Source organism: Lonchura striata, chromosome Z (genome assembly GCF_046129695.1).
Source record: "Lonchura striata isolate bLonStr1 chromosome Z, bLonStr1.mat, whole genome shotgun sequence".
NCBI classification, from domain to species: Eukaryota; Metazoa; Chordata; class Aves; order Passeriformes; family Estrildidae; genus Lonchura; species Lonchura striata.
Window position 1 is genome coordinate 4,654,337 of NC_134642.1, and position 51,689 is coordinate 4,706,025.

The 51,689-nt window shown below is 39.2% G+C and overlaps 1 protein-coding gene across 2 annotated transcripts; it reads right to left on the minus strand.

Moving 5' to 3' along the window:
- Positions 1-465: 465 nt before the first annotated feature.
- Positions 466-40,068, minus strand: KCMF1 (potassium channel modulatory factor 1). 2 transcript variants are annotated; one of them, XM_021534803.3, is made up of 7 exons: positions 39,936-40,068; positions 20,407-20,574; positions 14,465-14,604; positions 8,191-8,292; positions 4,933-5,107; positions 2,537-2,819; positions 466-1,642 (listed from the first exon to the last, which is right to left on the minus strand). In XM_021534803.3, exons 1-7 carry the CDS (start codon positions 39,949-39,951, stop codon positions 1,381-1,383), a joined length of 1,146 nt encoding a protein of 381 aa, XP_021390478.2. In that variant the 5' UTR covers positions 39,952-40,068; the 3' UTR covers positions 466-1,380. The 2 variants fall into 2 exon arrangements, with proteins under 2 accessions (XP_021390478.2, XP_021390479.2); XM_021534804.3 differs by lacking the exon at positions 39,936-40,068 and adding an exon at positions 39,110-39,438.
- Between the last annotated feature and the right edge of the window lie 11,621 nt (positions 40,069-51,689).

Here is a 51,689-nt window from a genome sequence, read left to right on the forward strand (position 1 = left end):
ACAACAAAAAACCCCAAACGAACAAAAATACCCACCCCTCTCCTCAAAAAAAAAAAAAAAAAAAAAAAAAAAAAAAAAAAAAAAAAAGAAAAGAAAAAAAAAAAAAAAAACCAAACATAACCCTTCTGTCCTTGCTTTGGGGCTATTATAAATTTCTATGCACAAGAACACCATACCCTTCTTTTTCCAAACCAGTAGGATTAACAGTATAGGCATGTAGGTGGCATGATTCAACTAAAAGGCTTTTTTCCAACTTTTTTTATACCAGCAAAAATAACTAAAGGAAACAATAAATAAAAAGTGCTAAAGTTAGCATTAAGAATTTCTTGTAATATACTGACAGTCTGGGAATCCAAATCCTCAAGCTCTCCTGATACTGTCAGGTCTCTGCAAACTATGAAGCAAATACATAAATAACTCCAAATATGATTGAGGTTGTGAAAAGCTTTTAAACTAAGAACAGGATCCAGGTTAACTTTTTTTTTTAAAAGAAACACAGAGAATATATGAATTGTCTACACCTGAATAAAACATATTTAACAATTAAAAAATTTTAACAACCACAACAAAGAAAAACTTTAAACAAAAGTGAACATTATTTGATTTTAGGGCACACAAAAGCCCCTTGCAGTAGCTTCCAGCAGTGGCCTTACTGTTGTGTCTCCTACAGATGCATAAATGAAGTTTAACTCCACATTGAGGTGACGGCTGAGAGGGCAACATAAGGGTCACATTCAGCAAAATGCCACACCCCGGTCACAATAATGTATCCCACTGCAGAGTTTCCATCCTGTGCAGGAACAGCACATCAAGATGTCATTCTGTCACATATTATTGAAAAGCTAGGTTGTGGCCACAAACTGCTACTCAGCACTAACCTTTTTCATAACGTAACCTTTGAATAATGGGAAAGCTTTGTGTTTTATAGTTTTACTCCTTGTATTTAAGGTTTTAAATGACAAGGTCACTAAAACTCATGCACGCTGCAAAAAAGGTCATGCAGTAGTTAAGGTAAACCATCCAAGCAGTTTTTATTCATTAATATTCATAAATACACACAGCAGCTTCATTAGAGATTTTTCATTTTTTTTTCCTCTTCAGTTTGAATGTGGAGTATTAGGAGAGCCTTTTGCATGTCAAGGTACAGGACACAGAGCCTTTGGCTCTGCACTGCAACCTACATTTACCTGCTAGAAGTAAAAATTAGTTAAGTGGAAATGATTATCATATATATCTTTTCTCTCTTTCTTTTGAATGTACACAATGTAACAAGAGTGACAGACCTGAAATTACAATCACCAAAACAAACCCAAGATAGTTGTTGTCCACTTTCATTGGCAAATACAGCACAGAGGACATTGTCTGCAAAGTGGGATGTCATCAAAGAGGAGGTGGAGGAGGCTCATTTCCTTTATTACTCTCTTTTAAATTTAGGTTTTCTAAAGCAACATCTAGAGGCATAATATCTACACAGCCCATAGCACCAAAATCTGCAATCTCCCCCCGCTCATCCTCATCTGAGGAGGAACTTTCTTCCTGCATCAAGGTGGACAGTAGGAGCTCCTGAACAAACAGGCTGCAGTCTGCCCGTTCGCTCTCCATTGACTGACGCTCTGCTTCTGACATCTTGGGATCGTTCAACCTGTGCAGCAGCAAGGGAAGAGAAAGAGAGATGCTGAAAGCTCAGTTCACTGGTGGCACCAGGGACAGGTGAGCACATGTGCTCAGAAGCTGCTCCTTCAGGACAGTCCTGCCTGCCCTTCAACACGACCAGCACCTCAGTGCAACACGCATGCCTTTAACAACCCACCCTCCTCTGCTGCTGCAAGTCAGAGGAACATCAAAACCTGTTTGTGAGGCTTCCTGCTGTTCAAGGAGTCTTTTAGGGAGGGCTGGTGCCATTTCCTGGACGTGCAATTATATGACTCCGTTGTGAAAGTTCACACTGGCCACAAAACACATCACTGCATGTGTAAAGTGACTACTCATGGATAATTGAACATAATTCCACTTCTCCTAAGGTGCACTGCGTGCCCTGATAAGAGGCAAGGAAACTGCTCACTCCAGCTCTGAAAATCACAGTCTGTGACATTTGTGGGTGCTTTAATTAAGGTTTTCAAGTGAACTTCTGATTGAGAGATGTCACATGGCATTATATTTTATATAAAAATCCACTTGATTCAAATTCAGACATGTTAATTTTAATTAATATTAAAATTACCACACTGTTTCACAATACCAGACAAACAGAAGTAAGCTTGCAGGGGGTGTGGCATGGGAGATACAGAAAATATTTTTATTTCAAGTCAGTGGTCAGTGTTCTACAAGAATGACACAGGAAGTGAATTCTCTTTTAAATAATCCTGGGGTCTAAGTATAATTTCTAAACTAGGTAAATATTCTGTTAATTAATGCCATCCTAGGCATGTGCCTGACTCCAAACATACAAGCTTCATCAAGCTCTGTACCTCTACTAGAACTAAGGTGAACAGAAATCGTAAGAGTTAAATACAAGTAAATACACAGAAGAAATTACCTTGTCAGAAGGAACTGGGAATTCTGGATAGTCTGCTGACTGTTTTCTGTGTTAGATGTGTTGGTTGTTGTTGTAGATTGTGTCATAGTGGTGTTGACGTTGATCGTGTTGGTGCGTCTGGTTGCATTGCGTGCAGTCTCCAGTTGCTGTCTTGCTGCCTGTGCATGTTGTCGTTCCAACTGCAGTTGCATCTGCAGCTGCTGTAACTGAGAAGCAGAAGGGCCAGAGGAGTTGAGCTGTCCTCCTGCAGAACGCCTCACACCTGATAGCTGGGACAAAAGCTCTGCCAGAGAAGAGAAAGCTTCTATGACATAAGATCTTAAATGAGCCTTACATTACACAGCAGAATAAATACACCCTGAACTCCACTGCATCCATTTCATTCTTTTCAAATAACACCAAAACCCAACAACACTCAGAGAAGACTGTGAACATTAAATGCCCATAAAGATTAAGACTAATTTACGCAGATTTAGGCCAAATAACCAGACAAGGTTTAAATGACAGTAGACAGTAGAGCCAATGACAGTAGAGCCAATCTTTTGCAAGGGAGAGCCTGGCAAAAGACAGCCTGCAGCCACTCTCTGAATCTTCAAGCCAAAATAGACACTGACTAAGAAACTTCTATATTTTGGCTTTGGATGGTGACTTTTTTGTCCTTCAAAAAAGTGTTCCCTCAAAATACAAGCTTCATCTTCCCAATTATCTCAGAGGGAAACTGTGCTACAGCAAATTCAATAAAAGAAATTTTGTTAAGAAAACATATTCAATCACTGCTTCACATCAAAAGCATTCTGTATGAATTCTTATTTCTGCCAAAAGTATGCAGAAAGCCTAGCAATGAAAAACCCTCTCTGTTATTAAGTCTTCCAAATCAGAAGGATGGAATGCTCCTTGCAAATTTTATTCACAAAGTTTTTTTTTAAATAAATATTAGCAGCGAGTTATTGTACAGTGCATTTCTGTAGAATCTCTTCTATGCCCTGTGCAGAAGGTAATTCTTATCTCAGACACCTGCTGCAGTTGATGCAATGGTAGAGGAAACAGGACAATTCTCCTCCTCTCCCTCTACTCTAGATTATAAACTTACTCTATAGGTCATGATAGTTTTTCTTCCATTGCATTAACAAAATGCAATCATACTAAAGCAAGCTGTTTTCAAAGGAACAAAGCAAAATACTAACTAGAGAGGTGGAGTAATTTTCAGCAACACTGATAGAAGCACCAAAATAAAGTAAATTTTAATTACTAGAGAATACCACAGGGAGGAAAAAATTATTAAGAAAAGTAACTGATGTTATAAATTTAAACAGAAAAATCACTGTGGTCTTTTCTATTTATTACTCCAGTAAAAAGACAGACATGTTAAACTCGGAGGCAAGATTAAGATGTATTTATTCTCATTGTAATCTAAAGCTTGGAATATACAGAAGCAGTATTTTGGAAAGAGGTGTGAATTCAAAACAGTCCTGGAACAAGATGGACCCACAACTCAGTGTGCTCTAAATGCAGGAACACATCTTCCACCAAAAGAGAACAGATGCAGAAGAATGACATTTTATCCCACACTTAATGCTGCTAAGTGGGAAGGTCCTGCAAGGCTGAAAACAAACTTCAGCAGTCATGTCACATTTTAAATGAGCTGAAGCACCTGCCCTGGTGAAAGAAAGAGGACGTCTTGCACTGGAAGCTTCAAGAACATTCTCCCTCTTTGAACAAACTCACCTGTGACCTCAGTTAACTTGTTTTTTTCTCCTCATCTCTCTTCTTCACGGCTGATTTATGAATTACACCAGGGCACAGAGGCCAGCAGAGCACCAGGGCCAGCAGAAGGCAGGCAAAGGGAACCATGATTAAGGAAGGAGTGGATCTGCAGCTCTCCTTCCAGGGCCAATGCCTCATTACACCCGGTGGCTGGCTACCTCCCCCTGAAAAAGTCACAGCCTAATAGCAGCAAGCTCCAGTTTGAGCACTGTGTCTCCTTTGCATCTGAAGTAAAGGTGGATTAGTGGCAGACATTCTGAGGTTTCCCTGTCATATTGGTATGGTCAAAGACCATGGCATTAAAATGTTTAGACTTCCCCACAGACAAAACTGCATTTGTTTTCAGAATTGTCTTCACTCTCTATTTTTTCTTCATCGTAAAAAAAAAAAGCTATTTTCACATCAAAGGTAAAAATAGAACAAACAAGTTATTTCTGGGAATCCTGAAGACACAGCCTAATTATTTTCTGATGCTGACAGTAAGAACACCCTTTCTCTCTTCACCAGCTCTATGGGATGCTCTGCCTGTACGTGCAGCTTCACAGCAACACAGAGCAGCTGCTGTCACCTTGCATTCTCCTTCCCCTGTGGAAGGAGGACAGTGGAGTAAAACTTGTGGTTACAGCTCTTACCAGCTATAGGATCCATGGCTTCTCTATTGCTTGGAGAATACGAACTCTGAGAAGATGAAAGCCCACCAGGGGAACTGGTAGTAAAGTGCATGTTTGATCTACGAGCACGGGGGCCTCCCAAACCCCGGCCTGGGTGGAACATCCTACGTACATGCCGAACGCCACTGGATTCGTCGTAGGCAAGAAGTTAAGAAAACAGAACTGTCTGCCACTGAGTGTTAAACGACCATCAAAAGACATCTGATGGGTCAAGTACTCGGGTATAGTGCTCTTGATTCATAATGATTCAACTTCTGAAGCAAAGTTAAGGTAGGCTGTAGCTCTGCTACAAGTCAGACTTACTGATCTGGTAATATTTTTTTAATCAAACTTCTCTATGAAAACCCACACAAATCCATGTGTTGCCAAGCTCACTACTGAGACAGGCATTTCAGTTCTTCCTTCCCAATTCTTACATTAAGCATCAAAACTAATAAAAATGTTTACTGCAATTCCTATCAGAATAAATACCAAATTCCTTTTGACTTCTGTACTTCATGCTTTTATGCAAGAAATTTCATTGCTTCAGTCCATAGGAAACTGTAGGTTTCTGGAGTATTCAGCACATCCATCACATCCCTTTATTTCGCCTTTCTTCTTACAGCCAAAGAAATATCACTAATCCCAGTATTACAACAATACTTTTCATTTTTTCTTTTTCACCCACTTCCCCCTATCAGATGCTTGTGTCACTTTGAAAAAAGGTTATCATATAAATTTTGAAGTAATTAACAAACTTAAATAAAGATTATTTTTGTCATAAATTTGTTAATATTCATTCCTCCAATACAGTCCAGATAAGGCTTCTTCCTAAAAATCACTCGTATGACTCACTGCTAAAAAATGAAATAGCATAGGCTTTAATATTTTGTTTTAGTGTTATTATAATTCAGCTTAGATCTCCATCTCCTATGTTTTTTTATTTTTATAATAGTATGGTTACCACTCATATGGTATCAATTTCTGTGTGAGGGTAACATCCAATGTAGTTTTTTAAAATCACAGTTATGGGGCAGAATCTCATGATATCATGGAGGTCAAGACCTTAAGGCTGAAAGGAATGACTTGACTTCCCATGGCAAGAGAGAACTTCTGGCCATTACAAGAAGATTTTACAGAACGTTTTCTTATTTCAAGACTATTAGTTATGCTACAGTGTAAAACTTAACATCTAATGTGTAAAAGAAAAACCTCCCCAGTACAGAACACACTTTGCTTAGTACAGAGCATCTTGTACCTCTGAGTGTGCCAATTTTTGGGTGCTGCTGGACATGAGTTGCTAAATTAGATGGACTATAGACCCTATGTAGTTTGGCAAACTTTTTGTAACTAAATATGTTAAAACAGGACATTAGCTGGGGATTGTCCAAGCAGACACAGGATACTGGGGTAACTTTTCCAATGGCAGCTTTTAAAGTGTTTTGAGATAAATGTCATTCTTAAATACCAGCTAAGCATGCACTTGGGAGTCCTACCAGCCATGCTGGTATGTAAACGTTACCTTGTGAAAAACATTTAAACTGAAGAGTCATGTGAGAACTATAGGTATGATTAATGCTGAAAAGATTTAATGAATTTTCAGGTATTTTTCTGCTAAAGAAAGAAACTGGGTTTTTGTCCATAGACTGCAGGAGTAAATTACACATCTTGCAACAGCTGCACAAGGTTTGTAGTAAGAAACACATGTGGTGTTTTGGGACAACTTTAGGAAAAAAATCCAAAAACCAAAATTAACCAAACATGTCTAATTAATAGCTGGTGGGTAAGGCCACCTCTCAGAACTGCAGCAAATCCAACAGTAAAAGCTTACTTCAAACTGCAAAATAAATTTTTACTCTAGAAGAAGTGCAAGCCAAGAATCTTCTCTACCTCCATTTTGTACATGAAGGCAATTGCAGGACATGAAGAATTGTTCTGTACAGCTTCAACTTCATATTCAGCAATACAATGGTATATCAGAGAGTGATGGTTATTTCCTACGCTGCCAGACCCTGAGTGAAAAAGGGCATATTCTCTTCCTTTTTTCCTGGCCTTTGGACAGCCTGAAATGTAGCTTGATGGCTCATGTAATTTGTGTAATTTTAGTTCTGGTCATTGTACCAACTCTGAGATTTTCATAGCACCTGCTTAATTAGGCTTTTTCTAACAAGAATTACATAACTACATAGCAAAGTGCCAGAGTTACTGATCCAGTTACTGCATAGTAAATAACCTGCACAATTAGTCTGTCCTGATTTAAACCATGTTAATACTAACAAACTTAAATGCAATCAAATACAACCGTAACTGAAGTGAAGCCATCGCCTCAAATACTGTTTCCCTTCTATTACTGTAATTAAATCTGTTTGATAGGACTTGGATTTCTTTTCCCCAGCTGCTTGAGCTTATATTATCCTTTGTTCATTTTTAAAAATCTCTGAACAAAAAAGCCACTATCAATGTTATAATGTAGGTTTTTTTTCTCCTTGTTTAAATGAGGCATCAATGAATAATTTGGGGATTACTTACTGAAGGATGCTACATAAGTTTGCATGTCATTAAATAAAAGCCCAAAGCAAAAGATATATTATCAGTTAATCTGAGGGAGAATAAAAAAATTTTAAAGGAGACAAATATTCCTATAACACTGATGAAAAAATCCCAACAGTCCAGCTCTTCAGTCATCAAGCACAGATAAATGTCTGTAACTGGCTGCTACGGTAACTGAAGGACAACATCCTATTTCCCAGAAAATCTGAAGGTTTTCTGAGTTGTATTACAAAATGTAAGTAGCACTACAAAATTACATTATTAAAAGATTGTGTTAAAAGTAGTTAAACAACTTTACAGTCTTTTGTTACAAGCAGCTACGCTTGAATCATCTTTGTGTCATAAATATATACAGCACTGAATCTTGATATATAAAACAGCACCAAGAGTAATCATGAGGCAGGATAAAACACAGTACAAGTAGAAAAACCTATGTCAAAATCCTTTAAATGTTTCTGCTGTTAGAGCAAAAAAACCACTCTCAAGTATACCTACAAGTCTGTGCACAGTCTGAGAGTTGCACTTTTTTAAACTAGCAGACAATCCTTTTTATTTTTGTCATACATATCTTTAAGAACCTAAGTTCCAGGAAATCCAGAATACGACCCTTTCACTATAAAAATCAAACCAAGTCACCATGATTACTAGGTGAAACAGTCTAGCCTCTTTGCCTCACATTGGAAAGGATATTAAATCTCTAGGAGCTCTGTGTTCCAGTGTAAGATGAGCTGCAAAGTCATCTGTTATATGATTCGGATCCCCTCCAGGCAATGCTGCACATATTGGACAAATCTGAAATGACAAAGCAAGGAAAAACCCAACTTTATAAATATGACAAGAATCAGAACTTTTATCAAGTCAATCATTAGACATTGACTCTTACGCTTTAAAAATAACATTTTTGTATTCACAAACACCTGGATATCAGTGTATTCAATAAACTCATAAAAATTAGAGAAGTGAAGACATTAATTTAGTCATATTTTACTTTACGATTTTCAGAATACTATGAACTTCAGAAAACCAGAACTAGGATTCTCAAAATCAATTTGCAATGTTTTGAAAGTTAGTATTTTTGCATGCCAATTCTGCCACAGACAGTAGAGTTGAATCTCTAGAGTACAGGATTGCTATTTGCCTGCTTGGCACTCATCCCAGCAGAGGAACCAGCATAAAGCTACCCATATTTGCTAAGTATCAAGCTGAGACTATCCCACTCAGGCAGTGTAAGTTTGGCAGAGAAGGGGTGGTCTCCATACCCCTCTCCACAACAGTATTTTGAGAGCAGGTACAGAGGTCTCTCTTTGATTTTGGGGTTTCCCCCCACCGCCCCCACTTTACAGTTTTTGGTTGGCAGGTTTTGTTTGTTTTGTGTTTTAAACTGAAGTACAGTTAAGTAAGCAGGCAAACATTACCACTACTATTGTCATAATTATGACTTGTTCATTGAATGACTCCACAAACAGCATCTTCCATTTTTCTTTCATTTTTCATGTGTATACTTAAGCTGTTGAATATAGGTCTCGAAAGACCACGAGCATTAAGAACACCTGTATAGAAGAGCACACATCTGTTGTACTCTCATGGTAGTGAGAACAAGGTCTTGAAATAAGTTTACTGTAAAATCTCAGCTGCTTTAGACAGGAACAGCTGCATCTAATTCCACTTTAATTTTAGTGGCCAGTTCTGAAAAGAAAACCAGGCATGTTAAAAGCTTTTTGGTACAATTCCTCCCCTTTTATTTTCAATGTCATTGAAAATGTCATTTTTCACCACTACAGATGCCAAGCAAATGCACTACTGGGCATATCTTATCACAACATAATTTAATAAATACTCAGCTATGCCAACATATCAAAGCTACCCTGTAGAGATATAGAAATGGATGTGCATTGGACATATGGTTTTGAATTCCCTAAATTTCATTACAGCTGCTTAAACTTCTCATATCAAGAGAATGCAAGACCTTCCAAGAAATCTTTTACTTGAGCTACTCTAAGAATGCAGAAACACAACCTAAGAACAACCCACTCCTGAAAGCAGGAAATCACCAGAAAGTTATTTTGTTAACATGATGATGATATGAACTGCACGTTTGTGAATATACTCAAACCTCAGAAAAACATCAGTTAAGAAAATGTCATAACGAATATTGAGTAAGGAATCGAAGTATCCCAATTCTAAGTCTAAATATCAATTAAACTTTCAAGAACTCTTGACTAGGGAAAGTTACTCAAGTACTGTTATGTACAAACAACAATTTAGTTAAGCATAAGCTCTGACAGAGCCACAAGAAAGACTAATGGATCACTGATTAAGCATGATACAGCTAAAAGTCATTGTTAATTATAACATGCATGAAGAAATGGTGCAGACGAAAGGCAAATATTGTCAGAATTTTCTCTTGAATTTAAGAGCATTTGTATTAAGAAATCATGCTACCCTGAATGAAGACTTTAAAGGCCTAAGTCAATCCCACTGACAGAACATCTGCCAGTTTCCAGAACTGTGCTTGTATTACTGCTACTTCTCCATTTACATACAAACTAACCACTTTAAGTGACAGCACTTCTGTAACCTCCACAAGAGTCATTGGGATCCTAGAGGATGAACAGGGACATTTTGTCAGATTGTCCCTTCAATTACTGCAAGAAAAAGCTCTGCCCAGTTTCACCACTGAGGTATCAACAAGAGTGCTTCCAATTCATCTACGAGGAGCCTAATTACTGCATTCCCAAAGGTGAGAAAGCTGCTGCAGTCCAATGCAATAGCAGACAATTAGCATTTCTGTTATGAAACAAGACTGAAGAGATGGCATTTTATGAAGTCTACTAAATCTGTTTTTATTTACAATGCTAGCAGAATTCTAGTTGAGCACTGCATTTCATCGGACCAGTCCAACTAACCTGAAACTTAAACACCAACAAAAACAATCATACTGATTCCCAAATTCCTCTGCCTTACAACTCAAACCATTGTTCCCTAGACATTATATGGGTGAAGAAATACTGGTTCTTTAGAAGAGGAAGAGGGCTCTTTGAACAGGAAGGGAGGCTTGCCCTTTAAGTGAGAGAGCAGCTGGGGTGCATTAAAAGCACTGTCTAGATGGAATATGACCTGATAGAGATCTTACAGGCTGGAATTAAGAAGAGAGCAGGCAAAGAGGATGTTACAGGGCATGTCTACTACAGACCACCTGACCATGAGGAACAAACAGATCAGGCCCTTCAGAAACATAGAGCAGCTGCCTCACACTTGCAGGACCTGATCTTCATGGAGGTCTTCAACCACTCCAGTATCTGCTGGAAGGACAACACAGCGTGACTGCAATCCAAGAGACTCCTGGAGTGCTCTCCAGGTAACTTCCTCCTCCAGGTGACAAAGGAGCATATGAGGAGAGGTGCGATACAGGACTTCAGAATTATCAACAAGGAGGGGCTCAGTCGGGATGTGAGGGTCAAAGAAAGCCTTGGCTCCAGTGACCATGACATAGTGCAGTTTTGAGATCCAGAGGGCAAGGAAGAAGATCAAAGACAAGCTCATGCCCCTGAACCTCCAAGGACAACATAAGCAAAGCTAAAGCCCAAATGGAACTGAATCAGACAAGTAATGTCTAAGGTAATAAGGTGATCTTCTAGAAGTGCATAGGAAATAAAAAGGTAACTAGGGAAAATGTGGGCACATCGCTCAAAAGATGTGACACCTAGTTATACAGGACACAGAAAAGGTTGAAGTACTGAATACCTCCTTTGCTATGGTCTTTAGCAACTCCAGGCCCCAGAGAGCAGGGGTTCTGGAGTAGTCAAGACACTGCCCTGCTGGAAGAGGATTACTCTGCAGAATACTTTCATGAAATGGAATACTTAAGCCACCAGGCTGTGATGGGTGTGATGCACCAAGAGGTGCTGACAGATGCCACTGTGAGCCTCTTCTCAATCTCTGAACTATCATGGTGACTACGTGAGGTGCCTGAGGACTGGAGTAAAGCAAATTTCACTTCTATCTTAAAGACAGGCAAGTAAGAGGAGGACCTAGGGAACTACAGGCTGAACTACAGTCATCATGCTCTGATCCCTGGGAAAGCAAGGAAACTATTGTTAACTATTTTTAGGAACTATTAAAGACAAGAAAATCATCAAAAACAGTCAGCACTGCCTTCATAAAGGGGAAGACACACTTCACCAACTTCATAAACTTCAATGCTGAAGCATCTGGCCTGGTAGATGACTGAAGAGTAGAGGAAATTGCCTACCGGGACTTGAGATAAGGCCACTCACACTGTCTCTCACAGGATGCTCAAAGGTAATTTATTGATGCTCAGGCTGGATAAGCAGAGAGTGAGGTGGAGTGAAAACTGTCTCAGTGGATGGGCTCAGAGAGTGCTGATCAGCTGGAATTCTGATTACATAAAACTAGGAGGAGTGGCTGATACACTAGGGAGCTGTGCTGCCATTTGGAGTGACATAAAAAAATGAAGAAACGGGACAACAGGAACCTCATAAAAGGGAAGCACAACATGCACCTAGGCAGGAACAGCCCCAGGAATTAGCACACACTGGAGGCCAATCATATGGAACACAGCTTTGCAGCAAAGGACCTGGCATCCTGGTGGATCACAGGCCAGCAGTGTGCTCATGTAGCAAAGAAAGCCAGTGGTGTTTTGGGCTACACCCAACAGCTGGCAGCAAGTCAAGGATTGTGATCCTTCACGCAGCACCAGTGCCCAGTTTTCAGCCCACACATGCACACACTGAAAAAAGCTCAGTAAAAGGCTACAGAGAGGAAAGGAAGAAAGGCTGAGAAAGATGAACTGCTCTGCCCAGAGAAGGGTGGAGTAATGGGGGATGGATCTTAGGAATGTCCATGAATCCCTGAAGGGAACCTGAAAAGATGATGGAGCCATGCAGTGACTGGATGAGGCACAGTGGGCATAAATTCAAACACAGGAGCTTCCTCATAAACATCAGGAACCACTGAAACTTTTCACTGTGAGGATCAATGACCACTGGCACAAGTTACCCAGACAACTGTGGAGTCACTATTAAAGAACTGTGTGGACATGGTCCTGAGCAATCAGCTGGTACATGATCCTGCTCAAGATGACCTCCAGAGGTCCCTTTCAACCTCATTCAGACTCTGATTCCTGCCTGCAGTTACCTAACACTGTTCTACTTATCAATGCCTATACCTGAGAAAAATCAGCAGAAAGTAAACTTATCTGCATCGCTCTGAATATAAAAATAGCAAAATTTAATGGATGTAAAATTATTTTGTTTATTCTTTGAAAAACTGGGGGCAAAAAGCCTTTAAAATATAAATTATTCTGACCCTGTAAAGCTCCTTTACATCCCTAAAAATACATGTCTAAAACACATCTTTGGAAGGTGATACTCAAATGACTACAAGGTCAGTATCTAAACATAAGTAACTGTCTGAAAGCCTATAACCACAAGCATTTAGAATACATAATATTTTCCTCTTTACTAGTCTTGTAGGCCTTCACAATCCCAATAAGGGTACAGTGCCCAATTAATTTTATGTGCATGCACACTAAACATTTATCACAAATGCCAGACTCAGAACTTAGCACAAACAGTAACAACCACATTCAAGGATTAAAATATTGTCCTTTATCATTGTTTGGAACAATGATACAGCAGTATTGCAGACTAATGGATAAAAAAGTTTTGTGGGGTTTTTTTACACATATAACTCTTTCAGGATTTATCAGAGTAGCAGCTGTCAAGAATCACAAATTTAGGCTTTATGTGTGGGGTTCTAGAAGTCACAAGTGCAAACAAGGGCATGTCAAGTTAAAAAACCTGGGATCTGTGAACACACAGTGTTAGGAACATACCACTGACATCAAGTGGTGCAAATCAGAATTGCAATACCAAGCCACCAAACAAAATAAAGAATACAGAACTTTCAACGGTTGATGCTATGCTTGAAAGTTGCAAAGTTTAAAGAAAAACTCAGAAAAATTGCAGTGTGTCACTGAGTTAAATAATATAACACAGTGCAACTGATTGTGAAATAACCACTTAGTGTGTTTTTAAGAAAGATCATAACATCTTTGAGTCCCCAAAAAGGTGAACAAACACCCTTCCACATCACCTCTTCACCCAAGTTCCTTATTATGTTTGAAGAATCATTCATTTTATTCCACAGAATTCTTTGAAAATTAAGAAAACTAGAAGATTAGAATAGAGAACTTATTTATAACTAATTTTACACGTGACGAATAATCCACTTCAAGCGTCACTTTTTTCCTAGGGATCTAGGGTAAAACAGTTACCCACAGAACAGCCCCCTCCATGTCATTCTGCTACATTGCTAATTCAGTTTCTCCTATTCCCAAGGTCAATCAAGATAGTGAGAGTTAACATCTCCAATTAAAGTATTTCTGTTGAAACTTGTTTAAGAAGTGCATTTTAATCCACATTTAGTGTTCTAATGGTTAAGGATGGGGGGGAAACCCCCTGCTTTGACAAGAGGAGTTTTAAAACAATTATAGAATTCCACTGCATAAAATAAGAAGCCCATTAAAAAAGCTATTAGAAAACAAATCTATCTGTATGTCTTCCTCTCTCTTACAGTTACAGAAGACTGCCATAGCTGCAAGCTTGCAGAACTATTACACGCTAATCATGAAAAGGGAGACACAGCTAGACAGAATAACTGTGAAAACTTTCTAAATTTTGTCTTACAGTACAACAATCTCCTAATGGCAGCCTTTGTATCAGGACAAAAAAAAATCTAAAAGAAGGAAGCAATCTCATTATATTATGATACCCATAAATCATAGAAGAATTCTGATGTCATTCACAAATGTATGTACTTTCTCTTTGGACAAAGCATTTAAATGAATACATGCTTCAAGAAAGAACAGGAAGACTTTTTTTCAAAAATGAGACCATTTAAAATGTATTTCCACCATCAAACAAGTTCTGAGGCTTCTTACCACTTCTGTTGATGTTTCTGCATGCTCAGAAGTAACATGTTCTTGAAGAGATGTTTCCGTATAACCCATTTTCCCACAATAAGGACAAGTGAAAGACTGTGGCTGCTCTACAGAGAAAGCTTCACCACCATAGTACAAATCTGAAACAGGAAGAAATTAGAGGTTATTTTAAAGTAGTATCATCATTAAATTTGTTCACATCAACTACAGTTGATGTACACGTGCTTCAGTGTAAGCCCTGCTAAATTACTGTTTTTTCACTGAAAATGGCTATATTCAGGAGGGGTTCAGTTACTGATGAAAAAAACAGATACTACATTTAATTTTCATTAGCACACATAACATAGTTTTCTAATATCTACTAGGAAAATAGACTTCCATCATGATGCTGCTGATACTGTCAAATTTTCACTTTTCCACAACTGTTCTTACCCCACATACAGGGTCAAATATGGTATCACACATAAAGGGTCAACTATGGTATGATGTTTTTTTATGACGAAATTTCAGAAGCTGAACTCTTGACAAAACCTAAAATTTAGATCAAAATTTAGAAGTTCTCAGTGACACCAAATGTCAGTATTTATGCCATAGCTGAACCACTGCTTTGCAGTAAATAGTTCCAGAAATGTCTCAAATACATAACATACATGTTTGATAGTGGAAACGCAATCTGGGTATCTCTTACACACTAGCTTCAACTTTTAGGTGTATTGAATGTGAGCACTTGAGCACCACTGATGAAAATAGGCATTTTTAAGTTACTAACACAGAAGTTCCCCAAACTTCAGATGAAATTTTATTAAACCATGCAAAAAGAGAATATTATTCTCCCTCATTCTCTGCAGATACATTTTGCAAGAAACATGAATAAGGTTCTCATTCACATCAATATTTAAAAAAACCAACCAAAAAAAAAAAACCCTCTTAAATATCAGATTGCTTAAAAACCTCTGCCTATGAAACTCACTGAGAACAAATGAATGTATATTCAAGTAAGGCAACAGTACCAACTCCAACTTCACAGCTGAGCAAAGGGCCCAGGGCTCTCTAGGGCCCAACTCAAGAGAGAGTTGTAAACAGATGAGCATGCACACAGAGGTATCCTTTCCTTGGATACACTGTTAGCTCCAGCCAGATATCAGGAATTTTTGCAGTACACACAGCTCTGTCACAGAGGGGGAAGGTTTGATAAGACTGTCAAATCCTGTGTTGTTCCTTGTTTTCAAATGATACAAAAAAAACCATTTATTCACTAAAAAAATAAAAATCTGGGCTATTTGCAGTCTCCTGATTACACCTCAGGCATATTCCCCCACTCACATCTCCTTCCACATCCTTCTCGTAATATACATCAAACACACATGAGACTATGCCTTCCTCTGAAAAAAGAAATATTATAAAGTGCATAGAAGTTAAAGCTGGCAAATCTAGTTATTTTTCCTTTTTAAGTATATACCTCTCTTCTTTTTTCCTCTTCAACTTTAATCTCTTTTACAACCAAAAACTCTTTTCTAATGTAAAATACAGATCACCAGATAAATTCTCCTTTAAATTAAAATCTAAGTTAAAGAAAAAAAGGTTGGCAAGCAAGTGGTTTCATGAAACTTTGTGTCTAATTTTAGCACTGAAGGTACTGAATGAGTATTTCTCCATGTCCTCTTTTGTTTTTATAAGCATATAAAAAATCCTAAGATTATCAACAGTAATGTCCTCAACTGCCAAGGGGCCCTTTGCTAATGACGCTAACTAAGAATTAGAGCCAATATGGGAAGAAAAAACCACAATGCCTCCATGGCTGCAGAAATGAAGCAACTTACTATTGTGTTACCATTTTTCATTTACAAATCAGTTTAGAATGCAGTGTGACCATGATCAAAGAATTGTTTCTTCTGACCACAAAGAAATCTTTCAGATTCTGAAATTTTGGTTAATTTTGAAGACAAAAGCAGGAGTCCATACCTCTTCAAACTCTTCTAGACCTCTAAAGCACTCTGTTCAAGAAGTCTAGGAACACAATATGATTTCAGCAGAGAATGCTACAAACTATTTGTATTACTTTTTGTCAGTTATAGCCACTTCAAAATGATGTGGTAATGGGCAAGTCACACGCTTAGACCCTAAAGCATACTAACACTTAAAAGTACTTTTTAAGGAAAAAAGTAAAATTTTAGGAAATTTGCTGTGAACTTCTCCATTGTCCTGACAAATTGATCTGCAAAGATCGTAGAAATACAGTGGCTGCCTGGTAAGCACATGCCTGTTCTTTACATAGGCCTATTACAATTGTATCTTTTACCCCTCTGAAATAAACTAACTGGATTTGTGCTTTAAAGGCTACTTCTCATTACATATTAGACTTCATACTTTATTTTAAGCTCTGTCCCTCTTACAGCAGCGTATCAGTCAGTATATAATTTTTTCCAGTATCTCTTGTGGGGGCTGAGGAACAGCAGCACTGCCATTGTTCTGGATCCCATCGTGCTACAAAATGAATATATAGAGGTTATATACTGAATCCTGAAAGATAATTATGGCAACCAGATGGTCCAAGAGTGAACAAACATGCACAGCCAGAAAACACTAGAGTTTTTTACTTGTTTTCAGTGTTCTCATACTGTCTCCAATGCTAGTCTGAATCTCCGGGGGAAAAAAACTCAAAATGTGTCAAACTGACAACAAAAACTCATTCAGGGTACCTGAAGAAGTCCATCTTCTTGCAGTATATTCTGTAACATTATTACAGTACCTAGGAACTCTTAAGAACTGATCACAACTTTCACAGAGGTAAACAGTATATAACTTTTTCCATGCTGAAAGGATCATCCATGCTGTCAGCTGTCCACCACAATTTGTTTGCAGCTTCAGGAAGAGAATTTAAGTGAACTCCTCAGATACCTGCATCTAGACAGTGCTGGCCAGAGTGGTGGTGGGATTTAATGATACAGGGTCCTTATCATCATAGCAGATGGATTTTGGGCAAATGACTCACTGATCTCCATGTACACTTTTAAAATCAGAAAAATGACAAGTGACTTCCTCTGGAGTGCTTGCATCACTTTTGCAACAGAAGGATTCCCCACTCTGCTTCCTTTTCTTTGATAAAATACTCATTTTTCACTAACTGTCCACTTTCCTCCATATCCTAAGCCGAAACTCTAAGTTTATTGCTATTAAAATATTTTCATATTGAAACAAATCTGTCTACAGATAACAGCATTGAAGCTTGTCAATAGCCAAGTAAACTGTAATTCACACACCCAGTTACACTAACAGTCCACCAGTTTGTGTTTCTATTAACATCTTCCTTACTTCAGAACATTTCTTATTCATACTGTCATTATTATAAGCACTATCCTTTCATTTGATTCCCACATCTCCAGGAAACTCCTGAAGACTTTTATTAGTTCTGTGCTTGTCCTGGTTTCAGCTGGGATAGATACAATTCTTCTTTACAGTGTGAAGTATGGGGTTATCTTTTGGATTTGTGTTGAACACAGGGTTGATAATACAAATATGTTTTTGTTACTGCTGAGCAGGCTTATAGAAAGCCAACGCTTTTTCTGCTTTTTACACTGCTACAATAACAGTGAAGTTGGGATGCATGGGAGACTGGGAGGAGACAAAGCCAGGACAGGTCACCCCAATTGACCAAAGGGACTTTCTGGACTATATGACACCAATGCTCAGGAGATAAAGTATATGAAGGGGGGAAGAAGAAGGAAGAAGGCATATTTGAAGTGATTTTTGTCCTCCCAAGTCACCATGGGACCCTGCTCTCCAGACCTGTCTGCCTGGGGGAAGCACTGAATGAATTCCTTGTTTTGCTTTGCTTGTGTGCACTGTTTTTGCTTACCCTATTAAACTGCCTGTCTCAACACAAGACTTTTCAGCTTTTACCCTTCCAATTCTCTCCCTGATTCTGCTAGTGGAGAATGAGCAAGTAGCTGTGTGGGGCTTGGCTGCTGGCTGGGAGTAAACTACTTAGTTGCCAATTTTACCCTTGAGATTATTTTCTTCTCAGACACTAATATCTAACCTTGGGGATTTTTAATATACACTAATACAACTATCTTAACAACCCTGAATCAGCTAATTTTAGACTACTTCTATTATTTATTATTGATTTTCTAATTAAATTTAACATTTCTTAGAGCCTAATTTTTTGCATGTTCCTCAAAGTCACATGATCTCTTTGGCCACACAAGACCCTTTGAAAAGTCACCAGTTTCTTTAAGCATTTGTACAATAATGTGATGTACACACCTTTATATGTTTTCTACTCTAAATCTAGAGTATTCTAGAACTCTAACATCAAAACTTTTTATTAATGATGTCACAGATCTTCCTGAACTCTAAGGAATAAGTCATTTACCAATCTTCCCAATTAATTCCCCATTCTATAAGCTTACAAGGTCAGGAGTAACTCTATGCGATCAGACTTTGCCGTGGCTCAGAATTTGGTGATATGATTTGTTCAGCAGTTAATCAAACCAGAAGACTTACTGTAGAGCTGAGCTGCAGTATTTTCTTTGTTGATACTAGTTCTGTGGGAGCAATGCTTGGATATCTAGCCATATGAAATTTATAGACCTTCTTACTCTCATTTAGAGAATACACAGTAGAAACACAAAGCCATACAGAAGTTACCCTTCAAATCCTATTACCCATCTCAATACTGCACGGTGAACCTTTTTCATGCATACTTAAATAGTAAAAAACAACCTGTGTCTCTATAACATACACACGTAAAAGGCATTAAGCCAAAGGCACATTTATCAAGGATTTCTGAAAGAGAAGTACTCAAGTTGCAAGAAACATAATTCTTAGTAATTCTCAGTTTCTGATTATAGCCCTTTTTAAAGAAAATATAGTTTAGAACAAGCTCTCACTGCAGCACATTGAAATCTTTAACATTTAATGTTAGTAGGTTTCAGTCTTCTTACCCCTGTGATTACTATGTAGTACTTACAGCAATGCAGTCCTTTTAGCCCATGTCTGATATCCAAAAATAACGGTTGCTAACAGGTTAAGAAGTTTCAACTGTGCATTTGAAACAGTGACCTCAATCCCTAATACTGTACACAGAGGAAAAAAGAAAAGCCCCACAAGAAACATGTGATTTAAAATAGGGGCATCTATTTTTGATAATGCAATAAATTATTTCCTTTCAAACCACTGATTCCTGTGATCTGGATTTCTGAAGTCATGACCAGGCAGTCTCAGGGCAAGAGGAGCCTTGAGAATTAAAAGAAAATTGAAGACAGCTTCATATAACAGTTGTTTTAAGAAACTGCATGTTTCTATATGTAGCTATTCTCAAAACTTTAGACCAATAAAGTATAAATTTTACCTCTGTTCTAATTAAAAAGGTAAAGAAGTTAGGACTTCAGCTTTTGAGAAATATCGTATTTAAAGGATTCAAATTACAGCTGCAATCATTAGGAAAAAATACTGAAATGCTAATCCCATGTGCTTGACATCAAAAGAAAATAGATGTCCAGCATCAGCAACATCACAGAGCAGTCCTTACTGCTAATTTTGCATACTCATTGCAGCCCATCACTACCTTTCTTACCCTTACAGTCTCATAAAAACCACAAATGAACAACCTTCCTACATAATCTCACCAGGATTTATCTTCTGCCTGTGGACTGTGGCACTTTTAAGCAGTCATTGTTATTAAGTGTATTTATTAGTCTGATAATCTGCTGTAATCAGACCAAAACAAGAAAAACAGAAATGCATATGCAGCAGTTAAAAAAAAAAGGGCAATTCTTCTATCAAAGAAAATATGTCTGCTTATTAGAACTCAAGAACTTGGCCCTTATTTTTAGTGCACTAATGGGGGAAGTGATTAATAATTAGAAACATGAAAATCAGCATTGTGATTGTGGACACAGTACAGCAACAAATTACTGGAGTTTAAAATGATCACTTACCAAAATCTACTCTTGTTAGTATGCACTGCATTGGATGGTCAGTTGTGTGCCTTGTTGTCGTTGCACCACTTTCATAACAAGTTGCACACAGATCGTAATCGTAGCAAATTAAACACTTGTACCGGCGACCTCGAAAATTTCCTTTTAAACATGCATCACAGCTGACACCTGTAAACAAATAAAATTGCTTTAAGACAGCAACAAATGCACTTATTTTTTATGAGGAAGACTTGTTGCTATTGCCTCTCAGTAACTATTAAGAGCCAAACATGTCTGACATTTGCAGCTGACACGAGACTCAATTTTTAAGTGCATTTGGGTCTTTAAAAGACACCACTCTCCCAAAAGCAGGATCTTGAATTCTTGAAGTAAAGCACACTCAAGCACCTGAAATAATAATAGGTTAACTTATAAAAGCTCTTTGGTTGCATCTTCCTGCAGACATCTTTACCTCTTAGTATTGACTGGTATTTTGACTATTCAGTCAGATATTGTGCCCATTTTAAAAGGTAAATTGTATAATAGCTGACCAAGTGGAAAAAAACTACAGCCAAATCAATCACTGCCAAGAACAAGCTAGTTTTCCAGTTTATAATTCAACAGTTCCTAATATTTTAATTCTGAACAGAACTATAGCCAGACATTTCATATGGTGTAGAAATTAAGATCTTCTGCCATGTTTTTTAAATTTAGACTGCATCAGTTCTCTCCATTCTATTTTTCTCTTAAGCTCACTCCTTGCAATGTGTAAAGTAGTCACACTTGTCCGTGTATCTGAGAAAGGTTTTATAGCTTCAAGAAGTTTTCATTTCTCTCTATATGGTTTCAGTTCTCTCTGGATTGCCTGGTTAAGTGCAGAAATGACATCATCTCATAACGTGCAAAGGCCAACACAAACGTCTTTCAACTGCAGCAGCAACTTAAGGGCTTTCATGAAATAAACCCACGTACAACCAAGGCAGGATTTGCATCAACACTTTCTTTTGCCATTACTTAAGGTTTCTTCTTCACATTTTGGTAAAAGCACAGACAATTTTAGAGCAAACTGCCAGAATAAGAGTCACATTAGCCATGTCCCTATTTTTTTTAAGCCTAGTTCTCAGAGGACTGGTGCAAGTTACAGAATTTTTTTTTGCATTTGTTTCTACTACTCTACTCAGTAGCATCTAATATAAGCTTTACCACGAGTAATTCAGAAACACACTAATAAGCAATTTCTTTTGAATCTTCCCCAACTTGTTCAAAAAATTGCATCATTATATTTAGAGGAGCAGTGAGCAAAGTTACTTTATCACTTTTGCCTTTAGCTTCTCCAATTACTGGACAGCTTGAGGTACTAATAGCTTCTAAGTATGGTGCTTACATGAATACTGAACTTATTTTTTATCCATTTCACTACTTATATATTCTGCAAGCATCACTCTACATGGAACAGCACATTAGAAGAAATTATCTCCAGAATCTTTGTTAATAGCTGAACTATGTTTTGAGGATGGCATGTTACCATCCTCAAAGTTGGTTTGGTTGGCTTAGAAAAGAAAAAAAAAAAGGTCTTTCTCACTTAACTTTCTCTTCCCTGAAGTTTCATCCATAAACGCTCAAGGATTTTTAACAATCTGATAATTTAGACAGCAGGCTAGTTTCTGAGAGCACTTGCTTGCTAACTCTGCAGTCTTAATTTCACTGCTTCAGTTGGTTTGTTTGCTTTTTTCCTCCCACACAGAGACCCACAAAATTCTACCTATGAAGCACGCAGATCTCCCCAACAATGGAAGCAGTACATACAACACTTAGCAGCTACCGGCAGCATTGGGACTCTCTTTGTTGCCTACTAAACTTTCTACAAAACAGCTGATCAGCAAGTCAGTTGATTAGAGCTGATTAGACATCACACTGAAATAAGCAGACTAGTTTAACCTAGAGTCCATGTCAGACACTAACAGCTTTCTAACTGATGTACTAACCCATGCTTCTCCAGAAAGCAGCATTTTCCCCACTCTTCATTTAAGCTTGGAACAACTGATTTAATGCTGATACAAGCCTCTTTCAAACAAACTCCTGTCATGTGCTCTCTCAAACATTTACATCATTCCTACTTAAAGACAGACCTTTTTAAGAAGCTCTTTTATTGCATAAAATTTACATGTTTCCTTCACATCAACACTTCACCACATTATTCCAAACTGCAATCTCCATATATGATGTGATATTAACTTCAGGAAAATTCACCCATAAACATAAACCACAACTATGTTTGTATTTAAAACTTTAGAACATTTGCAGTAAGAATCCACCAGATATTCAAATAACAGACAAACTTAACATCAATTATTATAACATCTACAGTCTGCTTCAAAGAGAAAAACTAATATTAGCGTAACACATCCTATGGCTGGTGAAGTCAGGCCAAGAAAATATCAGTGTTCTAGAGACAGTGCTCTTTTTACATCTCTCAAAGTTGGTATTTTACAACAATCACCACATCCTCTGCTCTAAAGAATAGGCTGGCAGCAAGGGATGTAGCAGGTTACGCTTATATCCTTATGTGTAGCAGAGAATGAAAACTGCAAAAGGGAAAATTATTATCTTGAAATTTAGGAGTTAAACACATGGTTAAATCCCCAGACCTGGCCCCTTGAATCCAGCAAGATCTCTTTTCCAGAAATTAGTTATTAGTTATTTTTCCCTTTTTATAACAGGTTAAGCAAGGTCAGGTCTGACAGTTCTTCCTGTTCCTTTTCAAGCCTATTACTTGGCTGCCAAAATCTTGACTACTTACTCAACATACAATCTAGAAACTGAAATAACCAAATAATTTCCTCCCACCTTATTCTTTCTACTATAACAAAAGCTTTTGATTTTAATCTTTTACACTTTAATCTTTGTATCAGCTTAAATTCCAGAAGTTCATTCTACACAAACCTCAAACCCCCACAGATAACATTTTATTTAGCACAGCATTTCTTTCAGTATGTGTGTATCCAACATTTCCCTGCATTTCCAAGTATGGCAGGTATGTAAGAGATTCAAGACTGTCAGTTTAAACAGGATACATCCACATTAATCACGGGTTTTGTGAAAAAGAAAAAAAAAAACGGAAAAAAAAAAAAAAGGAATAAAACCCCTCATTCTGGAGAAGTTCACCTTAAAGCATGGAACAGAAGCATAGACCCAGCCTAAAGAAAAACATGAATAATCTGTGACAAGTATTTAGATAGACTTCTGACTTGCAACAACTATTGACTTCTAAAAGACTCACAGAATAAAATACTATTAACCCCGAGAAACTTGCTTTTCAATGAGAACTTCTAATTCACTTTATGGAAAACACTGGCTTAGAATGGTAAGAGTAAGAAACATCCATTTTAGTTACAGATTACATTACATTGTATGTGATATTGGAGGCCTTCTCAAATTTTCTTCTACTTTGGTACTGCGACACAAATACCAACATACACTGCGTAACACAGATCACATCAATTTAAGACCTTTACAATCAGCGTAAAATACTCTTTTAATGCAACACTGTTCCACCAGAGGACAGCATTGTGCTAAAAACCCAAGCAACTCTGGTTCACCTTTAACTATCTTGAGAAGTACTCCCTTGCAATATCAACTCTCAGTCACTCTAGCTTCATACTTGGAGTGCAGTGAGTCAGGGCATACTCAACAGTCCCATTAACAAAGTATGTTTTACCCCTTCACTACAGAAGGGGTAAAACTACATTTATACCAAGCCCACATCTTCTTTTCATCCAGGTCAATTACTTTAAGCATTTTACATGTTGAATGGTTTGCTGAGCGATTCTAGGAAAAAAAAAAAAGTAAAAAAAAAAGTTCTTCCCTTTCACCTTTCATATTTTAATACTGATAGCCAAACTTACTTTGATCTTACAACACTGAACAGGTTTTCCTAGAAATTAACTAAAATTAATGTAACTGGTCCTGGGTTTAATAGATACTAAAGAGAGCACATAATCTGAATTCATGATGGGGAGAACAACACTGAAAAAAACAATATAGTTCATATACTGTATACACCAGGATCAATTTGTATTTACAATTATATGCAAAGCTATAAGGCAACATCAGTGAAAGTGTCTGTAATATCACAAGCCATTACCAATTTGGATAGACACACGTTTGTAAAAAAAGCAAATGTCTTCTCCCCTACTCGGTGTCCTCAGAAACGAAGTGCAATCAAAACAACTCAATGATATTAAAAGCTGAATAATCAGACCCAGACAAAAAATCACCTGAGAAATTGTAGAAAATTCTGTATTTTTTTTCTTGTAAAGAGCACACAGTCGAAGATGAGTAATACAGAGATACTGAAATAAGTTCCAGCCTCACCATGAGGCCTCAAACTTTATCAGTATTTCCAATGTATTGTTTAATTTTTAGAAATTTCCAAGAAAATAACAGTCATTAGGAAACATTTTAAACACATATGAAGCCAGCATCTGAAGTATTCAAACAGTGAAAACAATTAGCTCCAGATAAGAATATTCAGTCATTCTGCTGTTCCTAAGAATTAAAATCCTTTCTCTTAGCAATATACTGGAAGACACTAGTTTCACAGGTAGTTACCAGCATTTAGCATTCCTGTCAGCAGCTGAATATCCAAACTCCAATTTTCCAGCCAATTCAGGTACTGTTTTTTGTCAGTGCTCAGAGAGAATCACCGTATTTCTTTAATGTACAACACAAACACAAAATTAGGCAGTGGTTTGTTCTCAAGAAAGAAAATGCCAACTACTTAAGAATTTCTTCCTAACTTAAATGAAGTACTGAAAGGGTTCGCCCTTCTAAAGACTTAAAGTATTACATGCAAGTGTACCACTCAGTTTCAAGGGACTGGATAAACTTTAATGTTTCTACCTTTTAAAAGCTCCAGTTTAAGCATGCAAATGAAAATCAAAAAAACTGTACTGCCTCTTTTGTGGTACAAAAGTTTTCAGCCTGTATAGTGCATTTTATTTATATATTCTGAAGATCATACATAACTCTACTTTTAAAATGCATCGTATGTGTTGTAGTGTAAGATGATGTTCTTGGTTTGTTCAGTTTTAAATAAATTTGCTTGACATTAACTATCTCATCTGTAGTCTACATGCCACACAGCAAGTCCAGAACTTAAGATATTTCTACTTAAGCAGTTCAGTTGTTTCCAAGACTGAAGAAAGGAAAATATATGCCATTTGATACTTATTACAATTGCTTCTTACTTTAATAGATTCATTTCTTAACACAGACTACTGCCAAGTTTGAGAGGTCACTAAGAACTTTTGCTGTTTCTGTGAGCATTTCACCAGAAAAATCAACCAAATAGAACGTTCATTTTTGTTTCATTTTCCTCACGTTTACTAAAGCAAACTGTGAAAATAAATATTAAAGACACCTACAATATAGAACCTACTTCATCACTTGCAGCTATAAGTACAGAAAATTTACATACTATATACACTTGAAATAATCAAAAACTCACTGTTCCGTTACACAGCCTGTGTGTAACATGGCTGAACATGCAGGATCTTCTTACAGCAAAGTGGAAGAAATAACCAGACTGAAAAGAACAGGTAGAGATGTCGACTTGGAAATTGAAAAAAAAAACCAAGGAGGAAAGGGAGGAGGAAAGGGAGGGAAGTGGGCCTACAAAAGGCTTTTGTTTTCTTCACTGCACTCCTCCTTCCTCTCTGGAATCTGGAGTAGAAACAGACACCTGAATGTTCTCACCTCTCTATTGTCAACAATCTTCATGAAGCCCACTTGCAAAGTGCCTGATACCTAGAATCACAGAATCATCAGGGTTGGAAAATGTGAGAACCCCGGCCTTGCTCTGGGGTCTCATGTGGTGGTGAAATTCCTCCTCCAACCCGTGCTACCAAAGAAAAACTCCGCAGGCTTTAGCTGTTTGGTCTCAAGGCAGTTTATTGCTAGTTATCTAACAGATTATGTTCTTGGACTGCGGCTCTTTGATCAGCGGCCTGGGTAGAGGCACACACACCCCCTGACATCCTCTCTGTCTGCTGTCTTCTTCGTCTCTCCCCCGCCCAGGGCTGCTGCTATCTTTTATATGATATATTATGTATTACATGTTTACAATTATTCCCCAATACCTACTACCTACGTTGCCAAGTGCTTTTCTACTCTAAACCAATCTGTGAGTGCCAACATCACCAAGAACATGGAGGTAAGGAAAAAGAAGGAGGAAGAACAGGATCAGCCCACTTTCCTCCATCTTAGAACTTCTGACCCCCATGTACAAAGTGAAAACCCCCCTGTACATGTGTTAAAACCCCCCTGTACAATACTAAAAAAATTTCCCCTCTGCTCTGTAATTACTTATACTATACTATCTAACCTTTTGTGACTGCTTGTTCCACCTCCAAAGTTGGTAATTCATTCCATGGCTCAAACTCAAAATCACAGCTGTTTTTCAGTTGTCTGCCAGGGTCTAAAATGCTTCTGACCAAGGCCTGGAACCTCTAAAAATGTCTGAGAGACATTTTGAGTTCCCACAGGAAAAGACTTTTACAGTCATCAAATTCAATTGTTCATCCCACAACACCACTGTAATCCCATAAAAACTAAAATATATCACCCAGATGCATCTTGGATACCTGGCTCTCTCTCACCAGAGCAGAGCCGAGGGGCAGAATCCCCTCCCTCCCCTGCTGCCCATGCTGCTTTGGATGCAGCCCAGCCACATGTGGCTTTCTGGGCTCTCAGATCATGTCCAGCCTCTCATCCATCAGCATCCTCAAGCTTCCGTGGCAGAGCTCCTTGTATGTTGCTCATATGTTCCCTGTATTGGCAACATGATCATTTGTCAGCCATAATAAATGTCTTACCTTTCCCCTTATTCTTCTCATTAGGAAAAGTTTCACTGGGTTTTATTACCCATAGTTTCGTTTTTCTTGTCACCTTAAACTGTACATGCATAAGAAACCAAACTCAATAGAAGTATTATGTTCTGGAACGCTTCCAGAACATAGTCCTGATAGTCCTGATCATCTCACATATGCATCCAACTTACTTTTAAGAATAATTTACTAACACTCTATTTGAAAACAGTATGTCACATAATTTTTCTAAAGAGCTTCCAGTCTGTCACTAAACACTAAAACCCAACTCAGCATTAATTTGTAGGTCACAGCTCAAAAGTCTTCTGTATTCAGTATTTTTAATGTAATTAGCTAGATGTTTTACTTAATTTGCTCAACCACAAAATAAATCAGGTGTCAATAATACAGCATTTTATCAAAACAAATAAAACATACCTGACTTCATGATTTAAGAAAAAAGGATAGGAATGATCAAACACCCTTTACATCTCACTACTTACTCCAGGCTCAGCTGCCACACCATAGCTACAAAAGGCACGAAACAGTATTTTAAGGATAGTTTAAAGAAAAAAAAAGAAAAAAAAAAGTGTAACAATCAATCTCACAGATATCCATGGAAAAATTTTAAAACAATCTATTAGGAAAAAAACCCTATAATACAAAGATACTAGTGAGGAAAACCTAGAAAATGAAGCTGGGGAAGGTGAATATATGACAGGCATTTTAGCTGGTTTACCTCAATTTCTGCCTCTTGAAAGCACAAGATGTTCCTTTACATTTTCAGACTAACTTGTAAGCTCTGTTCCCCACTGCCCACTGGACACTGTTTGAATTCCACACAGAAAGGTGTTTTTCACCCACTGAACAGTTGAGCTTCTTCAAGTTCTCAAATGTTGATGAGCAAAATCATTCATCCTCAAACTTCAATCTTCTGAAATTAATACCTTCTTTAAACATGTACACTGTTTTTTAAGACTGCCTTACTGCACACTGTGTTGGATTATAAAGTTCTATGTGTACCTTATTTCACTGACACACCTCTAAGCAGAGCAGTCACACCCAGCAGCAACTCAGCACTTCTTACCTTCACAAAGATTATGGTTCTGTCAGAACTATAAATTTTTTCAGGATGAAAGAGGTATGCCAGTGCACCTGAAAGGCTGTACACATAAAATATATTTTACAGCTAAGAGGTCTGTAAGATTTTTTTTTTTTTTTGCAGGCATTTTTCAGTATAGTAACAGACCCAAATACTGTAACTTAGAGCCTATGGTACAGTCAATAGTGAGTCTATTTTTCTTGTGTACAATTACAGGATGCCTACAATTATTGCATGAGGAAAACTAAAGGAATCAATTATTTACACATAACTTGTTTCCGTCTTAACCCTAAGGCTTGCTCAACAACAGGCCTTCAGATTTCCTCTGCAGTTTCTAATTTCTGAGATATTCCCAAGTCCAGCAGCTTCTCTAGAGTTTTTCAATTAACTATAACACACTACAGTGCGGACTTTTAAATTTGCTGTACACTGCCAAGATCTCCAAACCCTCAGCACTGTGAAGCAACATGCAGGCAATGTCATCTTACTGATTAAGGACATTTAATGCCATGCCCTACTGCACAAGCTAAGAAAGTGTCTGCTTTCTTGGGAAGTGGTAATTTTTGAAAAAGGACATTTAGAAGAAAGGAATAATAGGTTTCAAAGAAGCTCAACACAACATTTAATGCAAGCATGACAAAAGTGTTCATCAGCAGATGACATGAAATACTTCCCCTGAAGAGATACATCATGGTACTTCTAAAGGTTTGAGCCTGAAGTCCTGCACCTCATTGAACTATCATCTTGAATTTCTTCAGTCTTGGCTGAATAAATGCATTCTGGCATGCAACTCCCAGCAATCCATTCTTTCACTTTCTGGTCATTTCCCTTTAATTTCTCATGCTTCCAGAACCAAAATATTAACTGAGCTTTGAGGCACAGTAAGAATGACACCTCACAGCAACTGGTTCCAATGCTTAAGAGTTGGATAATGTTCTAACAAACTATGAGATAACCCAAAACTTATTAATATCCTCCATTTATACTTTTTTTTTTAATGTGACGCGAGTTAAACTTGAGAGTTTGTATCTTGCAGATTCTCTGCTTCTAAATAAACTTCAGACAGCAATCTGCAACAGCCCATTATCAGTAGCAACTTCTACTAGTACAAATTTGACCAGTAACCCTCAATTATTCAATTATCTACACTACAAAGACAAGTTTATATTCTAATTGATCTTTACTCGTGTATCTTCATTTACAAAGTCATTCTTCCACAGCAAAATCTCAAGTTGTTTTCTCTGCTCATCACAAATGTCTTTCAGAGCAAGGAACACTGTACATTTTCAGATCCTGTCTGCCATTTCACAGGCTTTATGGCAAACAACCTTGGAAAAGACACCTGCAGATCACAGTATCCATTCTTTCTGAATTCAGGAAGGCAAATAGGCTTTTATTCGTCTCTGAAATTTTCTAAAACTGAAGATAACCAAGGGACAAGAGAGCTGGAAAATGTGTCTGACCTACTCCCGAGTCAAGACATTCTGCAGTTTTTACTTCATCTTCTTAAATCTGCAAGGTATCTAATTAATATAATCAACAGGTCACTGTTAACAGCAGAAATAACTGACTTTCAACTGCACAGTCAGAGATCAAAGTACACTTACTGACATTCTCATCTCACCAGAACAAATGATAGCAGGAAACGGGTACGGAATTAAAATCATCTGAGCTATCTTATGCACATCTAGACTGAAAAAACCTTAGTCATTACATATAAAGTTCTGAATTCTCTACAGGTTTGTGAAGCATAGATGTCTTTCTTCAAGGACATCCCTGAAATCACTTTCCCAAACTTGCCTCCTTTTCCACAATTAGTCTCAAAGAGTCCACTTTGGACGTGTGAAAAATAAGACTGACAATAATTGAGGGCGTGAAGTTTAGTGGCCTTATTTGCCCTCAGGAAGTAAAGACAGAGGAAACTCTGGAAGCTGCAGAGGCACAATTATGTCATTCCAGTTTGTTCCAACACTTACTCTTGGTAAAGTTGCTCTCCATTGGTGGATCATATGCTGCTCCTCACTACAGATTTTCCCCACACCTCAGGCTGCATGCTGAAATACACGTAACAGCTGTACGCTAAACACTATCTCAGCGCTCCTGCCTACATTAAAAGCATAGACAAATAAGCAATAATTCAAACATTTGCTTTGTTGAGTAGAAGCGAAGTGATGGTATCCTGGGCACACAGAAGCCTTTGTCCCCAAACCACAGATTTCTTTAAAGTTAATTTCATTCTATCATAAAAGAAAGTCCACCTGACAAGGGTTTATAATCAAAACTCTGAGCAGTTTAAAATTCATTCCACCTGAACAATTTCTGAGCATGCACAGCTAGTAAACACACATACACACACAGAGGTAAACATGCAAAAACATATTTCCAGTAAAACTGAATGTAAATTCTTACCAGAATTATTTATTTAGAGATAAAGACAGACGGTATTGACGATCACACAAAAGGTCCTTACATGACTATATACTAATGCACTTGTGACCTTGAAAATCACGTATGATCTATTGCTGCTGGAGCTAGGATACTTGATACCTATCAAGTACCCAGAGTATCACCTGTTTAACAGTTCACAGGACTGCTCTCAACCAGGCACCTCCAGGATGCTGCTAGTCATCTGCTAAGTTATTCTAATGTTGTTCTAGGCACACACCCAGGTGTTTATTTCTAGAAGCTGACATGAAGCTCCTCCCATACCATCAAGCATCCGGAAAGCAACTCTGTTGGTCTGAAAACTGGTCTGGAAAGTTGTTTAAAATTACAATCCTAATAAGAACATTGATAGTTTTATCTGTCACATTAATTTATGATTAATGATTTCTACACTGTTTATACATAATTTCAGCTCATCCTTTCAAATTTTTAGAGTAAAAACAGTCTCATAGAAGGAGCCATCACCTCCAGTCAAGAATACTGGCTGCTCTAATACCAATGAGCCAACAGTAAATAGCATTTACACTAGGAATCAGCTGTTACTGAAGAGTTTTGTAAACAATGACTCTGCTCAAGAAATAATTAAAGAATACCTCAGTCATAATCTAGTAAAACTAGGCACCTCATCTCATCAACCAACCAAAAGAACCAAACCGTAAATACATCTCTGTATCTGGCTGCCTAAAACCTTTTCAGCAACATTTTTTTTTCTGAAATAAGCAAGGGCAAGTTGTGCACCAAGAAACACCAGAGCTCTGCTTTTCAAAGAGGCTTACAGAGGCAGGCATTAAATTTCTATTGCACTTGCACTCAACAGGGGTCTACAGCTTCCCAAGGGGTTGCTGAAAATCCCACCCCAGAGCACTCAAAGGAGGAATGTAGGAGAGGGAGAGCACAGCAAGGGGAAGAAAGAATAGTGACAACAAAGTAGGAGAGTAAAGGATAAGAGTTCAAAGACAAAAAGAAAGAAAGCAAAGATAATTTATCCTACCAGAGACAGCACCTCTTGTCAGTCAAGACAAGAAACATTGCCTCCAAAAAACAATCTGGCACCAGGAAGTGGCAGAAGGGGGAAAGACCAATCTGACCTGAGGTAAGAAAAAGAAATGCAGTTATATATTTTTTTTTTTAGAACTTTGTTGTTTCATCTTACTTTTGCAGCATATTTTAAAAATAATTTTATTAATTTTTTTATCTGGATTTTTGTCAGTTATGACAGTGGGATGATACAAATCAAATGCAGAACAGGATAAATAGTATTTTGATAAAAGAGAGACATTAAGGACAAATTTTAAGTAACAAATTAATGAAGTGATAGCTGCCAACAACATGCTAGTGAAATGTCCCAATGAGTAAAAAATTTGGAAGAATAGACTTACATCCATAAAACTCACTGCAATGGGGTACAAGACCACTAATTTCTACCTGAAGGAGACTTTGCTGACTGCCTACTGCCTGTTTGCAAGATAAAATCTACAACTGATATCCCATGTGGACCTGGGAGAAATATTACAGTCTCTTGTGTCCAAGTTTATTGCAACAAAAAAGCTATACCCAGGTCTCCAACTGAAAATGGGGTAACTTTTAGAGACAGTCTCCTAGAAGCTCCAAATAAAACAATTACAACAGAAAGAACACAAACTTGAAATTCACTGCAGGGTGACAAATGAGAAGTAAAAAGGAATGCTCATAAAAGCAAATCATAGACTACGCCTAAATTTTTTTACAAATATTTAAACATTAAAAACGAAAGAAAATAAAAATTCCATCAAGTAAATCCATTAATCCTCCCCCATCAACTTATTCAAACTACAATCTCAGAACAAACCTGGCAGGTGAGGCAGAATCATTGCTTCCTAACTTGTCAGAGGCTTTAGTGAGTGCTAGTCATACTTACAATTAATTCCAAACTATAACAAATAACTTCAAGTGGTAGAAATAAAGCCATTACCTGCACACACCTCTGATACACAATTCCAAGGCTTCTGTGATGCTGCCTCACAATTTTTACTTGGCACAGATCTCACTTCTTATTTCAGTAAATGAACAATAAGCCACACAAAACTTTTCAAGTAGATCTGAACTGAAACGTTGGGTTTATACATATTTTCTGAAACAGTGAAACAAGTTTGCCTCTATGTCTCACACTGAATTCCAAATGCTTACTTTGCTGTGTCAAAATGCTACACTGAGAAAAAATGTGGATAACCATTAGGACTAGATATACAGAAAACTGTTGGAGTAAGTCCCTTAAGCATCACTTCAGTGTCTTGTTTGGAAAGGGAGCTAAGATTTAAGATCCTTGACAACCATATTTGAATCAGAAGTAGTTAAAATACCTAGAGCAGAAAGTTTAAGATAAAATTCAAAGCTTTAACTGTTAAATCTGGACATGAGGTAACTTCAAGAAAAATCAATAAAAAAATTCTCCATAATCTCATCACACAGTGTCTGAAAAAGCAGTTCAATTTTATTTCTTCCCTTGAATTAATGAGATTTCTTCTTGCACTTGAAAAAGGAGATCACAGATTATCTTTCACGCAGTGATACCTTTCTTTCACATTCTCTATCAGCCTTTCTGAGGCAAACACCTTTTCAATTTCTGCCCATGCACTACTTCCCCCTCACACAGCCTTACCTCCTGAGTCACTAACAGCACTCTGCTTGAGTTTTCTTAACTCCTCACAGTACCTTAATAATGTTAATAATGTTGTTTCTGTATGAGTGAACTACACTCCTGCCTGTAAGTAAAGTATTGTATACCCTTCTCCATTATGTCTCCGTTTTCAGAACCTACAGCTACCAAATCTGCTCATCTGTTGTAAATACTGTAGAGGGGAAGAACATATTGCATATAGAGGATTTAGATCCAGAATCCTGGATCTAAATCCAGAGGATTTAGATTCCAGAAACAAAAACAAAATAAAAGTTCACTATCTTACTCAAATTAGAATATACATATCCAAAATATCAATCTATGGTCAGAATCGACCAGCTAAGACAAGTATATTCCTTTCTTAAAAAATACCACCTTACTCAGTGCCTGTATGATGTTCAGTAAACCAGCAGGAGAGTCCCTGTTTATTTCATCCTCCTTGGTCAGCCTGAGCCTTTAGCTATCACAGAGTTCTAAGAAATTTGTACTGACCACGAATTTTCTCACTGCCTTCTCTCTGCAAGCAATTTTATCTACAGCATTTCAGTGTAGCCAAAACATCAATGAATTAACTTCAGCAACACTTCTAAGCAAGATCTCGCTTCTCTTGAAATAGAGGGAAACCACAGCATGTAAAGAATAAAACTCTAAGTCTGCTGAACTCAGTCACCCAATCTGAGATGCTAAAGGATGGATTTTTAAGAATTCTTGATTTTCTACAACTAAGTGTTTTTTCAAAGCTCACTGCTCAGTTAATACAGTTGCAAGTGTGAGTGTTCAGATCCCAAAATCGCAAACCAGGTCTTCGTAAGAAACAAACATCTACCTGTGAATTCCTGACAAAGTAACTTACCTAGTAGTTCACATGAACTGCAACAGGGGACAGGACAGCTGATCCAGCTTTCCACAACAAAGCTCCACTGTGAACATCTTGGCCATCCTTTCTTTCTGTAATATCTCTATCTGCTCATTTGCTGTACACTCCCAAACACTGAGCAGTGGTCTAACACAGAGAACCCTCCTGCACACCCTAAAGAATGCAGGGTGGTTTGGAGTAGCGTGTACAAAATAAGTATACTCAAACGAGGTTGAATTATTGCTGTCTTTGCAGCCTGTCTCTGGTACATTCAAATTCCTGAGCAACATTCTTCAAATATGCTGCTGTGTCCAGCAGCTTGTTGAATGCATTAACACTTTTTTCTATTAGTCACTGCTTTGGTTTTGTATTTAACAAGAACGGAAGTAACATACCAATAAAGACACAACAATGAACAGTGAGACCAACAACTCTCCCTCAAATGTTATCAGTAATGTAAACATGCAAAAGTATTTGAAAAGCTTTCTTCTTTTTATTTAACATGTAGGAATTTTATTTGTCCAGCACCACTCAAGCAATGTTCATGGCTCTATAAATGTCCCCTGAATCCCTCTGTGTTCAAATCAACATTTGGAAGAGAGCTTTTTCACCGTCTGTTTTCTCTCTTCACCCTCGCCCAATAAGGTTAAAAGCATCATAGTTCTGTTCCAATTTTCCTGTTTAAGATATAGGCTATCAGCCTTTCAACATTAGTAGTTTATATCTGACCTTTTTCTCCCTTTTCCCATGATGGTGTCATTATTTTTTGTAAAGACCTGAGAGAAAAAAAAACTATCTCCTTTTACAGACATTTTTGGAGGACCTTGTTCAGACTCTATAGAAACAGCAGCAGCTTGGTTCACACAGTTTCCTAAACCAAAGCCAGAATCCTTTTATTAAAACCTAGTTTCTATAAAGCCAATAAGTACCTTACCACTTAAAATATGAATTCTGTTTCCAGCTCTTTTTATCATTAAGTGATAATTCACTTTCCTACTGGAGTCAAACAAATTTAACGAAAAAGCAAATTACTGTGTTCAAATATTTCCAATCACATTTGCAGCTGTTTACTTTTAATGTTAGCATTTTTTGTGCCTAAACATGGCTCTTGCTAGTCAAACTGTCACACTAAATCATTTTCAGATACTGCACTACATCTGTAATTAGATACCTTAATAATGCTACCATAGAGTAAAACTAACAAAGCACAAAACACACTTTGCACATACAGTTAGAAAATTCTTTCGCAGAGTCAAATATTAGTTTAAATTCAAAAAAACCTCACAATTTTATGTTATATATACAACTTAATCTGGATTTATGTTCTACAAAAGAGGTCTCAGTGGCAGCAATACATGAAAGAATTTATGCTTATTCTGTATTGTGAAATACAGCAAACTCCCTGTTTGGAATAGATGCAAGCAAAGTAAGCACTGGAAGGCAGCAAGTTGTAACTGGTCTCACGGAGGCGCATTTCATTATTACATGCCACACTTAACCAATTAATCTTGAGTACTTTGTACAAAAAAGATATAGTCTTGTTAAGTGAATTAGAAGTTTTACGTGCAAAAATATAGTGATTCTGCATTTTGCGTGGCACCTTCCTAACTGACACCATATGAAGTATTAAGTTATGCATCAACTGGCTGAGCACTGGAGTTTGTAGTACCCTTCTGCAGCTCAAGTATGACACAGCTATTGCATCATTACAAAGGGCAGAAATTACTCTGTTTTTAAACTGTTCTCAAAAAGTTTTATGTTTTGTATTGGGACCTTATAGAAAACATCATCAACTCAGACTCCCAAACTTTTCACTGCACAGCTAGAGGACTGAATCGAACATTAGCCTTACACTAACGGTTTTCAAGTGGTTGCTATATATTCAACTCTAAGTATGATTTCATCAATTTCAAAGATGAAATCACATGCATTTCTTTTTAAAAATTTACTTATTTACTTCTCCACTACGAGTAAGTACTTGATTTCAGTATCTCTACAAAACACATTTATGTATACACACAAAGAAAAGGAGCACAGAAACACTGGCTCCCTCTGCTAAAAGGATCTTAAAGCCAGAGGAGAATATTTGGAAAGGCCACATGGTCCTGATAGTCACTGCTCTCCCTTCCTACTGTGTTACCACCAACCATCCACAATTTACTTCACGTGGGACTAGGATTACCTACAGACCTTTACTGATTTGTAAGAAATACTGGCAAATGGGGACCTGCAAAAAAACCCAGCACCTGCATTGCTGACAACTCTCAGAAGCTTAAAGACCATCTCCTTTAGTAGAGAACAAGCAGAAAAGAATGGAACTGGGTCTGGGGGAGAGGCACAGAGCATGAGAGATGGACAACTAAGTGATGCAGGTGATATGGAACTGGAAGCCCTCTGGAGATGCCAGCTAGAGGGAATTTGAACCCAGGCCAGTTAATGCTGTTGCGACCTAGTTCCACAAAACAAGTTGCAAAAATGGTCTTGTAATGATATTCCTGTAAGTTGCAATTCTTGATTTTTTCTGCTGTCCTGGGTGGTATCTACTGCCAAATAAGAGAATCATTGCCACATGTTTACAAAAAGACATAACCTGTAATAAGCAAAATACCTTCTCATAAACTTTCCAGAGCGTAAAAAAAAAAAAATTACCTACCTGTTCCTCGTAGGCTGCCAAATATTACACCACCATATATTCCTCCACAGAGGGGCTAACCCAGAGAAACACAGCATACTGCTCCCATAAAGGGAACAGCATGAACACCAAGACCAGGGAATGACCTCATTTTGCATTCTACAAAACCAAAAGCTAGCCTCTTAACACCAAATCACAGCAAAAATGGTTTTGAAAAATTGGAAAAGCCTAGCAATACTGAGAGATAAGTACTTAACTCTTGACAGCATTACCAAGGAAGTCTCTTGAACATTGAATAAACACATCCAAAAAAGCAACACTAATTCAAATTCTAGTTGGTGTCTATTTTCCTGGATTTGGGAGAAACGGGAGTCTGGACCTCATGTGTGAAATCAAAGCACACTGAAAAGGAAGGCCGTGGTGAAACTTTCTGTGAAGGACAACAAAATCTCACTTTTAAAAAAACAACAAAGCCAACTAACCAAAATACCCCAAACAGTTGCTTCGTACAATTTATTACACCAAAGAAGCAGTCAAGAAAGCCCAATGGACAGTAAATCTCCATCAGATGCTTTACAGCCTACTTCCAGGTCCCAAGCCTTTAGAATTCTAGCTTCTCCAGCATTTACACATCCAGATACTTTTCCATCATAAAATTGGTACAGCATCCCAATTCTGTCAAGAAATATCAATAAATCTTGCTTGTAACTTTGTGTACAGACCATTTTAAAGAAAATACACAGGAAAACTATTAACATAAATGTGATTAAAGCTTGCTTTTTCCCTATACCATATTCTTCCAAGACAGCCATCCCCAAACTAGTCATAATGGATCAGAAACTGTCAGCTGTAACCTTGCACAGTTCTGAAGCAAGAATTACCTTTCTTTCTGAGCATACAGTTTCTGTGGTTTTCCAGAGTTCTACCAAAATCAAGTCCCCAGACCTCTTCTCCATAAAGCCATCCCTCCCATACTAATATGTGTTATTCTACCCCTGCAGAATAAACTATAGTTTACTAACTATTAAGCTAACTAAAGTTTCCTAAAAGAACATATCTGAAGTGTGAAGAGAAGAATCATTGAGAAATTAAGGAACAGACTAGCTTTTAAAATAAAATCACAAGGACACAGTGGTAGATGTCATTTGTAATGTCACAGTGTTGTTATGGTTTTAGGAATGCATTGTTTGTTCAGTCACACACCTGAGAAGTCTATGTCCAGGACCCAAAATTCACACTCACCAATTAGGTAATTAATCAGGCAATTATCTTTTTTCTAACTAGGTGTGTCTAAATTAATCTGCTTTGGAAAGAGAATATTAAGCCAAATTTCATTAACAGTCACACCTTTTAAAAATACCAACAAATATCAAAGACAGGAAATGTAATTTTCCCTGCTAAAAAACGTCTAATAACTGAAAGGAAAATTCATGCTACAGTTTCCATAAGAAACACACAAGAAAACCTATTTTTAAATTCTATTTTAATAAAAAGACAGGGCTGGAATGTGTTTTTAACACATTATCACCACTTCTTAAGTCCATGCACTTGTCACTCAAAGTCACTAAAGAACAACAAATGATATCACTTATCACTATGATAAAGCTTGCGTAAATTTAACCTATTCAAGTTAGAAAAGCCTGTATTCCACTACTGTGAATTAAAGAGAACATTTTGGTACATGCATGACAGCACATACTTGCAGACTGCAAAATCCTACTACACCACCACCAATAGCAACTTTGTGATCAATGATTCTTTCATTTCAGTAAAAACTGCATGTTTAACCATAAAAAAATCCATCTCCACCCTCCTGGGAAAACATGAAGGCAGAGGGAGAAATAGGAGCAGTCTTACTAAGCTTTGATTTTAACAAGTAAACAACAAGAGTTAGTAAGATTCAGGGAACACAATTCTTTGATAGAGGTGTACACATACTTGCACAAACAAGAAGTCTGCAAAATACTGCGATGCACACCAAAAACCCATCACATATAGCACACTGCCTAAAATCAAGCTACTAACTAGAAGCCAGCAGTATGAGCCACAAATACCGAATTCTCCTATAATGTTTCTGTCAAACTGTTTTAAGATGAAACGGAGAAATTATAAATTAGAGTAAATAAAGATAATACTGAATGAAGTTCCTAACAATGCATAAAGTTACCTTTTCAGATGATAAACCCTGGTTTTATAAAATACTAGCTCAAACACTTTACCCGCTGGTAAACAAACGCGGAAAAACTGAGCAACTTTCTCTCTTTCTTGGTTGCATACTCCCATCTTCTTCCTGCAAAAATTCCTTTCTTAGCTTCCACCTCTTCCTCTACCCTTCTCCTCCTGACTAACTACCCAGTGAACTCCCGCACGGCGGTACACGCAGGGGGACCAGCGGCAAAGCAGCACGCAGAGAACACGCTTCTCCAGCGGCCTCAAAACATGCCACTACCACACCAGCACCGGCCTCCTCGGCCGCAAGGCACAACCGAGGGGACGCGGGCAGATCCCGCGGCCGGCAGCACACACGCCAGCCCTCGCCAGCCCCAGAGGCAGGCCGCCCGCACACTCCTGCCCGGCCCCGCTCCCCGGCACCCAGGGGGCCGCGCAGCCCGGCGGGACCCGCCGCGGCGGCCGACACGTCGGCAGGGCCGCCCCGCGCCACCGCCCACCCACGGCGGCCGGGCCCGCCGAGGGCGCCGCGCCTCGCTCCGCCCGAAGGACGGGCGGAGGAGCGGGGCGGCTCGGCTGCCCCGCCGCCGGCCGTACCTGCGGCCCCGGCCCCGCCCGGCGGAGGCCGCGCGGCGAGCGGGCCGTACCGGCCTCCCCCGCTATGACACTGCAGAGCGCGGCCCGCCCGCCCGGGCCTCGCCTTCCTTCCGCCGCCGGGCCCCGGGCCCCGCTCCCGGCGGCGCCATGATGATGATCGGCCCCCAAGGCCGCCGCGCCGGGCCCCGCCGCCGCCGGGAGCGGCCTGGGCGCCCCGCGCCGCTCACCTTCATGTCGGGACATCCTAGTCCAGAGACGGCGGCCCAGGCCCGTCCCGGGGCTCCGGCGGGCAGCTCGGGCGCCGCTGCGGCCTCGCCCCCCACCGCCGCCCCGGTGCGAGAGGAGAGGGGCCGGGGCTGGGCCGGGAAGGGGGCGAAAACACAAGAGGCGGCGAGCAGGCGGCCTCCCTCCTCCTCCTCCTCCTCCTGCTGCTGCCTCCTCGCTCGCCCTGCGGGGGGCGGATCCGGTGGCAACGGCTTCCCGGGCGCCGTGACACGGTGACTCCGGGCGCCGCCGGCCGCCGGCGCCGCCTCCCGCGCCGCTCCGCCCCTGCCGCACCAGCGACGGCGGCGGCCGCGCTGGAGCCTTCCCGGCCCCGGCCCCGGCCCCTTCCCCTTCCTCCTCCCGCCCCGGCCGCGCTGCCGGAGGAAGAGGAAGCTCCCCGGCAGGGCGGCGGCCCTCCCGCGCGGGCTGCCGGGCCAGGGCGGGCCCCGCCCGGGGCGAGGAAGCGGCCGAGGTAACGGAACCCGGCACCGGCCTGACCGAAGGACACGCATTAATCAGCTTTTTTAATGTAAAAGGAGCGCAGAAAGAGCGGCCGGGAACAGCTGGGCGCATGCCCTGAGGCGGCGTTCCGTCACTGATCGCGTTACTCATTCTGTCAATTTGGGGTGCTGCGACTCCAGGCACAGGGCTGGAGTCTTCGTGGGTTTTTGTTGTTTTTTTTTTTTGTTTTTTTTTTTTTTTTTTTGGTTTTTTTTTGTTTTTTGTTTTTTGTGTTTTTTTTTTCTTTTCCCCGTGTTGTGTCTGTGTCAGGCCTGCAGAAGGCAGCTAGAAGCGTTCTTCAATTAAACTCCAGCTCTGTAAAGAGGATGCCTAAGGTGTGCCATGTGTTGTCCCACTCACAGAACACAACCACAGAGTAGCTTGACTTGGAAGAGAGTAACAGAGGTCGTGAAATAAGACCAACCTCATAAATGACACCGTATGCCTGAGAGTGTTTTCCAATGCTTCTTGAACTCTCTCAGGCTTGGTGCTGTGGTCACTTTCCTGGAGAGCCTGCTCCAGTGCCCAACCACTCTCTGGGTGAAGAACCTCTCTTTAATGTCCAGCCTAACCTCCTCTGACAAAACTTCATGCTGTGCCTTCAGCTCTTGTCACTGGTCACCAGTGTCTGCCCCTCCTCTTCTTCTCATGAGGAAGTTGTAGACTGCAATGAGGTCTCCCCTCAGTCTCCTCCAGGATGAACAGATCAAAGGACCTCAGCCACTTTCTCATGTGGCTTCCCCTCAAGGCCCTGTACTCCAGACAAGTGTGTTAGTCTGTCCACACCACGAGGACTTTTCGTCCTGTCATTGTTGGTTTCCTGCCACTTCATGGAAGCAGGCCAAACTTGAGATGAGTGAAAGACCTGCAACAGGGCCCTGTTTCTTCCCTGGGCACATATATAATGCATTTTGTTTCTGCCTTTCTTACTGTGACTTCCTGGCCTTTCCCTAAATTCCATCCATGATAATAGCATGGGTGAAACACATCTTTTTTACCTTCTCCCACCCGCTTTCATTTTCTCCAAGTTTTCCATCTACTGTGTTCAGTGGCATTCCTTCATCTATTCCCTTTGCCAATCCAACACCTCTATCTTCTTTACTGTCTTACACCACAGCTCCCATATGTCTGTCTCAGCCCAACAATTCTTAAGCATTTGTGTTGGTGAAATATCTTCTCAGTCTGTTTCAAAGGCCATGAGGGTCCACACCAGTGCAGCTTAAGTATCAAGGTGCTGGGAAACGCAAAAGTGAACCAGAAGGTGTTGAAAGGAGGAAGTGCCGACCTCATTCCTGGCACCACCTCACTCCCATGCTTCACTCCCGTGCCTTTTACAGCCTCTGCTTGATACCTTACATGCATGTGCACTCTGTTCCTGGTACAAAGGTATTCCTGGTTTCTCACCACCTGGTTCACTTCCAGCTTTCCTTTAGCTGCATGCACTTTCATAAACAGTGCCTACTGAGATGATAACCTGGGTCTAAAAGTCTAAAGTTCCAGTGTGTTGTGGGCATTTTCAGTGACAGCAAACAATACCTGTGAATTAGATAAGCTGTAGGGGGAAATGGAGATCATTTTGAGAACCATTTTGATGGGAGCCAAGGACTTCTTATGAGAGCAGGCAGACATGACCATGCAAAAAGGCAAGTGGCAATTAAAAGCAAATGGCAATTGCTTCACCCAGATGGAAAATACAGACCACCAGTTGCTCTCTTTCAGTTCCTAGAAGAGCAAGCTAGTTTGCAAGCTAGTAACTGGGCTGGCTAGAGATACTTAATTTCTGTGAAAGACTGACTCCTCCTGAATATAACTTTCTTCTCTCTGAGCACAACAATGCTGTCTTGGCTGCGCTAGGTTTCATCCTACCAAAAAAGCATGACCTCCCACATGAGCTACTCCCTATGCGTCTGATAAAATACAGAACTGCATGCCAGGTATTTCAGTGGGACCTGGAAGAGTCTGTGCTTAATCTTGGAAGTCCTTGATCTGATAATTTTGTTTCTCCGCACTTCAGTTAAAAACCAGTTCAATAAATTTTCCTCTGTTAAGTGTTACTCAGATGGATGGCCCTTGAGTGCACATGGTGCCTCTTCTGTGGTGTGTTCTCCATTTTTGTAGTCTTGAAGTCCAAAATTAAAACTGTAATCCTGTTATTTCCTGTTTTCTTGCCTTAAGGTCTGTATCTATACCCAAAGACACAGTATAGATGAAAGTCTTGGTTCTTTTGGAATCGTGTTAGAATATGCCTGCACATACAGCATTATATGCAGCGCCTGTTTTATATCCTTCAGAAGGAGTTTTGCTGATTGTCTCTTCTGCAAATATAGCAAATACTGCAAATGTAAGATAACTGGGGTCTCAGTGATTAGGACGTGGCAACTCTATCTGTGTGTGCAAAGAGGTACAAAACAGAATTTGAATGTCCTTTTCAAGGTCATGGCCACCAGTAGAAAATATTATTTTCTTAGCATTATCATGATAAATAACCTATACTGTCCTGGTTTTAAACAATACTGTTTATCAAACCCACATGCTGTTATTCCACAGGCAGAAGGAGAGATACATATTTTAGTTAGGTTTATAAAGTTTTGTTATGGATGAATCTTTCTGCCTCTAAGGAAGGAGCCTGCTATAATTGGCTTTCTTACTCTTTCTCTCCCATTCACCAGAAGAATTCATAGGCGAGAGTTCCTTTAAAGCCATGAGGAGAAAAATTCAACATTAGTATCTTCGTGATGGATAAAATCAAGCTGAGAAATAATTTTTTTTTACCCAAAGTCACTCAAGGTCAGAGCCAGCCAAGGGATTAGAGACCCAGTTCTCACAGCTAATTAGGCCATTGGATAAACCACAGTGATAAACAGAAAAACTGATGAATTTTCCCAACATATAATAATACAATGATAAAATTTGTGTCTGAAAGTCATAAAATCTTCTGAAATAGGGAAGAAATGTTTGTGTGGCCTCATGCAGTTCCTTTTTCTGCCACTGTAAAAAGATTGTCTGGAACAGACCAGAAATTTGACCACTGAACAGTGGTCACTGAACTTTGAATTGAACAGTAACATCCTAGAGCAGAACTCCCGAGTGTTAAAACTGTTACATTAGGAGACACATAATTGCCATTAATGCCCTCAAAATTATTCACACTTTTGTAAACTACTGAAAGCTCCCTCAGTCTGTGTTTTTAACTTGTTTCAGTGCTATTTCTAACAGGCTTCATCTATTTGAGGAATGCTTTACTTTGCTTGAATAGGTCATTACCAAGGCTGGGCAACCCACTACATGCCACAATTGCTCTTTGCAGGTTTGGTGGTTCAGGCTCACACTTGGAACTAAAACAGTACAGTGGTACAAAACTCATATATTGGTTGCTTGCTCATCAGTAGACGCATATGGAACTGTGATGCATACATACTCAATTATCAAATGTGTACAGTGGTACATGCCAGGGCCTTCCACTACACTTTCTTTTCTGCTGTTTTTCTGCCTCCTTTTGCTCAGTAATGGTTCAACACAATACTGTTGCTTACTGGCTATGTCCAGCATATGTAAATAAAGCTTTTAAGAGAAATACAGTCTTGCTGCTTTCTAATTTATGAGGAAAGCCCCAAATAACTTGATTTCTTCTTACTTTTTGTTTTACTTTCTGTACCAAGGATTCCTGGTTTTCTAGACAATAACGGTCCAGAAAACACAAGGATCTTGGGATTCTTATGGCTGGATTCTATGTAGGAAATGGTATTTCTACATAAATAGGTCTTATGAACTGAATTCTTTCATGTTCCCAGGCCTGCTTATGGTGTCTTGCAATCAACCTTGAAAGGTCCAAAGCACTGGAACTGCACAAGTAAAACTGTAGGAATTAGGAATATCAGATGGCTTTGCTTAGTGAGTCCCATTTGGAGATTTTGCGGTGGAATACAAGCATCTCACCAGACAAGAGTGGACCTGAATTTTTAGCAGATTTTTTTCCCTCTCATGGAAACTGTATTTGGCCTTAGAGCTACACTGTGCTAAGCACAACTAAATAGACTATAAAATGCTCATTATCAGTTTAAACTTTTATTAGAAGTACTTACTTTGAATGCTGGACACCACTAGGATGTGCAATGGAAATGCTATGCTGCTATGTCCATAATTTACTGACAATCAGCAGTTGCAAAGGGGGTTCAATTTCTTCAGACATAAAGTCCAGGAATAAATGTCATATCTATCTTCTTTCCTGAGTTGTGGTGGTGCCTTTTTTTTTGGTCTTAAAATTGAGAGCCAGATGTGGTTAAGGGATAAAGGGTTTTTATCTCATTATTTAATAAAGATTTTTATGGTGCAACACTTTGCCAAGATGGAGCATGCCAAAACGTATACTTCTGATAGATTGTGTATGCAATTTTATAGACTTGGCAAATTAGCATATCCAATAAAGGTGCCCTAATGAGAGGCTTGAATGAATAGCATGATATCATCCCATCCTGAAGAGTTTCTTCCTGGATGGGCTTAATGCTAGTTTACAGGATGTATTTTAGAGATGACCTTGGTTTCTCAGCATAGCATAGAGCTTTCTGGACTCCAATTGCAAGGCCTCTAGGATGTTTGGTTTTCTGGCCTAACAGAAAACCAGGTCTATGTAAAGTTATCAGATTTAAAGAATTACAAGTAAGCATGTAAAGAGCACTGAGGGTACATGAAAGGTATATAAAAGAAAAGGCAAAAAATTGTCATGGCATAAGTGGCATCCCCATATTCACCTGCACATACCCTGAAGTCACTGCTAGTCCCAAGCCCTCTGTAACAGATTTTTCATGATCCCAGAATCCTTTATCCTTTTGCAAGTTGGACAGGTGGTGTTAGGAGGTTAAGCTGATGGGTACTTGTACACAGCCAGACATATGTATGCAGACACAGAATTCTAGTATACTGCTGCTCTTTTCCATCTATCAGCAAGTGTATCTGGACTTCAGCAAAATGAGGAATTGCCTTGTTTACCTCCCCCATTTTGGAGTCTGGATTCAGATGTTACCCCAGGTTGGTCCTTCACTACTGAAAGCTTTCATCTTCTCCGCAGTCAGTTTTTGATGCTGGTTAAGATACCAGATGTTGATAAAAAAGTTCAAAGTGCCCCAGCGAACTCCTTCTCTTTGTCTTTTCTGACCAAACTTTTAGGAAGAATTTGAGCCAAAACAAACACTGAAAATTCATCAAATCGTCTGTCCACTTACAAAAATACTCCAAACTGACCACATAGCCTTGTAATGGCATGGCTCCAGTAGGCACAGTGTTGTTACAGGACCTAAAGTCACAGCACAGTTGGAAATAGAAGTGGCTTTTAAAAATTCTCAAGATTCCAGGTCTAGAAGAGGACAAAGAAAAAAAGAATTTATCCTTTTTTGAAATTACTTTTGATGTTCTCTTGGAGGCTAGTGCTGAACAAAACAATAATCCTCTACTTGATAACCAAAAATGTTGCCACTTTGATTCCAGTCCATGTGAATGAATCAGAAACACAGTGTCCCAAACACTGTTCCCACAAAGAGGAGATATCAGGGATGTATCCTCTGTACTTACAAAGCCATTTTTCTGGGAACAGGAGGAAGCAATTAAAAAATTATCTGCTCATCACCATAAAAACTCTTCTGCTGCTCAGATACGTTTCTTGCACATATTTTTTTAATTGCATGCTACAATACTGGTTCAGGCTATGAGCTAAGTTTTCATTACCCTCTGTTTTTTTGGCCCTTTCCTTCCTATCCCCTCTCTCTTTCAACACCTGCACTTATTCATAAGGAATTCCCTTATTCAAAGGGAATTCAAATCATCGAGTGATTCTCTTGAACCTTTTTGAGTGCAGATCTGTGCCTATTTTTATAAGCAGAGGCTACTGACATACAGGAAACAAGATACTCTTTGTAAAATTTGGTGGTTAATCTTTGGATCCATACACCTCTATTTCAGTACAATTCAAGATTGGTACCTTATGCCCAGACTTCACAACTCACTTGCTGAATCATGTGATATATGAGATGCTATGATGAGGTGATACAATGCCAGTCTCTGAAATTGGCCTCAGACTTGAGGAGGTTGCAAGGGGCCTTCATGGGAGACTCCTTTTCCATGAGGACCCTTGTGAGTAAAGGGGCACTCTAGAACTCACTGCAAAATCTCATCAGCTCCAGGGCTATCCAAGTTAAGTGCAGCATGGCAATGCCTGGGGAAGCTTTTGTCTGCACTGCTTCTGTCTGCTTTGCAGTGCTGAGGAGCAGAAAGCAGGCTGAAACTCCCACAGTGTCAAAGAGACTACTAGCACTTGTTGGAATAAGGGGCATCTCTGTATACACCAGGAATTTTCAAACATATGAGGACATGTAATTTCTTCTGTAAAAAGCCTGTACTATAAAGTGACATCTGAAAGCTGGCATTGTGGGATACAAAACCCAGGTTTATGTGGGTCTTGTCTTGGCCATGGCTGTTAAGTAGCAATCCTGCAGCAGAACGGGTTATATCTCATCATTCTCTTCTTCTTCTCCCTAGAAAATTTAGCCTGCATGGCTCAGACAAGCATGTATCTGACAGTGTATTAGCACTTAAAAAAAAGAAATTAGAAACTCAATACAGTTAACCTGGAGGGAAAAGACTGCTCTTACTTGAAATGCACAAAATCGCTGTGTATGCCAGGTGGCTCTGTCTGGTTTTGCAGAAGGCACCTATACTGAAATAATTTGCTGTAATATTTTTAGATGTTTTTAGGGATGCATGACTAGTGATTTTGGCTTGCTCTTTCCCAGCCATCCCTCATTTTCTCCTTTTTCCTGCAATGAAACTGGAGAAAATTTGAGTTCCAAATTCAACTTAGCTATGTCAGGGCACTACTGACAAACAGATCTCATCCAGCTTTTGGGGTTTTATCCAGACGTTCCTTCTAGCACAAAACTAGGTCTTGCCTAAAGCATATCTCCTTACATATTTCCTCTGAATATCAGAAGCCACACAGTTTTCTATTCTCACTTTACAACTTTTAAACTTTTCAGCTAAGGAATAATTTGAAAACTGATAATTTGAAAATGTGTTTCTAAAACCAGGTGTGTCTGGTTTTCAGTTGCCCATGTAAATACTCAACACTCTCTCCCTTTTATTGTAGCCTTCAGCTCAGTGCAGGATCTTTGCAGATTAGACCTCAAACAAATTAGCAAGATGACTGGCAGTACCACTCAACTGGTATCAGAATGCTGGAACAGTGCTTAGGAACCCTCCACACCTGCTCTGTAGGTACCTGCAAATAATAATTTGGACTCATTTTGCAGCAGAGAAACTGTTAGTGCAAGAGGCAGCCAGCAAAACCAGTGAGTATCATATGCTATTTTATACAGGGATAGTATGCTCTCACTGTCCTGTAGTAAAACTGGGAATAAAACTTATTCATTGTGTGTCTGCAAGCCAGAGCAGAGGCAGATGTGTGCAAGCACCTGGAAAGAAAAGGAAGTTATCTACCTGCCACCTTCTTATCTTGGTAAGCAGGCTTTGGCAGAAGAGGGAACAGAGAATGTACATCAAGGGATACACAGTTCCTTTTTTTCCTTTTCCTCCTTCTTAAGCTTCTTTATAGCAGCACAAGCACGTACTCAACTGGTTTTGGATCTATTGGAGAGATGACTTGGAGAGCAGTCAGGGCACATCAGAAAACCAAAGAAGTAAATAACGAAATAGATGTAACTCAAACCCAAAGTAACTCAAACCAAAAGAATGAGAAGCCCAAATATAACGTCTTCTGCAGTCATAAGATCACTGCTCATGAGCAGTACTGCAATGGCAGCATTACACCTGACATCCAACTGTTTCAGGTGTGGACAGAGGTACCAGAGCTAGCATAATGCCCATGGGAGGGGGTAAAGGTAGCATGTCCTGGGAGCTCAGTGCATACACAAAGAACCAGCAGCTGCACCTGAGTCACTCTGGGTGCTCAAGCTGGCTTGGCTGAAGTGACATTTCATAATTCACTTAAAATCCCTACACTGACAACCCATATGACTCAGTTTTGACAAACCAGTGCATGAGAAAGAGAAGTCTTTGACTTTCTTGAGCAAAGTTTTCAGTCCTGCTTACCAGAAAGCAAGGAAACCGCTTTCAAATCTGCAACAGCATGCTTGAGTTCCTCAGTTTGGCCCAAGTCCTCTGAGTTCCAAGAAGAAGGAGTAGGTCATCTTGTCCTTCAATCTATATTCCCAGAAACAACCAGCAATGGGCAGCATTTCAGTACAGAGGGCTCAGAGAAGTTTATCATAATGAGGCTGACTCTAGGGGACCAAAACTTTCTAGCTTGTGAAAACGTGTTAGGGTAGCACTCTGATTGGAGGCATGTCTCCAAAAGATGTAAACGGGCCACAGACCCCAAGTTCTGAGCAGATGGGTTTAGTCATGGTGTTATTTTTAGAATACCAGGACTAAACAGAGTCCAAATCTGTATAAAGTGTCCAGTGTCAGAGGAAACATCATTTCTGTTAACGAGACATTGCTCTCCAATTAACACCAACACGAAGACGACCACTTAGCCCCGCCCAGAACACTTGTGCTTGATGCTTGTGTGGCGCTAGGTATTGAATCACCAAGCAGCTGCTCTTCCGTGTTTAATTAGCAGGTGTGAAAGTGGCGATGTTGCACGGAGGAGGTGGTGTCGCCGCTGCTTTTCCTGCGCTCCGCGGCGCCGATGGGCTCGGGGGTGCGTGTCACACTGGCATCTAGTGGCCAGCGTCCACCTTCTCGGCAGGGTACAGACACCGTTCTGATCCCCCAAGGCTGAAATCCTGTGTAGGTTTTCAGTGCTTCTTCACAGGCAGTGATGGTGATACACCTCGTGCAGCACAGTCCTAGCCCCAAGGGATTTCATTAGACATGTGATTTAGGCATCAAGGCATCCTGAGGTGGGGTTTTTAGCTAAATCTGGTGAAGCTTCTAGTAGATCATCATGGCACCTATTTAGAGAAGCCTAAGTAAGTGTGTGCACCCTCAGTTTTAGGTGTCCCATCTCTCTCTAAGACCCTCATCACCACAGTCCTGCATCAATTGGCAGCTAGGACTTCAATGAAAGTGTTTCACATCGAGGGAGTGATCAGAAACCTCCCTGCTTTCTTATTGGAGAATATTGCTACTACAGAAGGTCCAGCTGAATGGCATGCTCCTAATCTGCCTCGGCACAACCAGATAGCATCTGACAGAAGCACTTTGTGCTAGCAGAGGTGGTTTTGTACTGAATAGATTAGGAAGGACTTGCACACTTGTCACCTAAGTTGCAAAGACAAAAAGGTGGAAGTCAAGAATGGCTTATTTGGACAGGGCTACATCAAGGCAAGAATATCGGCTTCTGATGAAAGCAAGCATACAATATGATTTCACACTTTACTAATGCTCTATACTTCACGGAATCTTCCAGTTACACTGATTTACCAGGGGAGTTTGTATCAGTAGTTTTCCATTTAGGCATAGCTCTTCAGTAATAAAATTGTACACAAGAGTCATATAATTACACACAATAATAACACCAGTAAATTTTCTTGTACAGATGAACCTACTGGGTCAAATAACTGTGATGTTTGCCCTGATCAAAGGTAGTCCGTACCAATGCCTACAGGTTAAAGTAATCTCTAACTTCCTACTCTAAGACCCTTCTCTCTACAGATCATGCATTTTGTCAAGCTCCTTCTTCCACCAGAAACATTTTGCCTCAGAAGCATTAAAATTCAGATTTGGTGGCTTCACTTGCAACCTGGCTGGGCAGCCATCATTTTTCCAGCTCTGATAGCTCAGTATTTTTGTGTATGGTTGACCAGCAGAAAACTGAGGTGCCTTTGCAAGAGAATTTGAAAGCTTCATTGTAATCCAAGTGACAGTAAATATAAACATTTGAAAGAACACTTCTGTTACAATAGAATGACTTAGATTCCTATTGTTTAACTCCAGGGTCAAGCACATTTCTTTTTTTCTTAGGATTTACATGATTTGTTTGGTTACATGTTTGTTCTACATAAAACAGGGTATTTTTTCCATTAAAAATATGTATTTGATTATTTATTGGTAAATGGAGCTCAGAAGCAGCATTATCTTTCTGTGTACCACTATGCTTGCATAACCAGTATAAAACCCTACCAAATCTGTTTGAATAGACATAATTTTCAAGAATGAGAAGGCCATAGGTTAACTATATCCCTGAAAAGGTATTGTCAGAGGAATCTATATGGCTAAATCTAAGCTCTTGCCTCAGCCCACAAGTGACTGAGATCGCATCCCAAAATACAATGTCCCTGTGGACACTCTTCATCAATCTTACCTTGTGATGACTTACTGCTGAAATTTATGCTAGTGTCTATAAAGAATACTCTGCTTTATCCCAAGTGTCCTCTGAATTTTGTGAAAGACACAGAAAAGTATTAACACCATATGCAGATGAAAAATTCTGTTCCCTCTTCATTGATGTTTATTTAAAAGATTGTATTTGACTGTTTCATCTTTCTGAGCTTTCTTGACCCTTTGTCACTCTTGTGGCAAATACATTACTTTGTCCTGAAGTCCTTGAACACCCTGGCTGTTCAGTACTCCATATTTAGTACAGTTTCAATTAGGAACAAATTATAGGGATAAAAACACACCTTTTGCTTTGTACTAGAGTTTTAAATATGGTTAAAAAACCCCAAACATGTAAAAAAAAAAAAAAAAAAAAAAGAAAAAAAGAACCTGCCTGGTTAACCAAATCTCCAGAAGTTTAAAATCCATTTCTGTTTTGAATGTTCATTTGTCACTACAAAAATGTTTTCTCTATGGCTGAGAAAGCAGCAAAACCACTACAAAATTACATAGCTTTTGTATATCAATTCCACTCCCTGTGAGTTGTTTTGAATTTCAAGAGAGCACTGAATTAAAGAATTAAGTGTTAAAAAAAATAATCTCCACTATAGTTTAATCACAGTTAACACCTTTTAATGTTTAGTGTCAGAAAGACTGCATATTATGGAATAAACACCAGCATTTGTTTGTTCCCTCTATGATAGTTTCCAATAAAATATTTCATATCAGACAAACACTCCCACTCCATAAGAACACAGTTTACAATAACCATTTGCTGAAAAACAGGGTAGATGCAGTTTTCTGGTGCAGATATACACCTCCCCAAGGATCCTCAAAGCATTTTTCCTGGGCAGGGAAGAATTCAGGGCTCCACTGGATATATCAGG

Excerpts from the sequence above, each read along its gene's own strand:
- KCMF1 (XM_021534803.3), bottom strand. Across the intron at positions 14,605-20,406 it reads ACTAACAAGAGTAGATTTTG|ATTTGTACTATGGTGGTGAA; the intron begins GTAAGTGATCAT and ends TTCCTGTTTCAG. Across the intron at positions 5,108-8,190 it reads ACAGAGCTCCTAGAGATTTA|GACGAATCCAGTGGCGTTCG; the intron begins ATATCCTTTCCA and ends CTTCTTGCCTAC.